Source organism: Cyanistes caeruleus, unplaced genomic scaffold, assembly GCF_971803275.1.
Source record: "Cyanistes caeruleus unplaced genomic scaffold, bCyaCae1.hap1.1 HAP1_SCAFFOLD_69, whole genome shotgun sequence".
Lineage (NCBI taxonomy): Eukaryota > Metazoa > Chordata > Aves > Passeriformes > Paridae > Cyanistes > Cyanistes caeruleus.
Window position 1 is genome coordinate 218,760 of NW_028255886.1, and position 71,402 is coordinate 290,161.

Below are 71,402 nucleotides of genomic sequence, written 5' to 3' on the forward strand. Positions count from 1 at the left end.
GGAGAAGCCTTTCAACTGCAGGAGTGAGCTTGAAGTTGGATCTAATGAAGCTGCTCTTTTCCACTCCGGCTGCTGGGGCACAGGCCCGGGCTTGTGCACAGAGGCTGGGGATGCTCCATCCTTGGCAACATCCAAGGCCAGCTGGGAGCGGGGCTCTGAGCAACCTATTCTGGGCGAAGATTGCTCCGCTTGGAACAAGATGGTCTTTAGGGTCCCTTCCAAGCCCAAGCACCCAGGGATTCCATCATTCATTCTACGGTCTCCGTTGTCCACTTCAGCCTGGGCCTCAACTCCTGGCGGTGATGTCACAGTGCACGCTCCAGCTAGAACTTCCAGCATCCAGCAACGGCCACAACACAACCCTTGGCTCCTTGTGCCAGCACGCTCTTCATTCACCCTGCTCCAAGCCTACCCCTGTCACCTTGTTGCCACCTGCTCCCTGATTCCCCCAGCAGTCCCCAAAGCTCCCCATCGCTTGGATTTTGCTCTCCATCCCTGCAGGATGTCTGCATTTGTTCCAAAAGAGCTATGGTACTATTCCACGGAGGCGGACACCCCGCAGCTGCCTGGCTGGGCTGGAGCTCTGTGGGACAGGCTGGGAAATTTTGCTACCTCTGCAGGCTGGCACAGACGGAGAGGAGGAGACGGACGTCGATACACAGACTGATAGAGAAGAAGCCATGGAAGTGGACGGAGAGGATACTGGAGAGGAAGAGATGGATGTGGATATGTACGAGACAGAGGAAGAGATGGAGGTGGAAACGAAAGATTCTATTGAAGAGATGGATATTGATCTAAAAGACAAGGAGGAAGACATGGTCTTGGGATGAAGACCGATGCCAGCAGCAGAACAGGCAGGTGCTCCCCACAGGCAGAGTGGGTCCCCTGCTGCCAGCCTGGGGCCGGGCTGGGCACTCCCTGCTCAGGGACACGCTAGCCCATGCACTGGATTCTGCTGGCCATCCCTGGCCTGGCCTGGGCTTGCTGTGGGCCACACAAGCCCTGTTCCAGTGCCTGGGCCACAGCCCCCAGCCAGGCTCCCTTCTGGCAGCAGAGTCCCACTGGGCCAGTGTCCCAGCCCGGCAGCACATGGAACACCCTTCCGTGCCTGACTGCACTGACCGTGCTACTTGTTTTTCTTCCAGGACTTAGGGACATCACAGACACAGATGCCACCCTGCTGTACATACGTTTTACAGTTGTTGTGTTCAGGATAGAGGTTTTAGAGTTTGTTTAAGTTGTCTGTAAATACGTTTCATAGAGTTTTGTTAGAGCTGTTCTCAGGTAAATAGGTTCTATAGTTTGTTGTTGTTGTTGTTGTTGTTGTTACCAATATTCTTACAGTGTAAATATGTGGTGTAGTTCATTCTTGTTCCTTTTCTTCTACAGATAAACAGTCTTTGATTTTCACACCCCAGTTCTCTTTGCATTTTCTTCGGGCACATTTGCAAAGCTGTGGCTTGTTTCGGGAACAATGTTTGCAGGATTCTAAAAAGAGTATCAAAACCGCTCTGCCACACTCTCAGCTGCTGCTGCTGCCCCAAAAAGCACTGGCTGGCTTTGCTCACACAATCACAGTTGTGGTGGCATTTCTACCACACCACAGGACAGCGATGTTTTCCCTCTTCTCCTGGAAATACCTACAGCACTTGTGGGTAGCAAGGCAAACATGAGCCTCTTTTAGTGGCCCTTGAAATTGGACATGTGAAATGAGGCACACAAAGCCACAGGCCAGCTGAACCTGGCATCTCTGAATGGGTCTTTACATTCTTCCCAGGAAGATGAATGGCAATCACTATTTTGGCAGGGAGGAAAGTGCATCAGCTAGCAATTTGCTGTAGAAAATGTGCTTTCTGCTCCTCTCACAGCCAAAACTCCTACCCATTTCTTGGAAGTCCTTCTTAGATAAGGACCGTGTTCAACTGAGTGACAGTGAAGCCAAATGGCAATGCCGCAATCAATTGTCCTGTACACAATCTCCTTCATCCACGTGGAAGGTTACTCACGGGCACACAAGAGGACGGAAGAAACCCAAATGCATCGTTGGACATAATAAAGTCAGACGTGTTGAGGGATGAAGAAATCTTGCAGAGATATGGAAAGCTGCCCTGAAAACCCAGTTCGGGGAGAGCCTGAGCTCTTTTGTGCTTCTAGGCCTGAAGATGCTCAGCACCTTTCCCAGAGGCTCAGCAGGCAGTAGGATTGTGCCTGAATCTGGCTCTGGAAATGCCAGTGCCTCAACTGAGAGCTGTGGCAATGATTTCCATTGCATGGAGAGGGGCCACAGTCCTGCAAGAGTCTTTCAGCAGAGCAAACAGCAGCCTGGAGGGTGGGCAGTGCTGCATCTGGACCACTGCATGCTCATCCTTCACCACAATGCAGAGCTGCCATGGATCACTTTTTCCATTTCTGCTGTTGGATACGTTTTGGAGAAGTTGTTCTAGGTGGCTTTGGATGGTGATCCAAGTAGGAAGCAGCCATTCGCCTGCTGTGATATCCTTACAACTAGTCCTAACTTCTCATTGCCTTTGGTTTGATTGGGGGTGTTTTATCTGTTTGTTTGATTGGTTTCTTTGGGTTGGTTTCTTTGTGTTTTTCTCTCTTTTGCTTGGAGTTTCTTTTCCTTTTTTAGAAATGACTGGTGAAGTTGGCACAACCAAACTCCAGAAAGCGTAAAGCAGGCTTGACTTTCCAGAAATTGCTTTTGGCTGGCTTTAGCTGCATTCCCCAGGATCACGATCAGCAGTAGATATTTGCAGGTTTTGCTCTGCATCCTCAGCCTGCCCAGATGTTGTTCAGTGTTTCAGCAGTGGAGAAGACGATGGATATTTTGCTAAACCTCCTTTCAAACAACAAAACTTGGGTTAGCACGACAGAAAAGAAGAAAAGAAAATCTTCGCCAGTTAGAGCAGAGCCAGAGTCCCACCATTTCCCCCTCCACTTTTCTTTCTTTTCTACATTTAGAGGTAAAGCTTCCATCTCCAAAAGCTTCCATCTCTCACTTCCTGATGTAGCCATTTGCTACCCTTTAGCCTTGACTGCCACGCATCGGACTGCTGTCCGTGTGGGGCTGGGGATGCTCAGCCTGGAAAGAGAAGGGGGCTGGCGAGGCCTCCCTGCAGCTCTAGGAAAGATGGGCACAGAGAGGAGAAGCCTTTCAACTGCAGGAGTGAGCTTGAAGTTGGATCTAATGAAGCTGCTCTTTTCCACTCCGGCTGCTGGGGCACAGGCCCGGGCTTGTGCACAGAGGCTGGGGATGCTCCATCCTTGGCAACATCCAAGGCCAGCTGGGAGCGGGGCTCTGAGCAACCTATTCTGGGCGAAGATTGCTCCGCTTGGAACAAGATGGTCTTTAGGGTCCCTTCCAAGCCCAAGCACCCAGGGATTCCATCATTCATTCTACGGTCTCCGTTGTCCACTTCAGCCTGGGCCTCAACTCCTGGCGGTGATGTCACAGTGCACGCTCCAGCTAGAACTTCCAGCATCCAGCAACGGCCACAACACAACCCTTGGCTCCTTGTGCCAGCACGCTCTTCATTCACCCTGCTCCAAGCCTACCCCTGTCACCTTGTTGCCACCTGCTCCCTGATTCCCCCAGCAGTCCCCAAAGCTCCCCATCGCTTGGATTTTGCTCTCCATCCCTGCAGGATGTCTGCATTTGTTCCAAAAGAGCTATGGTACTATTCCACGGAGGCGGACACCCCGCAGCTGCCTGGCTGGGCTGGAGCTCTGTGGGACAGGCTGGGAAATTTTGCTACCTCTGCAGGCTGGCACAGACGGAGAGGAGGAGACGGACGTCGATACACAGACTGATAGAGAAGAAGCCATGGAAGTGGACGGAGAGGATACTGGAGAGGAAGAGATGGATGTGGATATGTACGAGACAGAGGAAGAGATGGAGGTGGAAACGAAAGATTCTATTGAAGAGATGGATATTGATCTAAAAGACAAGGAGGAAGACATGGTCTTGGGATGAAGACCGATGCCAGCAGCAGAACAGGCAGGTGCTCCCCACAGGCAGAGTGGGTCCCCTGCTGCCAGCCTGGGGCCGGGCTGGGCACTCCCTGCTCAGGGACACGCTAGCCCATGCACTGGATTCTGCTGGCCATCCCTGGCCTGGCCTGGGCTTGCTGTGGGCCACACAAGCCCTGTTCCAGTGCCTGGGCCACAGCCCCCAGCCAGGCTCCCTTCTGGCAGCAGAGTCCCACTGGGCCAGTGTCCCAGCCCGGCAGCACATGGAACACCCTTCCGTGCCTGACTGCACTGACCGTGCTACTTGTTTTTCTTCCAGGACTTAGGGACATCACAGACACAGATGCCACCCTGCTGTACATACGTTTTACAGTTGTTGTGTTCAGGATAGAGGTTTTAGAGTTTGTTTAAGTTGTCTGTAAATACGTTTCATAGAGTTTTGTTAGAGCTGTTCTCAGGTAAATAGGTTCTATAGTTTGTTGTTGTTGTTGTTGTTGTTGTTACCAATATTCTTACAGTGTAAATATGTGGTGTAGTTCATTCTTGTTCCTTTTCTTCTACAGATAAACAGTCTTTGATTTTCACACCCCAGTTCTCTTTGCATTTTCTTCGGGCACATTTGCAAAGCTGTGGCTTGTTTCGGGAACAATGTTTGCAGGATTCTAAAAAGAGTATCAAAACCGCTCTGCCACACTCTCAGCTGCTGCTGCTGCCCCAAAAAGCACTGGCTGGCTTTGCTCACACAATCACAGTTGTGGTGGCATTTCTACCACACCACAGGACAGCGATGTTTTCCCTCTTCTCCTGGAAATACCTACAGCACTTGTGGGTAGCAAGGCAAACATGAGCCTCTTTTAGTGGCCCTTGAAATTGGACATGTGAAATGAGGCACACAAAGCCACAGGCCAGCTGAACCTGGCATCTCTGAATGGGTCTTTACATTCTTCCCAGGAAGATGAATGGCAATCACTATTTTGGCAGGGAGGAAAGTGCATCAGCTAGCAATTTGCTGTAGAAAATGTGCTTTCTGCTCCTCTCACAGCCAAAACTCCTACCCATTTCTTGGAAGTCCTTCTTAGATAAGGACCGTGTTCAACTGAGTGACAGTGAAGCCAAATGGCAATGCCGCAATCAATTGTCCTGTACACAATCTCCTTCATCCACGTGGAAGGTTACTCACGGGCACACAAGAGGACGGAAGAAACCCAAATGCATCGTTGGACATAATAAAGTCAGACGTGTTGAGGGATGAAGAAATCTTGCAGAGATATGGAAAGCTGCCCTGAAAACCCAGTTCGGGGAGAGCCTGAGCTCTTTTGTGCTTCTAGGCCTGAAGATGCTCAGCACCTTTCCCAGAGGCTCAGCAGGCAGTAGGATTGTGCCTGAATCTGGCTCTGGAAATGCCAGTGCCTCAACTGAGAGCTGTGGCAATGATTTCCATTGCATGGAGAGGGGCCACAGTCCTGCAAGAGTCTTTCAGCAGAGCAAACAGCAGCCTGGAGGGTGGGCAGTGCTGCATCTGGACCACTGCATGCTCATCCTTCACCACAATGCAGAGCTGCCATGGATCACTTTTTCCATTTCTGCTGTTGGATACGTTTTGGAGAAGTTGTTCTAGGTGGCTTTGGATGGTGATCCAAGTAGGAAGCAGCCATTCGCCTGCTGTGATATCCTTACAACTAGTCCTAACTTCTCATTGCCTTTGGTTTGATTGGGGGTGTTTTATCTGTTTGTTTGATTGGTTTCTTTGGGTTGGTTTCTTTGTGTTTTTCTCTCTTTTGCTTGGAGTTTCTTTTCCTTTTTTAGAAATGACTGGTGAAGTTGGCACAACCAAACTCCAGAAAGCGTAAAGCAGGCTTGACTTTCCAGAAATTGCTTTTGGCTGGCTTTAGCTGCATTCCCCAGGATCACGATCAGCAGTAGATATTTGCAGGTTTTGCTCTGCATCCTCAGCCTGCCCAGATGTTGTTCAGTGTTTCAGCAGTGGAGAAGACGATGGATATTTTGCTAAACCTCCTTTCAAACAACAAAACTTGGGTTAGCACGACAGAAAAGAAGAAAAGAAAATCTTCGCCAGTTAGAGCAGAGCCAGAGTCCCACTATTTCCCCCTCCACTTTTCTTTCTTTTCTACATTTAGAGGTAAATCTTCCATCTCCAAAAGCTTCCATCTCTCACTTCCTGATGTAGCCATTTGCTACCCTTTAGCCTTGACTGCCACGCATCGGACTGCTGTCCGTGTGGGGCTGGGGATGCTCAGCCTGGAAAGAGAAGGGGGCTGGCGAGGCCTCCCTGCAGCTCTAGGAAAGATGGGCACAGAGAGGAGAAGCCTTTCAACTGCAGGAGTGAGCTTGAAGTTGGATCTAATGAAGCTGCTCTTTTCCACTCCGGCTGCTGGGGCACAGGCCCGGGCTTGTGCACAGAGGCTGGGGATGCTCCATCCTTGGCAACATCCAAGGCCAGCTGGGAGCGGGGCTCTGAGCAACCTATTCTGGGCGAAGATTGCTCCGCTTGGAACAAGATGGTCTTTAGGGTCCCTTCCAAGCCCAAGCACCCAGGGATTCCATCATTCATTCTACGGTCTCCGTTGTCCACTTCAGCCTGGGCCTCAACTCCTGGCGGTGATGTCACAGTGCACGCTCCAGCTAGAACTTCCAGCATCCAGCAACGGCCACAACACAACCCTTGGCTCCTTGTGCCAGCACGCTCTTCATTCACCCTGCTCCAAGCCTACCCCTGTCACCTTGTTGCCACCTGCTCCCTGATTCCCCCAGCAGTCCCCAAAGCTCCCCATCGCTTGGATTTTGCTCTCCATCCCTGCAGGATGTCTGCATTTGTTCCAAAAGAGCTATGGTACTATTCCACGGAGGCGGACACCCCGCAGCTGCCTGGCTGGGCTGGAGCTCTGTGGGACAGGCTGGGAAATTTTGCTACCTCTGCAGGCTGGCACAGACCGAGAGGAGGAGACGGACGTCGATACACAGACTGATAGAGAAGAAGCCATGGAAGTGGACGGAGAGGATACTGGAGAGGAAGAGATGGATGTGGATATGTACGAGACAGAGGAAGAGATGGAGGTGGAAACGAAAGATTCTATTGAAGAGATGGATATTGATCTAAAAGACAAGGAGGAAGACATGGTCTTGGGATGAAGACCGATGCCAGCAGCAGAACAGGCAGGTGCTCCCCACAGGCAGAGTGGGTCCCCTGCTGCCAGCCTGGGGCCGGGCTGGGCACTCCCTGCTCAGGGACACGCTAGCCCATGCACTGGATTCTGCTGGCCATCCCTGGCCTGGCCTGGGCTTGCTGTGGGCCACACAAGCCCTGTTCCAGTGCCTGGGCCACAGCCCCCAGCCAGGCTCCCTTCTGGCAGCAGAGTCCCACTGGGCCAGTGTCCCAGCCCGGCAGCACATGGAACACCCTTCCGTGCCTGACTGCACTGACCGTGCTACTTGTTTTTCTTCCAGGACTTAGGGACATCACAGACACAGATGCCACCCTGCTGTACATACGTTTTACAGTTGTTGTGTTCAGGATAGAGGTTTTAGAGTTTGTTTAAGTTGTCTGTAAATACGTTTCATAGAGTTTTGTTAGAGCTGTTCTCAGGTAAATAGGTTCTATAGTTTGTTGTTGTTGTTGTTGTTGTTGTTACCAATATTCTTACAGTGTAAATATGTGGTGTAGTTCATTCTTGTTCCTTTTCTTCTACAGATAAACAGTCTTTGATTTTCACACCCCAGTTCTCTTTGCATTTTCTTCGGGCACATTTGCAAAGCTGTGGCTTGTTTCGGGAACAATGTTTGCAGGATTCTAAAAAGAGTATCAAAACCGCTCTGCCACACTCTCAGCTGCTGCTGCTGCCCCAAAAAGCACTGGCTGGCTTTGCTCACACAATCACAGTTGTGGTGGCATTTCTACCACACCACAGGACAGCGATGTTTTCCCTCTTCTCCTGGAAATACCTACAGCACTTGTGGGTAGCAAGGCAAACATGAGCCTCTTTTAGTGGCCCTTGAAATTGGACATGTGAAATGAGGTACACAAAGCCACAGGCCAGCTGAACCTGGCATCTCTGAATGGGTCTTTACATTCTTCCCAGGAAGATGAATGGCAATCACTATTTTGGCAGGGAGGAAACTGCATCAGCTAGCAATTTGCTGTAGAAAATGTGCTTTCTGCTCCTCTCACAGCCAAAACTCCTACCCATTTCTTGGAAGTCCTTCTTAGATAAGGACCGTGTTCAACTGAGTGACAGTGAAGCCAAATGGCAATGCCGCAATCAATTGTCCTGTACACAATCTCCTTCATCCACGTGGAAGGTTACTCACGGGCACACAAGAGGACGGAAGAAACCCAAATGCATCGTTGGACATAATAAAGTCAGACATGTTGAGGGATGAAGAAATCTTGCAGAGATATGGAAAGCTGCCCTGAAAACCCAGTTCGGGGAGAGCCTGAGCTCTTTTGTGCTTCTAGGCCTGAAGATGCTCAGCACCTTTCCCAGAGGCTCAGCAGGCAGTAGGATTGTGCCTGAATCTGGCTCTGGAAATGCCAGTGCCTCAACTGAGAGCTGTGGCAATGATTTCCATTGCATGGAGAGGGGCCACAGTCCTGCAAGAGTCTTTCAGCAGAGCAAACAGCAGCCTGGAGGGTGGGCAGTGCTGCATCTGGACCACTGCATGCTCATCCTTCACCACAATGCAGAGCTGCCATGGATCACTTTTTCCATTTCTGCTGTTGGATACGTTTTGGACAAGTTGTTCTAGGTGGCTTTGGATGGTGATCCAAGTAGGAAGCAGCCATTCGCCTGCTGTGATATCCTTACAACTAGTCCTAACTTCTCATTGCCTTTGGTTTGATTGGGGGTGTTTTATCTGTTTGTTTGATTGGTTTCTTTGGGTTGGTTTCTTTGTGTTTTTCTCTCTTTTGCTTGGAGTTTCTTTTCCTTTTTTAGAAATGACTGGTGAAGTTGGCACAACCAAACTCCAGAAAGCGTAAAGCAGGCTTGACTTTCCAGAAATTGCTTTTGGCTGGCTTTAGCTGCATTCCCCAGGATCACGATCAGCAGTAGATATTTGCAGGTTTTGCTCTGCATCCTCAGCCTGCCCAGATGTTGTTCAGTGTTTCAGCAGTGGAGAAGACGATGGATATTTTGCTAAACCTCCTTTCAAACAACAAAACTTGGGTTAGCACGACAGAAAAGAAGAAAAGAAAATCTTCGCCAGTTAGAGCAGAGCCAGAGTCCCACCATTTCCCCCTCCACTTTTCTTTCTTTTCTACATTTAGAGGTAAAGCTTCCATCTCCAAAAGCTTCCATCTCTCACTTCCTGATGTAGCCATTTGCTACCCTTTAGCCTTGACTGCCACGCATCGGACTGCTGTCCGTGTGGGGCTGGGGATGCTCAGCCTGGAAAGAGAAGGGGGCTGGCGAGGCCTCCCTGCAGCTCTAGGAAAGATGGGCACAGAGAGGAGAAGCCTTTCAACTGCAGGAGTGAGCTTGAAGTTGGATCTAATGAAGCTGCTCTTTTCCACTCCGGCTGCTGGGGCACAGGCCCGGGCTTGTGCACAGAGGCTGGGGATGCTCCATCCTTGGCAACATCCAAGGCCAGCTGGGAGCGGGGCTCTGAGCAACCTATTCTGGGCGAAGATTGCTCCGCTTGGAACAAGATGGTCTTTAGGGTCCCTTCCAAGCCCAAGCACCCAGGGATTCCATCATTCATTCTACGGTCTCCGTTGTCCACTTCAGCCTGGGCCTCAACTCCTGGCGGTGATGTCACAGTGCACGCTCCAGCTAGAACTTCCAGCATCCAGCAACGGCCACAACACAACCCTTGGCTCCTTGTGCCAGCACGCTCTTCATTCACCCTGCTCCAAGCCTACCCCTGTCACCTTGTTGCCACCTGCTCCCTGATTCCCCCAGCAGTCCCCAAAGCTCCCCATCGCTTGGATTTTGCTCTCCATCCCTGCAGGATGTCTGCATTTGTTCCAAAAGAGCTATGGTACTATTCCACGGAGGCGGACACCCCGCAGCTGCCTGGCTGGGCTGGAGCTCTGTGGGACAGGCTGGGAAATTTTGCTACCTCTGCAGGCTGGCACAGACGGAGAGGAGGAGACGGACGTCGATACACAGACTGATAGAGAAGAAGCCATGGAAGTGGACGGAGAGGATACTGGAGAGGAAGAGATGGATGTGGATATGTACGAGACAGAGGAAGAGATGGAGGTGGAAACGAAAGATTCTATTGAAGAGATGGATATTGATCTAAAAGACAAGGAGGAAGACATGGTCTTGGGATGAAGACCGATGCCAGCAGCAGAACAGGCAGGTGCTCCCCACAGGCAGAGTGGGTCCCCTGCTGCCAGCCTGGGGCCGGGCTGGGCACTCCCTGCTCAGGGACACGCTAGCCCATGCACTGGATTCTGCTGGCCATCCCTGGCCTGGCCTGGGCTTGCTGTGGGCCACACAAGCCCTGTTCCAGTGCCTGGGCCACAGCCCCCAGCCAGGCTCCCTTCTGGCAGCAGAGTCCCACTGGGCCAGTGTCCCAGCCCGGCAGCACATGGAACACCCTTCCGTGCCTGACTGCACTGACCGTGCTACTTGTTTTTCTTCCAGGACTTAGGGACATCACAGACACAGATGCCACCCTGCTGTACATACGTTTTACAGTTGTTGTGTTCAGGATAGAGGTTTTAGAGTTTGTTTAAGTTGTCTGTAAATACGTTTCATAGAGTTTTGTTAGAGCTGTTCTCAGGTAAATAGGTTCTATAGTTTGTTGTTGTTGTTGTTGTTGTTGTTACCAATATTCTTACAGTGTAAATATGTGGTGTAGTTCATTCTTGTTCCTTTTCTTCTACAGATAAACAGTCTTTGATTTTCACACCCCAGTTCTCTTTGCATTATCTTCGGGCACATTTGCAAAGCTGTGGCTTGTTTCGGGAACAATGTTTGCAGGATTCTAAAAAGAGTATCAAAACCGCTCTGCCACACTCTCAGCTGCTGCTGCTGCCCCAAAAAGCACTGGCTGGCTTTGCTCACACAATCACAGTTGTGGTGGCATTTCTACCACACCACAGGACAGCGATGTTTTCCCTCTTCTCCTGGAAATACCTACAGCACTTGTGGGTAGCAAGGCAAACATGAGCCTCTTTTAGTGGCCCTTGAAATTGGACATGTGAAATGAGGTACACAAAGCCACAGGCCAGCTGAACCTGGCATCTCTGAATGGGTCTTTACATTCTTCCCAGGAAGATGAATGGCAATCACTATTTTGGCAGGGAGGAAAGTGCATCAGCTAGCAATTTGCTGTAGAAAATGTGCTTTCTGCTCCTCTCACAGCCAAAACTCCTACCCATTTCTTGGAAGTCCTTCTTAGATAAGGACCGTGTTCAGCTGAGTGACAGTGAAGCCAAATGGCAATGCCGCAATCAATTGTCCTGTACACAATCTCCTTCATCCACGTGGAAGGTTACTCACGGGCACACAAGAGGACGGAAGAAACCCAAATGCATCGTTGGACATAATAAAGTCAGACGTGTTGAGGGATGAAGAAATCTTGCAGAGATATGGAAAGCTGCCCTGAAAACCCAGTTCGGGGAGAGCCTGAGCTCTTTTGTGCTTCTAGGCCTGAAGATGCTCAGCACCTTTCCCAGAGGCTCAGCAGGCAGTAGGATTGTGCCTGAATCTGGCTCTGGAAATGCCAGTGCCTCAACTGAGAGCTGTGGCAATGATTTCCATTGCATGGAGAGGGGCCACAGTCCTGCAAGAGTCTTTCAGCAGAGCAAACAGCAGCCTGGAGGGTGGGCAGTGCTGCATCTGGACCACTGCATGCTCATCCTTCACCACAATGCAGAGCTGCCATGGATCACTTTTTCCATTTCTGCTGTTGGATACGTTTTGGAGAAGTTGTTCTAGGTGGCTTTGGATGGTGATCCAAGTAGGAAGCAGCCATTCGCCTGCTGTGATATCCTTACAACTAGTCCTAACTTCTCATTGCCTTTGGTTTGATTGGGGGTGTTTTATCTGTTTGTTTGATTGGTTTCTTTGGGTTGGTTTCTTTGTGTTTTTCTCTCTTTTGCTTGGAGTTTCTTTTCCTTTTTTAGAAATGACTGGTGAAGTTGGCACAACCAAACTCCAGAAAACGTAAGCCAGGCTTGACTTTCCAGAAATTGCTTTTGGCTGGCTTTAGCTGCATTCCCCAGGATCACGATCAGCAGTAGATATTTGCAGGTTTTGCTCTGCATCCTCAGCCTGCCCAGATGTTGTTCAGTGTTTCAGCAGTGGAGAAGACGATGGATATTTTGCTAAACCTCCTTTCAAACAACAAAACTTGGGTTAGCACGACAGAAAAGAAGAAAAGAAAATCTTCGCCAGTTAGAACAGAGCCAGAGTCCCACCATTTCCCCCTCCACTTTTCTTTCTTTTCTACATTTAGAGGTAAAGCTTCCATCTCCAAAAGCTTCCATCTCTCACTTCCTGATGTAGCCATTTGCTACCCTTTAGCCTTGACTGCCACGCATCGGACTGCTGTCCGTGTGGGGCTGGGGATGCTCAGCCTGGAAAGAGAAGGGGGCTGGCGAGGCCTCCCTGCAGCTCTAGGAAAGATGGGCACAGAGAGGAGAAGCCTTTCAACTGCAGGAGTGAGCTTGAAGTTGGATCTAATGAAGCTGCTCTTTTCCACTCCGGCTGCTGGGGCACAGGCCCGGGCTTGTGCACAGAGGCTGGGGATGCTCCATCCTTGGCAACATCCAAGGCCAGCTGGGAGCGGGGCTCTGAGCAACCTATTCTGGGCGAAGATTGCTCCGCTTGGAACAAGATGGTCTTTAGGGTCCCTTCCAAGCCCAAGCACCCAGGGATTCCATCATTCATTCTACGGTCTCCGTTGTCCACTTCAGCCTGGGCCTCAACTCCTGGCGGTGATGTCACAGTGCACGCTCCAGCTAGAACTTCCAGCATCCAGCAACGGCCACAACACAACCCTTGGCTCCTTGTGCCAGCACGCTCTTCATTCACCCTGCTCCAAGCCTACCCCTGTCACCTTGTTGCCACCTGCTCCCTGATTCCCCCAGCAGTCCCCAAAGCTCCCCATCGCTTGGATTTTGCTCTCCATCCCTGCAGGATGTCTGCATTTGTTCCAAAAGAGCTATGGTACTATTCCACGGAGGCGGACACCCCGCAGCTGCCTGGCTGGGCTGGAGCTCTGTGGGACAGGCTGGGAAATTTTGCTACCTCTGCAGGCTGGCACAGACGGAGAGGAGGAGACGGACGTCGATACACAGACTGATAGAGAAGAAGCCATGGAAGTGGACGGAGAGGATACTGGAGAGGAAGAGATGGATGTGGATATGTACGAGACAGAGGAAGAGATGGAGGTGGAAACGAAAGATTCTATTGAAGAGATGGATATTGATCTAAAAGACAAGGAGGAAGACATGGTCTTGGGATGAAGACCGATGCCAGCAGCAGAACAGGCAGGTGCTCCCCACAGGCAGAGTGGGTCCCCTGCTGCCAGCCTGGGGCCGGGCTGGGCACTCCCTGCTCAGGGACACGCTAGCCCATGCACTGGATTCTGCTGGCCATCCCTGGCCTGGCCTGGGCTTGCTGTGGGCCACACAAGCCCTGTTCCAGTGCCTGGGCCACAGCCCCCAGCCAGGCTCCCTTCTGGCAGCAGAGTCCCACTGGGCCAGTGTCCCAGCCCGGCAGCACATGGAACACCCTTCCGTGCCTGACTGCACTGACCGTGCTACTTGTTTTTCTTCCAGGACTTAGGGACATCACAGACACAGATGCCACCCTGCTGTACATACGTTTTACAGTTGTTGTGTTCAGGATAGAGGTTTTAGAGTTTGTTTAAGTTGTCTGTAAATACGTTTCATAGAGTTTTGTTAGAGCTGTTCTCAGGTAAATAGGTTCTATAGTTTGTTGTTGTTGTTGTTGTTGTTACCAATATTCTTACAGTGTAAATATGTGGTGTAGTTCATTCTTGTTCCTTTTCTTCTACAGATAAACAGTCTTTGATTTTCACACCCCAGTTCTCTTTGCATTTTCTTCGGGCACATTTGCAAAGCTGTGGCTTGTTTCGGGAACAATGTTTGCAGGATTCTAAAAAGAGTATCAAAACCGCTCTGCCACACTCTCAGCTGCTGCTGCTGCCCCAAAAAGCACTGGCTGGCTTTGCTCACACAATCACAGTTGTGGTGGCATTTCTACCACACCACAGGACAGCGATGTTTTCCCTCTTCTCCTGGAAATACCTACAGCACTTGTGGGTAGCAAGGCAAACATGAGCCTCTTTTAGTGGCCCTTGAAATTGGACATGTGAAATGAGGTACACAAAGCCACAGGCCAGCTGAACCTGGCATCTCTGAATGGGTCTTTACATTCTTCCCAGGAAGATGAATGGCAATCACTATTTTGGCAGGGAGGAAAGTGCATCAGCTAGCAATTTGCTGTAGAAAATGTGCTTTCTGCTCCTCTCACAACCAAAACTCCTACCCATTTCTTGGAAGTCCTTCTTAGATAAGGACCGTGTTCAGCTGAGTGACAGCGAAGCCAAATGGCAATGCCGCAATCAATTGTCCTGTACACAATCTCCTTCATCCACGTGGAAGGTTACTCACGGGCACACAAGAGGACGGAAGAAACCCAAATGCATCGTTGGACATAATAAAGTCAGACGTGTTGAGGGATGAAGAAATCTTGCAGAGATATGGAAAGCTGCCCTGAAAACCCAGTTCGGGGAGAGCCTGAGCTCTTTTGTGCTTCTAGGCCTGAAGATGCTCAGCACCTTTCCCAGAGGCTCAGCAGGCAGTAGGATTGTGCCTGAATCTGGCTCTGGAAATGCCACTGCCTCAACTGAGAGCTGTGGCAATGATTTCCATTGCATGGAGAGGGGCCACAGTCCTGCAAGAGTCTTTCAGCAGAGCAAACAGCAGCCTGGAGGGTGGGCAGTGCTGCATCTGGACCACTGCATGCTCATCCTTCACCACAATGCAGAGCTGCCATGGATCACTTTTTCCATTTCTGCTGTTGGATACGTTTTGGAGAAGTTGTTCTAGGTGGCTTTGGATGGTGATCCAAGTAGGAAGCAGCCATTCGCCTGCTGTGATATCCTTACAACTAGTCCTAACTTCTCATTGCCTTTGGTTTGATTGGGGGTGTTTTATCTGTTTGTTTGATTGGTTTCTTTGGGTTGGTTTCTTTGTGTTTTTCTCTCTTTTGCTTGGAGTTTCTTTTCCTTTTTTAGAAATGACTGGTGAAGTTGGCACAACCAAACTCCAGAAAGCGTAAAGCAGGCTTGACTTTCCAGAAATTGCTTTTGGCTGGCTTTAGCTGCATTCCCCAGGATCACGATCAGCAGTAGATATTTGCAGGTTTTGCTCTGCATCCTCAGCCTGCCCAGATGTTGTTCAGTGTTTCAGCAGTGGAGAAGACGATGGATATTTTGCTAAACCTCCTTTCAAACAACAAAACTTGGGTTAGCACGACAGAAAAGAAGAAAAGAAAATCTTCGCCAGTTAGAGCAGAGCCAGAGTCCCACCATTTCCCCCTCCACTTTTCTTTCTTTTCTACATTTAGAGGTAAAGCTTCCATCTCCAAAAGCTTCCATCTCTCACTTCCTGATGTAGCCATTTGCTACCCTTTAGCCTTGACTGCCACGCATCGGACTGCTGTCCGTGTGGGGCTGGGGATGCTCAGCCTGGAAAGAGAAGGGGGCTGGCGAGGCCTCCCTGCAGCTCTAGGAAAGATGGGCACAGAGAGGAGAAGCCTTTCAAAGGCAGGAGTGAGCTTGAAGTTGGATCTAATGAAGCTGCTCTTTTCCACTCTGGCTGCTGGGCCACTGGCCTAGGCTGTGCACAGAGGCTGGGGATGCTCCATCCTTGGCAACATCCAAGGCCAGCTGGGAGCGGGGCTCTGAGCAACCTATTCTGGGCGAAGATTGCTCCGCTTGGAACAAGATGGTCTTTAGGGTCCCTTCCAAGCCCAAGCACCCAGGGATTCCATCATTCATTCTACGGTCTCCGTTGTCCACTTCAGCCTGGGCCTCAACTCCTGGCGGTGATGTCACAGTGCACGCTCCAGCTAGAACTTCCAGCATCCAGCAACGGCCACAACACAACCCTTGGCTCCTTGTGCCAGCACACTCTTCATTCACCCTGCTCCAAGCCTACCCCTGTCACCTTGTTGCCACCTGCTCCCTGATTCCCCCAGCAGTCCCCAAAGCTCCCCATCGCTTGGATTTTGCTCTCCATCCCTGCAGGATGTCTGCATTTGTTCCAAAAGAGGTATGGTACTATTCCACGGAGGCGGACACCCCGCAGCTGCCTGGCTGGGCTGGAGCTCTGTGGGACAGGCTGGGAAATTTTGCTACCTCTGCAGGCTGGCACAGACGGAGAGGAGGAGACGGACGTCGATACACAGACTGATAGAGAAGAAGCCATGGAAGTGGACGGAGAGGATACTGGAGAGGAAGAGATGGATGTGGATATGTACGAGACAGAGGAAGAGATGGAGGTGGAAACGAAAGATTCTATTGAAGAGATGGATATTGATCTAAAAGACAAGGAGGAAGACATGGTCTTGGGATGAAGACCGATGCCAGCAGCAGAACAGGCAGGTGCTCCCCACAGGCAGAGTGGGTCCCCTGCTGCCAGCCTGGGGCCGGGCTGGGCACTCCCTGCTCAGGGACACGCTAGCCCATGCACTGGATTCTGCTGGCCATCCCTGGCCTGGCCTGGGCTTGCTGTGGGCCACACAAGCCCTGTTCCAGTGCCTGGGCCACAGCCCCCAGCCAGGCTCCCTTCTGGCAGCAGAGTCCCACTGGGCCAGTGTCCCAGCCCGGCAGCACATGGAACACCCTTCCGTGCCTGACTGCACTGACCGTGCTACTTGTTTTTCTTCCAGGACTTAGGGACATCACAGACACAGATGCCACCCTGCTGTACATACGTTTTACAGTTGTTGTGTTCAGGATAGAGGTTTTAGAGTTTGTTTAAGTTGTCTGTAAATACGTTTCATAGAGTTTTGTTAGAGCTGTTCTCAGGTAAATAGGTTCTATAGTTTGTTGTTGTTGTTGTTGTTGTTGTTACCAATATTCTTACAGTGTAAATATGTGGTGTAGTTCATTCTTGTTCCTTTTCTTCTACAGATAAACAGTCTTTGATTTTCACACCCCAGTTCTCTTTGCATTATCTTCGGGCACATTTGCAAAGCTGTGGCTTGTTTCGGGAACAATGTTTGCAGGATTCTAAAAAGAGTATCAAAACCGCTCTGCCACACTCTCAGCTGCTGCTGCTGCCCCAAAAAGCACTGGCTGGCTTTGCTCACACAATCACAGTTGTGGTGGCATTTCTACCACACCACAGGACAGCGATGTTTTCCCTCTTCTCCTGGAAATACCTACAGCACTTGTGGGTAGCAAGGCAAACATGAGCCTCTTTTAGTGGCCCTTGAAATTGGACATGTGAAATGAGGTACACAAAGCCACAGGCCAGCTGAACCTGGCATCTCTGAATGGGTCTTTACATTCTTCCCAGGAAGATGAATGGCAATCACTATTTTGGCAGGGAGGAAAGTGCATCAGCTAGCAATTTGCTGTAGAAAATGTGCTTTCTGCTCCTCTCACAGCCAAAACTCCTACCCATTTCTTGGAAGTCCTTCTTAGATAAGGACCGTGTTCAGCTGAGTGACAGTGAAGCCAAATGGCAATGCCGCAATCAATTGTCCTGTACACAATCTCCTTCATCCACGTGGAAGGTTACTCACGGGCACACAAGAGGACGGAAGAAACCCAAATGCATCGTTGGACATAATAAAGTCAGACGTGTTGAGGGATGAAGAAATCTTGCAGAGATATGGAAAGCTGCCCTGAAAACCCAGTTCGGGGAGAGCCTGAGCTCTTTTGTGCTTCTAGGCCTGAAGATGCTCAGCACCTTTCCCAGAGGCTCAGCAGGCAGTAGGATTGTGCCTGAATCTGGCTCTGGAAATGCCAGTGCCTCAACTGAGAGCTGTGGCAATGATTTCCATTGCATGGAGAGGGGCCACAGTCCTGCAAGAGTCTTTCAGCAGAGCAAACAGCAGCCTGGAGGGTGGGCAGTGCTGCATCTGGACCACTGCATGCTCATCCTTCACCACAATGCAGAGCTGCCATGGATCACTTTTTCCATTTCTGCTGTTGGATACGTTTTGGAGAAGTTGTTCTAGGTGGCTTTGGATGGTGATCCAAGTAGGAAGCAGCCATTCGCCTGCTGTGATATCCTTACAACTAGTCCTAACTTCTCATTGCCTTTGGTTTGATTGGGGGTGTTTTATCTGTTTGTTTGATTGGTTTCTTTGGGTTGGTTTCTTTGTGTTTTTCTCTCTTTTGCTTGGAGTTTCTTTTCCTTTTTTAGAAATGACTGGTGAAGTTGGCACAACCAAACTCCAGAAAGCGTAAAGCAGGCTTGACTTTCCAGAAATTGCTTTTGGCTGGCTTTAGCTGCATTCCCCAGGATCACGATCAGCAGTAGATATTTGCAGGTTTTGCTCTGCATCCTCAGCCTGCCCAGATGTTGTTCAGTGTTTCAGCAGTGGAGAAGACGATGGATATTTTGCTAAACCTCCTTTCAAACAACAAAACTTGGGTTAGCACGACAGAAAAGAAGAAAAGAAAATCTTCGCCAGTTAGAGCAGAGCCAGAGTCCCACCATTTCCCCCTCCACTTTTCTTTCTTTTCTACATTTAGAGGTAAAGCTTCCATCTCCAAAAGCTTCCATCTCTCACTTCCTGATGTAGCCATTTGCTACCCTTTAGCCTTGACTGCCACGCATCGGACTGCTGTCCGTGTGGGGCTGGGGATGCTCAGCCTGGAAAGAGAAGGGGGCTGGCGAGGCCTCCCTGCAGCTCTAGGAAAGATGGGCACAGAGAGGAGAAGCCTTTCAACTGCAGGAGTGAGCTTGAAGTTGGATCTAATGAAGCTGCTCTTTTCCACTCCGGCTGCTGGGGCACAGGCCCGGGCTTGTGCACAGAGGCTGGGGATGCTCCATCCTTGGCAACATCCAAGGCCAGCTGGGAGCGGGGCTCTGAGCAACCTATTCTGGGCGAAGATTGCTCCGCTTGGAACAAGATGGTCTTTAGGGTCCCTTCCAAGCCCAAGCACCCAGGGATTCCATCATTCATTCTACGGTCTCCGTTGTCCACTTCAGCCTGGGCCTGAACTCCTGGCGGTGATGTCACAGTGCACGCTCCAGCTAGAACTTCCAGCATCCAGCAACGGCCACAACACAACCCTTGGCTCCTTGTGCCAGCACACTCTTCATTCACCCTGCTCCAAGCCTACCCCTGTCACCTTGTTGCCACCTGCTCCCTGATTCCCCCAGCAGTCCCCAAAGCTCCCCATCGCTTGGATTTTGCTCTCCATCCCTGCAGGATGTCTGCATTTGTTCCAAAAGAGCTATGGTACTATTCCACGGAGGCGGACACCCCGCAGCTGCCTGGCTGGGCTGGAGCTCTGTGGGACAGGCTGGGAAATTTTGCTACCTCTGCAGGCTGGCACAGACGGAGAGGAGGAGACGGACGTCGATACACAGACTGATAGAGAAGAAGCCATGGAAGTGGACGGAGAGGATACTGGAGAGGAAGAGATGGATGTGGATATGTACGAGACAGAGGAAGAGATGGAGGTGGAAACGAAAGATTCTATTGAAGAGATGGATATTGATCTAAAAGACAAGGAGGAAGACATGGTCTTGGGATGAAGACCGATGCCAGCAGCAGAACAGGCAGGTGCTCCCCACAGGCAGAGTGGGTCCCCTGCTGCCAGCCTGGGGCCGGGCTGGGCACTCCCTGCTCAGGGACACGCTAGCCCATGCACTGGATTCTGCTGGCCATCCCTGGCCTGGCCTGGGCTTGCTGTGGGCCACACAAGCCCTGTTCCAGTGCCTGGGCCACAGCCCCCAGCCAGGCTCCCTTCTGGCAGCAGAGTCCCACTGGGCCAGTGTCCCAGCCCGGCAGCACATGGAACACCCTTCCGTGCCTGACTGCACTGACCGTGCTACTTGTTTTTCTTCCAGGACTTAGGGACATCACAGACACAGATGCCACCCTGCTGTACATACGTTTTACAGTTGTTGTGTTCAGGATAGAGGTTTTAGAGTTTGTTTAAGTTGTCTGTAAATACGTTTCATAGAGTTTTGTTAGAGCTGTTCTCAGGTAAATAGGTTCTATAGTTTGTTGTTGTTGTTGTTGTTGTTGTTACCAATATTCTTACAGTGTAAATATGTGGTGTAGTTCATTCTTGTTCCTTTTCTTCTACAGATAAACAGTCTTTGATTTTCACACCCCAGTTCTCTTTGCATTATCTTCGGGCACATTTGCAAAGCTGTGGCTTGTTTCGGGAACAATGTTTGCAGGATTCTAAAAAGAGTATCAAAACCGCTCTGCCACACTCTCAGCTGCTGCTGCTGCCCCAAAAAGCACTGGCTGGCTTTGCTCACACAATCACAGTTGTGGTGGCATTTCTACCACACCACAGGACAGCGATGTTTTCCCTCTTCTCCTGGAAATACCTACAGCACTTGTGGGTAGCAAGGCAAACATGAGCCTCTTTTAGTGGCCCTTGAAATTGGACATGTGAAATGAGGTACACAAAGCCACAGGCCAGCTGAACCTGGCATCTCTGAATGGGTCTTTACATTCTTCCCAGGAAGATGAATGGCAATCACTATTTTGGCAGGGAGGAAAGTGCATCAGCTAGCAATTTGCTGTAGAAAATGTGCTTTCTGCTCCTCTCACAGCCAAAACTCCTACCCATTTCTTGGAAGTCCTTCTTAGATAAGGACCGTGTTCAGCTGAGTGACAGTGAAGCCAAATGGCAATGCCGCAATCAATTGTCCTGTACACAATCTCCTTCATCCACGTGGAAGGTTACTCACGGGCACACAAGAGGACGGAAGAAACCCAAATGCATCGTTGGACATAATAAAGTCAGACGTGTTGAGGGATGAAGAAATCTTGCAGAGATATGGAAAGCTGCCCTGAAAACCCAGTTCGGGGAGAGCCTGAGCTCTTTTGTGCTTCTAGGCCTGAAGATGCTCAGCACCTTTCCCAGAGGCTCAGCAGGCAGTAGGATTGTGCCTGAATCTGGCTCTGGAAATGCCAGTGCCTCAACTGAGAGCTGTGGCAATGATTTCCATTGCATGGAGAGGGGCCACAGTCCTGCAAGAGTCTTTCAGCAGAGCAAACAGCAGCCTGGAGGGTGGGCAGTGCTGCATCTGGACCACTGCATGCTCATCCTTCACCACAATGCAGAGCTGCCATGGATCACTTTTTCCATTTCTGCTGTTGGATACGTTTTGGAGAAGTTGTTCTAGGTGGCTTTGGATGGTGATCCAAGTAGGAAGCAGCCATTCGCCTGCTGTGATATCCTTACAACTAGTCCTAACTTCTCATTGCCTTTGGTTTGATTGGGGGTGTTTTATCTGTTTGTTTGATTGGTTTCTTTGGGTTGGTTTCTTTGTGTTTTTCTCTCTTTTGCTTGGAGTTTCTTTTCCTTTTTTAGAAATGACTGGTGAAGTTGGCACAACCAAACTCCAGAAAGCGTAAAGCAGGCTTGACTTTCCAGAAATTGCTTTTGGCTGGCTTTAGCTGCATTCCCCAGGATCACGATCAGCAGTAGATATTTGCAGGTTTTGCTCTGCATCCTCAGCCTGCCCAGATGTTGTTCAGTGTTTCAGCAGTGGAGAAGACGATGGATATTTTGCTAAACCTCCTTTCAAACAACAAAACTTGGGTTAGCACGACAGAAAAGAAGAAAAGAAAATCTTCGCCAGTTAGAGCAGAGCCAGAGTCCCACCATTTCCCCCTCCACTTTTCTTTCTTTTCTACATTTAGAGGTAAAGCTTCCATCTCCAAAAGCTTCCATCTCTCACTTCCTGATGTAGCCATTTGCTACCCTTTAGCCTTGACTGCCACGCATCGGACTGCTGTCCGTGTGGGGCTGGGGATGCTCAGCCTGGAAAGAGAAGGGGGCTGGCAAGGCCTCCCTGCAGCTCTAGGAAAGATGGGCACAGAGAGGAGAAGCCTTTCAACTGCAGGAGTGAGCTTGAAGTTGGATCTAATGAAGCTGCTCTTTTCCACTCCGGCTGCTGGGGCACAGGCCCGGGCTTGTGCACAGAGGCTGGGGATGCTCCATCCTTGGCAACATCCAAGGCCAGCTGGGAGCGGGGCTCTGAGCAACCTATTCTGGGCGAAGATTGCTCCGCTTGGAACAAGATGGTCTTTAGGGTCCCTTCCAAGCCCAAGCACCCAGGGATTCCATCATTCATTCTACGGTCTCCGTTGTCCACTTCAGCCTGGGCCTCAACTCCTGGCGGTGATGTCACAGTGCACGCTCCAGCTAGAACTTCCAGCATCCAGCAACGGCCACAACACAACCCTTGGCTCCTTGTGCCAGCACACTCTTCATTCACCCTGCTCCAAGCCTACCCCTGTCACCTTGTTGCCACCTGCTCCCTGATTCCCCCAGCAGTCCCCAAAGCTCCCCATCGCTTGGATTTTGCTCTCCATCCCTGCAGGATGTCTGCATTTGTTCCAAAAGAGGTATGGTACTATTCCACGGAGGCGGACACCCCGCAGCTGCCTGGCTGGGCTGGAGCTCTGTGGGACAGGCTGGGAAATTTTGCTACCTCTGCAGGCTGGCACAGACGGAGAGGAGGAGACGGACGTCGATACACAGACTGATAGAGAAGAAGCCATGGAAGTGGACGGAGAGGATACTGGAGAGGAAGAGATGGATGTGGATATGTACGAGACAGAGGAAGAGATGGAGGTGGAAACGAAAGATTCTATTGAAGAGATGGATATTGATCTAAAAGACAAGGAGGAAGACATGGTCTTGGGATGAAGACCGATGCCAGCAGCAGAACAGGCAGGTGCTCCCCACAGGCAGAGTGGGTCCCCTGCTGCCAGCCTGGGGCCGGGCTGGGCACTCCCTGCTCAGGGACACGCTAGCCCATGCACTGGATTCTGCTGGCCATCCCTGGCCTGGCCTGGGCTTGCTGTGGGCCACACAAGCCCTGTTCCAGTGCCTGGGCCACAGCCCCCAGCCAGGCTCCCTTCTGGCAGCAGAGTCCCACTGGGCCAGTGTCCCAGCCCGGCAGCACATGGAACACCCTTCCGTGCCTGACTGCACTGACCGTGCTACTTGTTTTTCTTCCAGGACTTAGGGACATCACAGACACAGATGCCACCCTGCTGTACATACGTTTTACAGTTGTTGTGTTCAGGATAGAGGTTTTAGAGTTTGTTTAAGTTGTCTGTAAATACGTTTCATAGAGTTTTGTTAGAGCTGTTCTCAGGTAAATAGGTTCTATAGTTTGTTGTTGTTGTTGTTGTTGTTGTTACCAATATTCTTACAGTGTAAATATGTGGTGTAGTTCATTCTTGTTCCTTTTCTTCTACAGATAAACAGTCTTTGATTTTCACACCCCAGTTCTCTTTGCATTATCTTCGGGCACATTTGCAAAGCTGTGGCTTGTTTCGGGAACAATGTTTGCAGGATTCTAAAAAGAGTATCAAAACCGCTCTGCCACACTCTCAGCTGCTGCTGCTGCCCCAAAAAGCACTGGCTGGCTTTGCTCACACAATCACAGTTGTGGTGGCATTTCTACCACACCACAGGACAGCGATGTTTTCCCTCTTCTCCTGGAAATACCTACAGCACTTGTGGGTAGCAAGGCAAACATGAGCCTCTTTTAGTGGCCCTTGAAATTGGACATGTGAAATGAGGTACACAAAGCCACAGGCCAGCTGAACCTGGCATCTCTGAATGGGTCTTTACATTCTTCCCAGGAAGATGAATGGCAATCACTATTTTGGCAGGGAGGAAAGTGCATCAGCTAGCAATTTGCTGTAGAAAATGTGCTTTCTGCTCCTCTCACAGCCAAAACTCCTACCCATTTCTTGGAAGTCCTTCTTAGATAAGGACCGTGTTCAGCTGAGTGACAGTGAAGCCAAATGGCAATGCCGCAATCAATTGTCCTGTACACAATCTCCTTCATCCACGTGGAAGGTTACTCACGGGCACACAAGAGGACGGAAGAAACCCAAATGCATCGTTGGACATCATAAAGTCAGACGTGTTGAGGGCTGAAGAAATCTTGCAGAGATATGGAAAGCTGCCCTGAAAACCCAGTTCGGGGAGAGCCTGAGCTCTTTTGTGCTTCTAGGCCTGAAGATGCTCAGCACCTTTCCCAGAGGCTCAGCAGGCAGTAGGATTGTGCCTGAATCTGGCTCTGGAAATGCCAGTGCCTCAACTGAGAGCTGTGGCAATGATTTCCATTGCATGGAGAGGGGCCACAGTCCTGCAAGAGTCTTTCAGCAGAGCAAACAGCAGCCTGGAGGGTGGGCAGTGCTGCATCTGGACCACTGCATGCTCATCCTTCACCACAATGCAGAGCTGCCATGGATCACTTTTTCCATTTCTGCTGTTGGATACGTTTTGGAGAAGTTGTTCTAGGTGGCTTTGGATGGTGATCCAAGTAGGAAGCAGCCATTCGCCTGCTGTGATATCCTTACAACTAGTCCTAACTTCTCATTGCCTTTGGTTTGATTGGGGGTGTTTTATCTGTTTGTTTGATTGGTTTCTTTGGGTTGGTTTCTTTGTGTTTTTCTCTCTTTTGCTTGGAGTTTCTTTTCCTTTTTTAGAAATGACTGGTGAAGTTGGCACAACCAAACTCCAGAAAGCGTAAAGCAGGCTTGACTTTCCAGAAATTGCTTTTGGCTGGCTTTAGCTGCATTCCCCAGGATCACGATCAGCAGTAGATATTTGCAGGTTTTGCTCTGCATCCTCAGCCTGCCCAGATGTTGTTCAGTGTTTCAGCAGTGGAGAAGACGATGGATATTTTGCTAAACCTCCTTTCAAACAACAAAACTTGGGTTAGCACGACAGAAAAGAAGAAAAGAAAATCTTCGCCAGTTAGAGCAGAGCCAGAGTCCCACCATTTCCCCCTCCACTTTTCTTTCTTTTCTACATTTAGAGGTAAAGCTTCCATCTCCAAAAGCTTCCATCTCTCACTTCCTGATGTAGCCATTTGCTACCCTTTAGCCTTGACTGCCACGCATCGGACTGCTGTCCGTGTGGGGCTGGGGATGCTCAGCCTGGAAAGAGAAGGGGGCTGGCAAGGCCTCCCTGCAGCTCTAGGAAAGATGGGCACAGAGAGGAGAAGCCTTTCAACTGCAGGAGTGAGCTTGAAGTTGGATCTAATGAAGCTGCTCTTTTCCACTCCGGCTGCTGGGGCACAGGCCCGGGCTTGTGCACAGAGGCTGGGGATGCTCCATCCTTGGCAACATCCAAGGCCAGCTGGGAGCGGGGCTCTGAGCAACCTATTCTGGGCGAAGATTGCTCCGCTTGGAACAAGATGGTCTTTAGGGTCCCTTCCAAGCCCAAGCACCCAGGGATTCCATCATTCATTCTACGGTCTCCGTTGTCCACTTCAGCCTGGGCCTCAACTCCTGGCGGTGATGTCACAGTGCACGCTCCAGCTAGAACTTCCAGCATCCAGCAACGGCCACAACACAACCCTTGGCTCCTTGTGCCAGCACACTCTTCATTCACCCTGCTCCAAGCCTACCCCTGTCACCTTGTTGCCACCTGCTCCCTGATTCCCCCAGCAGTCCCCAAAGCTCCCCATCGCTTGGATTTTGCTCTCCATCCCTGCAGGATGTCTGCATTTGTTCCAAAAGAGCTATGGTACTATTCCACGGAGGCGGACACCCCGCAGCTGCCTGGCTGGGCTGGAGCTCTGTGGGACAGGCTGGGAAATTTTGCTACCTCTGCAGGCTGGCACAGACCGAGAGGAGGAGACGGACGTCGATACACAGACTGATAGAGAAGAAGCCATGGAAGTGGACGGAGAGGATACTGGAGAGGAAGAGATGGATGTGGATATGTACGAGACAGAGGAAGAGATGGAGGTGGAAACGAAAGATTCTATTGAAGAGATGGATATTGATCTAAAAGACAAGGAGGAAGACATGGTCTTGGGATGAAGACCGATGCCAGCAGCAGAACAGGCAGGTGCTCCCCACAGGCAGAGTGGGTCCCCTGCTGCCAGCCTGGGGCCGGGCTGGGCACTCCCTGCTCAGGGACACGCTAGCCCATGCACTGGATTCTGCTGGCCATCCCTGGCCTGGCCTGGGCTTGCTGTGGGCCACACAAGCCCTGTTCCAGTGCCTGGGCCACAGCCCCCAGCCAGGCTCCCTTCTGGCAGCAGAGTCCCACTGGGCCAGTGTCCCAGCCCGGCAGCACATGGAACACCCTTCCGTGCCTGACTGCACTGACCGTGCTACTTGTTTTTCTTCCAGGACTTAGGGACATCACAGACACAGATGCCACCCTGCTGTACATACGTTTTACAGTTGTTGTGTTCAGGATAGAGGTTTTAGAGTTTGTTTAAGTTGTCTGTAAATACGTTTCATAGAGTTTTGTTAGAGCTGTTCTCAGGTAAATAGGTTCTATAGTTTGTTGTTGTTGTTGTTGTTGTTGTTACCAATATTCTTACAGTGTAAATATGTGGTGTAGTTCATTCTTGTTCCTTTTCTTCTACAGATAAACAGTCTTTGATTTTCACACCCCAGTTCTCTTTGCATTTTCTTCGGGCACATTTGCAACGCTGTGGCTTGTTTCGGGAACAATGTTTGCAGGATTCTAAAAAGAGTATCAAAACCGCTCTGCCACACTCTCAGCTGCTGCTGCTGCCCCAAAAAGCACTGGCTGGCTTTGCTCACACAATCACAGTTGTGGTGGCATTTCTACCACACCACAGGACAGCGATGTTTTCCCTCTTCTCCTGGAAATACCTACAGCACTTGTGGGTAGCAAGGCAAACATGAGCCTCTTTTAGTGGCCCTTGAAATTGGACATGTGAAATGAGGTACACAAAGCCACAGGCCAGCTGAACCTGGCATCTCTGAATGGGTCTTTACATTCTTCCCAGGAAGATGAATGGCAATCACTATTTTGGCAGGGAGGAAAGTGCATCAGCTAGCAATTTGCTGTAGAAAATGTGCTTTCTGCTCCTCTCACAGCCAAAACTCCTACCCATTTCTTGGAAGTCCTTCTTAGATAAGGACCGTGTTCAGCTGAGTGACAGTGAAGCCAAATGGCAATGCCGCAATCAATTGTCCTGTACACAATCTCCTTCATCCACGTGGAAGGTTACTCACGGGCACACAAGAGGACGGAAGAAACCCAAATGCATCGTTGGACATCATAAAGTCAGACGTGTTGAGGGCTGAAGAAATCTTGCAGAGATATGGAAAGCTGCCCTGAAAACCCAGTTCGGGGAGAGCCTGAGCTCTTTTGTGCTTCTAGGCCTGAAGATGCTCAGCACCTTTCCCAGAGGCTCAGCAGGCAGTAGGATTGTGCCTGAATCTGGCTCTGGAAATGCCAGTGCCTCAACTGAGAGCTGTGGCAATGATTTCCATTGCATGGAGAGGGGCCACAGTCCTGCAAGAGTCTTTCAGCAGAGCAAACAGCAGCCTGGAGGGTGGGCAGTGCTGCATCTGGACCACTGCATGCTCATCCTTCACCACAATGCAGAGCTGCCATGGATCACTTTTTCCATTTCTGCTGTTGGATACGTTTTGGACAAGTTGTTCTAGGTGGCTTTGGATGGTGATCCAAGTAGGAAGCAGCCATTCGCCTGCTGTGATATCCTTACAACTAGTCCTAACTTCTCATTGCCTTTGGTTTGATTGGGGGTGTTTTATCTGTTTGTTTGATTGGTTTCTTTGGGTTGGTTTCTTTGTGTTTTTCTCTCTTTTGCTTGGAGTTTCTTTTCCTTTTTTAGAAATGACTGGTGAAGTTGGCACAACCAAACTCCAGAAAGCGTAAAGCAGGCTTGACTTTCCAGAAATTGCTTTTGGCTGGCTTTAGCTGCATTCCCCAGGATCACGATCAGCAGTAGATATTTGCAGGTTTTGCTCTGCATCCTCAGCCTGCCCAGATGTTGTTCAGTGTTTCAGCAGTGGAGAAGACGATGGATATTTTGCTAAACCTCCTTTCAAACAACAAAACTTGGGTTAGCACGACAGAAAAGAAGAAAAGAAAATCTTCGCCAGTTAGAGCAGAGCCAGAGTCCCACCATTTCCCCCTCCACTTTTCTTTCTTTTCTACATTTAGAGGTAAAGCTTCCATCTCCAAAAGCTTCCATCTCTCACTTCCTGATGTAGCCATTTGCTACCCTTTAGCCTTGACTGCCACGCATCGGACTGCTGTCCGTGTGGGGCTGGGGATGCTCAGCCTGGAAAGAGAAGGGGGCTGGCGAGGCCTCCCTGCAGCTCTAGGAAAGATGGGCACAGAGAGGAGAAGCCTTTCAACTGCAGGAGTGAGCTTGAAGTTGGATCTAATGAAGCTGCTCTTTTCCACTCCGGCTGCTGGGGCACAGGCCCGGGCTTGTGCACAGAGGCTGGGGATGCTCCATCCTTGGCAACATCCAAGGCCAGCTGGGAGCGGGGCTCTGAGCAACCTATTCTGGGCGAAGATTGCTCCGCTTGGAACAAGATGGTCTTTAGGGTCCCTTCCAAGCCCAAGCACCCAGGGATTCCATCATTCATTCTACGGTCTCCGTTGTCCACTTCAGCCTGGGCCTCAACTCCTGGCGGTGATGTCACAGTGCACGCTCCAGCTAGAACTTCCAGCATCCAGCAACGGCCACAACACAACCCTTGGCTCCTTGTGCCAGCACACTCTTCATTCACCCTGCTCCAAGCCTACCCCTGTCACCTTGTTGCCACCTGCTCCCTGATTCCCCCAGCAGTCCCCAAAGCTCCCCATCGCTTGGATTTTGCTCTCCATCCCTGCAGGATGTCTGCATTTGTTCCAAAAGAGCTATGGTACTATTCCACGGAGGCGGACACCCCGCAGCTGCCTGGCTGGGCTGGAGCTCTGTGGGACAGGCTGGGAAATTTTGCTACCTCTGCAGGCTGGCACAGACCGAGAGGAGGAGACGGACGTCGATACACAGACTGATAGAGAAGAAGCCATGGAAGTGGACGGAGAGGATACTGGAGAGGAAGAGATGGATGTGGATACGTACGAGACAGAGGAAGAGATGGAGGTGGAAATGAAAGATTATATTGAAGAGATGGATATTGATCTAAAAGACAAGGAGGAAGACATGGTCTTGGGATGAAGACCGATGCCAGCAGCAGAACAGGCAGGTGCTCCCCACAGGCAGAGTGGGTCCCCTGCTGCCAGCCTGGGGCCGGGCTGGGCACTCCCTGCTCAGGGACACGCTAGCCCATGCACTGGATTCTGCTGGCCATCCCTGGCCTGGCCTGGGCTTGCTGTGGGCCACACAAGCCCTGTTCCAATGCCTGGGCCACAGCCCCCAGCCAGGCTCCCTTCTGGCAGCAGAGTCCCACTGGGCCAGTGTCCCAGCCCGGCAGCACATGGAACACCCTTCCGTGCCTGACTGCACTGACCGTGCTACTTGTTTTTCTTCCAGGACTTAGGGACATCACAGACACAGATGCCACCCTGCTGTACATACGTTTTACAGTTGTTGTGTTCAGGATAGAGGTTTTAGAGTTTGTTTAAGTTGTCTGTAAATACGTTTCATAGAGTTTTGTTAGAGCTGTTCTCAGGTAAATAGGTTCTATAGTTTGTTGTTGTTGTGGTGGTTGTTGTTGTTGTTGTTACCAATATTCTTACAGTGTAAATATGTGGTGTAGTTCATTCTTGTTCCTTTTCTTCTACAGATAAACAGTCTTTGATTTTCACACCCCAGTTCTCTTTGCATTTTCTTCGGGCACATTTGCAACGCTGTGGGTTGTTTCGGGAACAATGTTTGCAGGATTCTAAAAAGAGCATCAAAACCGCTCTGCCACACTCTCAGCTGCTGCTGCTGCCCCAAAAAGCACTGGCTGGCTTTGCTCACACAATCACAGTTGTGGTGGCATTTCTACCACACCACAGGACAGCGATGTTTTCCCTCTTCTCCTGGAAATACCTACAGCACTTGTGGGTAGCAAGGCAAACATGAGCCTCTTTTAGTGGCCCTTGAAATTGGACATGTGAAATGAGGTACACAAAGCCACAGGCCAGCTGAACCTGGCATCTCTGAATGGGTCTTTACATTCTTCCCAGGAAGATGAATGGCAATCACTATTTTGGCAGGGAGGAAAGTGCATCAGCTAGCAATTTGCTGTAGAAAATGTGCTTTCTGCTCCTCTCACAGCCAAAACTCCTACCCATTTCTTGGAAGTCCTTCTTAGATAAGGACCGTGTTCAACTGAGTGACAGTGAAGCCAAATGGCAATGCCGCAATCAATTGTCCTGTACACAATCTCCTTCATCCACGTGGAAGGTTACTCACGGGCACACAAGAAGTCGGAAGAAACCCAAATGCATCGTTGGACATAATGAAGTCAGACGTGTTGAGGGATGAAGAAATCTTGCAGAGATATGGAAAGCTGCCCTGAAAACCCAGTTCGGGGAGAGCCTGAGCTCTTCTGTGCTTCTAGGCCTGAAGATGCTCAGCACCTTTCCCAGAGGCTCAGCAGGCAGTAGGATTGTGCCTGAATCTGGCTCTGGAAATGCCACTGCCTCAACTGAGAGCTGTGGCAATGATTTCCATTGCATGGAGAGGGGCCACAGTCCTGCAAGAGTCTTTCAGCAGAGCAAACAGCAGCCTGGAGGGTGGGCAGTGCTGCATCTGGACCACTGCATGCTCATCCTTCACCACAATGCAGAGCTGCCATGGATCACTTTTTCCATTTCTCCTGTTGGATACGTTTTGGACAAGTTGTTCTAGGTGGCTTTGGATGGTGATCCAAGTAGGAAGCAGCCATTCGCCTGCTGTGATATCCTTACAACTAGTCCTAACTTCTCATTGCCTTTGGTTTGATTGGGGGTGTTTTATCTGTTTGTTTGATTGGTTTCTTTGGGTTGGTTTCTTTGTGTTTTTCTCTCTTTTGCTTGGAGTTTCTTTTCCTTTTTTAGAAATGACTGGTGAAGTTGGCACAACCAAACTCCAGAAAACGTAAGCCAGGCTTGACTTTCCAGAAATTGCTTTTGGCTGGCTTTAGCTGCATTCCCCAGGATCACGATCAGCAGTAGATATTTGCAGGTTTTGCTCTGCATCCTCAGCCTGCCCAGATGTTGTTCAGTGTTTCAGCAGTGGAGAAGACGATGGATATTTTGCTAAACCTCCTTTCAAACAACAAAACTTGGGTTAGCACGACAGAAAAGAAGAAAAGAAAATCTTCGCCAGTTAGAACAGAGCCAGAGTCCCACCATTTCCCCCTCCACTTTTCTTTCTTTTCTACATTTAGAGGTAAAGCTTCCATCTCCAAAAGCTTCCATCTCTCACTTCCTGATGTAGCCATTTGCTACCCTTTAGCCTTGACTGCCACGCATCGGACTGCTGTCCGTGTGGGGCTGGGGATGCTCAGCCTGGAAAGAGAAGGGGGCTGGCGAGGCCTCCCTGCAGCTCTAGGAAAGATGGGCACAGAGAGGAGAAGCCTTTCAACTGCAGGAGTGAGCTTGAAGTTGGATCTAATGAAGCTGCTCTTTTCCACTCCGGCTGCTGGGGCACAGGCCCGGGCTTGTGCACAGAGGCTGGGGATGCTCCATCCTTGGCAACATCCAAGGCCAGCTGGGAGCGGGGCTCTGAGCAACCTATTCTGGGCGAAGATTGCTCCGCTTGGAACAAGATGGTCTTTAGGGTCCCTTCCAAGCCCAAGCACCCAGGGATTCCATCATTCATTCTACGGTCTCCGTTGTCCACTTCAGCCTGGGCCTGAACTCCTGGCGGTGATGTCACAGTGCACGCTCCAGCTAGAACTTCCAGCATCCAGCAACGGCCACAACACAACCCTTGGCTCCTTGTGCCAGCACACTCTTCATTCACCCTGCTCCAAGCCTACCCCTGTCACCTTGTTGCCACCTGCTCCCTGATTCCCCCAGCAGTCCCCAAAGCTCCCCATCGCTTGGATTTTGCTCTCCATCCCTGCAGGATGTCTGCATTTGTTCCAAAAGAGCTATGGTACTATTCCACGGAGGCGGACACCCCGCAGCTGCCTGGCTGGGCTGGAGCTCTGTGGGACAGGCTGGGAAATTTTGCTACCTCTGCAGGCTGGCACAGACCGAGAGGAGGAGACGGACGTCGATACACAGACTGATAGAGAAGAAGCCATGGAAGTGGACGGAGAGGATACTGGAGAGGAAGAGATGGATGTGGATATGTACGAGACAGAGGAAGAGATGGAGGTGGAAACGAAAGATTCTATTGAAGAGATGGATATTGATCTAAAAGACAAGGAGGAAGACATGGTCTTGGGATGAAGACCGATGCCAGCAGCAGAACAGGCAGGTGCTCCCCACAGGCAGAGTGGGTCCCCTGCTGCCAGCCTGGGGCCGGGCTGGGCACTCCCTGCTCAGGGACACGCTAGCCCATGCACTGGATTCTGCTGGCCATCCCTGGCCTGGCCTGGGCTTGCTGTGGGCCACACAAGCCCTGTTCCAGTGCCTGGGCCACAGCCCCCAGCCAGGCTCCCTTCTGGCAGCAGAGTCCCACTGGGCCAGTGTCCCAGCCCGGCAGCACATGGAACACCCTTCCGTGCCTGACTGCACTGACCGTGCTACTTGTTTTTCTTCCAGGACTTAGGGACATCACAGACACAGATGCCACCCTGCTGTACATACGTTTTACAGTTGTTGTGTTCAGGATAGAGGTTTTAGAGTTTGTTTAAGTTGTCTGTAAATACGTTTCATAGAGTTTTGTTAGAGCTGTTCTCAGGTAAATAGGTTCTATAGTTTGTTGTTGTTGTTGTTGTTGTTACCAATATTCTTACAGTGTAAATATGTGGTGTAGTTCATTCTTGTTCCTTTTCTTCTACAGATAAACAGTCTTTGATTTTCACACCCCAGTTCTCTTTGCATTTTCTTCGGGCACATTTGCAAAGCTGTGGCTTGTTTCGGGAACAATGTTTGCAGGATTCTAAAAAGAGCATCAAAACCGCTCTGCCACACTCTCAGCTGCTGCTGCTGCCCCAAAAAGCACTGGCTGGCTTTGCTCACACAATCACAGTTGTGGTGGCATTTCTACCACACCACAGGACAGCGATGTTTTCCCTCTTCTCCTGGAAATACCTACAGCACTTGTGGGTAGCAAGGCAAACATGAGCCTCTTTTAGTGGCCCTTGAAATTGGACATGTGAAATGAGGTACACAAAGCCACAGGCCAGCTGAACCTGGCATCTCTGAATGGGTCTTTACATTCTTCCCAGGAAGATGAATGGCAATCACTATTTTGGCAGGGAGGAAAGTGCATCAGCTAGCAATTTGCTGTAGAAAATGTGCTTTCTGCTCCTCTCACAGCCAAAACTCCTACCCATTTCTTGGAAGTCCTTCTTAGATAAGGACCGTGTTCAGCTGAGTGACAGTGAAGCCAAATGGCAATGCCGCAATCAATTGTCCTGTACACAATCTCCTTCATCCACGTGGAAGGTTACTCACGGGCACACAAGAGGACGGAAGAAACCCAAATGCATCGTTGGACATAATAAAGTCAGACGTGTTGAGGGATGAAGAAATCTTGCAGAGATATGGAAAGCTGCCCTGAAAACCCAGTTCGGGGAGAGCCTGAGCTCTTTTGTGCTTCTAGGCCTGAAGATGCTCAGCACCTTTCCCAGAGGCTCAGCAGGCAGTAGGATTGTGCCTGAATCTGGCTCTGGAAATGCCAGTGCCTCAACTGAGAGCTGTGGCAATGATTTCCATTGCATGGAGAGGGGCCACAGTCCTGCAAGAGTCTTTCAGCAGAGCAAACAGCAGCCTGGAGGGTGGGCAGTGCTGCATCTGGACCACTGCATGCTCATCCTTCACCACAATGCAGAGCTGCCATGGATCACTTTTTCCATTTCTGCTGTTGGATACGTTTTGGAGAAGTTGTTCTAGGTGGCTTTGGATGGTGATCCAAGTAGGAAGCAGCCATTCGCCTGCTGTGATATCCTTACAACTAGTCCTAACTTCTCATTGCCTTTGGTTTGATTGGGGGTGTTTTATCTGTTTGTTTGATTGGTTTCTTTGGGTTGGTTTCTTTGTGTTTTTCTCTCTTTTGCTTGGAGTTTCTTTTCCTTTTTTAGAAATGACTGGTGAAGTTGGCACAACCAAACTCCAGAAAGCGTAAAGCAGGCTTGACTTTCCAGAAATTGCTTTTGGCTGGCTTTAGCTGCATTCCCCAGGATCACGATCAGCAGTAGATATTTGCAGGTTTTGCTCTGCATCCTCAGCCTGCCCAGATGTTGTTCAGTGTTTCAGCAGTGAAGAAGACGATGGATATTTTGCTAAACCTCCTTTCAAACAACAAAACTTGGGTTAGCACGACAGAAAAGAAGAAAAGAAAATCTTCGCCAGTTAGAGCAGAGCCAGAGTCCCACCATTTCCCCCTCCACTTTTCTTTCTTTTCTACATTTAGAGGTAAAGCTTCCATCTCCAAAAGCTTCCATCTCTCACTTCCTGATGTAGCCATTTGCTACCCTTTAGCCTTGACTGCCACGCATCGGACTGCTGTCCGTGTGGGGCTGGGGATGCTCAGCCTGGAAAGAGAAGGGGGCTGGCGAGGCCTCCCTGCAGCTCTAGGAAAGATGGGCACAGAGAGGAGAAGCCTTTCAACTGCAGGAGTGAGCTTGAAGTTGGATCTAATGAAGCTGCTCTTTTCCACTCCGGCTGCTGGGGCACAGGCCCGGGCTTGTGCACAGAGGCTGGGGATGCTCCATCCTTGGCAACATCCAAGGCCAGCTGGGAGCGGGGCTCTGAGCAACCTATTCTGGGCGAAGATTGCTCCGCTTGGAACAAGATGGTCTTTAGGGTCCCTTCCAAGCCCAAGCACCCAGGGATTCCATCATTCATTCTACGGTCTCCGTTGTCCACTTCAGCCTGGGCCTCAACTCCTGGCGGTGATGTCACAGTGCACGCTCCAGCTAGAACTTCCAGCATCCAGCAACGGCCACAACACAACCCTTGGCTCCTTGTGCCAGCACGCTCTTCATTCACCCTGCTCCAAGCCTACCCCTGTCACCTTGTTGCCACCTGCTCCCTGATTCCCCCAGCAGTCCCCAAAGCTCCCCATCGCTTGGATTTTGCTCTCCATCCCTGCAGGATGTCTGCATTTGTTCCAAAAGAGCTATGGTACTATTCCACGGAGGCGGACACCCCGCAGCTGCCTGGCTGGGCTGGAGCTCTGTGGGACAGGCTGGGAAATTTTGCTACCTCTGCAGGCTGGCACAGACCGAGAGGAGGAGACGGACGTCGATACACAGACTGATAGAGAAGAAGCCATGGAAGTGGACGGAGAGGATACTGGAGAGGAAGAGATGGATGTGGATATGTACGAGACAGAGGAAGAGATGGAGGTGGAAACGAAAGATTCTATTGAAGAGATGGATATTGATCTAAAAGACAAGGAGGAAGACATGGTCTTGGGATGAAGACCGATGCCAGCAGCAGAACAGGCAGGTGCTCCCCACAGGCAGAGTGGGTCCCCTGCTGCCAGCCTGGGGCCGGGCTGGGCACTCCCTGCTCAGGGACACGCTAGCCCATGCACTGGATTCTGCTGGCCATCCCTGGCCTGGCCTGGGCTTGCTGTGGGCCACACAAGCCCTGTTCCAGTGCCTGGGCCACAGCCCCCAGCCAGGCTCCCTTCTGGCAGCAGAGTCCCACTGGGCCAGTGTCCCAGCCCGGCAGCACATGGAACACCCTTCCGTGCCTGACTGCACTGACCGTGCTACTTGTTTTTCTTCCAGGACTTAGGGACATCACAGACACAGATGCCACCCTGCTGTACATACGTTTTACAGTTGTTGTGTTCAGGATAGAGGTTTTAGAGTTTGTTTAAGTTGTCTGTAAATACGTTTCATAGAGTTTTGTTAGAGCTGTTCTCAGGTAAATAGGTTCTATAGTTTGTTGTTGTTGTTGTTGTTGTTGTTACCAATATTCTTACAGTGTAAATATGTGGTGTAGTTCATTCTTGTTCCTTTTCTTCTACAGATAAACAGTCTTTGATTTTCACACCCCAGTTCTCTTTGCATTTTCTTCGGGCACATTTGCAAAGCTGTGGCTTGTTTCGGGAACAATGTTTGCAGGATTCTAAAAAGAGTATCAAAACCGCTCTGCCACACTCTCAGCTGCTGCTGCTGCCCCAAAAAGCACTGGCTGGCTTTGCTCACACAATCACAGTTGTGGTGGCATTTCTACCACACCACAGGACAGCGATGTTTTCCCTCTTCTCCTGGAAATACCTACAGCACTTGTGGGTAGCAAGGCAAACATGAGCCTCTTTTAGTGGCCCTTGAAATTGGACATGTGAAATGAGGTACACAAAGCCACAGGCCAGCTGAACCTGGCATCTCTGAATGGGTCTTTACATTCTTCCCAGGAAGATGAATGGCAATCACTATTTTGGCAGGGAGGAAAGTGCATCAGCTAGCAATTTGCTGTAGAAAATGTGCTTTCTGCTCCTCTCACAGCCAAAACTCCTACCCATTTCTTGGAAGTCCTTCTTAGATAAGGACCGTGTTCAACTGAGTGACAGTGAAGCCAAATGGCAATGCCGCAATCAATTGTCCTGTACACAATCTCCTTCATCCACGTGGAAGGTTACTCACGGGCACACAAGAGGACGGAAGAAACCCAAATGCATCGTTGGACATAATAAAGTCAGACGTGTTGAGGGATGAAGAAATCTTGCAGAGATATGGAAAGCTGCCCTGAAAACCCAGTTCGGGGAGAGCCTGAGCTCTTTTGTGCTTCTAGGCCTGAAGATGCTCAGCACCTTTCCCAGAGGCTCAGCAGGCAGTAGGATTGTGCCTGAATCTGGCTCTGGAAATGCCAGTGCCTCAACTGAGAGCTGTGGCAATGATTTCCATTGCATGGAGAGGGGCCACAGTCCTGCAAGAGTCTTTCAGCAGAGCAAACAGCAGCCTGGAGGGTGGGCAGTGCTGCATCTGGACCACTGCATGCTCATCCTTCACCACAATGCAGAGCTGCCATGGATCACTTTTTCCATTTCTGCTGTTGGATACGTTTTGGAGAAGTTGTTCTAGGTGGCTTTGGATGGTGATCCAAGTAGGAAGCAGCCATTCGCCTGCTGTGATATCCTTACAACTAGTCCTAACTTCTCATTGCCTTTGGTTTGATTGGGGGTGTTTTATCTGTTTGTTTGATTGGTTTCTTTGGGTTGGTTTCTTTGTGTTTTTCTCTCTTTTGCTTGGAGTTTCTTTTCCTTTTTTAGAAATGACTGGTGAAGTTGGCACAACCAAACTCCAGAAAGCGTAAAGCAGGCTTGACTTTCCAGAAATTGCTTTTGGCTGGCTTTAGCTGCATTCCCCAGGATCACGATCAGCAGTAGATATTTGCAGGTTTTGCTCTGCATCCTCAGCCTGCCCAGATGTTGTTCAGTGTTTCAGCAGTGGAGAAGACGATGGATATTTTGCTAAACCTCCTTTCAAACAACAAAACTTGGGTTAGCACGACAGAAAAGAAGAAAAGAAAATCTTCGCCAGTTAGAGCAGAGCCAGAGTCCCACCATTTCCCCCTCCACTTTTCTTTCTTTTCTACATTTAGAGGTAAAGCTTCCATCTCCAAAAGCTTCCATCTCTCACTTCCTGATGTAGCCATTTGCTACCCTTTAGCCTTGACTGCCACGCATCGGACTGCTGTCCGTGTGGGGCTGGGGATGCTCAGCCTGGAAAGAGAAGGGGGCTGGCGAGGCCTCCCTGCAGCTCTAGGAAAGATGGGCACAGAGAGGAGAAGCCTTTCAAAGGCAGGAGTGAGCTTGAAGTTGGATCTAATGAAGCTGCTCTTTTCCACTCCGGCTGCTGGGGCACAGGCCCGGGCTTGTGCACAGAGGCTGGGGATGCTCCATCCTTGGCAACATCCAAGGCCAGCTGGGAGCGGGGCTCTGAGCAACCTATTCTGGGCGAAGATTGCTCCGCTTGGAACAAGATGGTCTTTAGGGTCCCTTCCAAGCCCAAGCACCCAGGGATTCCATCATTCATTCTACGGTCTCCGTTGTCCACTTCAGCCTGGGCCTGAACTCCTGGCGGTGATGTCACAGTGCACGCTCCAGCTAGAACTTCCAGCATCCAGCAACGGCCACAACACAACCCTTGGCTCCTTGTGCCAGCACGCTCTTCATTCACCCTGCTCCAAGCCTACCCCTGTCACCTTGTTGCCACCTGCTCCCTGATTCCCCCAGCAGTCCCCAAAGCTCCCCATCGCTTGGATTTTGCTCTCCATCCCTGCAGGATGTCTGCATTTGTTCCAAAAGAGCTATGGTACTATTCCACGGAGGCGGACACCCCGCAGCTGCCTGGCTGGGCTGGAGCTCTGTGGGACAGGCTGGGAAATTTTGCTACCTCTGCAGGCTGGCACAGACGGAGAGGAGGAGACGGACGTCGATACACAGACTGATAGAGAAGAAGCCATGGAAGTGGACGGAGAGGATACTGGAGAGGAAGAGATGGATGTGGATATGTACGAGACAGAGGAAGAGATGGAGGTGGAAACGAAAGATTCTATTGAAGAGATGGATATTGATCTAAAAGACAAGGAGGAAGACATGGTCTTGGGATGAAGACCGATGCCAGCAGCAGAACAGGCAGGTGCTCCCCACAGGCAGAGTGGGTCCCCTGCTGCCAGCCTGGGGCCGGGCTGGGCACTCCCTGCTCAGGGACACGCTAGCCCATGCACTGGATTCTGCTGGCCATCCCTGGCCTGGCCTGGGCTTGCTGTGGGCCACACAAGCCCTGTTCCAGTGCCTGGGCCACAGCCCCCAGCCAGGCTCCCTTCTGGCAGCAGAGTCCCACTGGGCCAGTGTCCCAGCCCGGCAGCACATGGAACACCCTTCCGTGCCTGACTGCACTGACCGTGCTACTTGTTTTTCTTCCAGGACTTAGGGACATCACAGACACAGATGCCACCCTGCTGTACATACGTTTTACAGTTGTTGTGTTCAGGATAGAGGTTTTAGAGTTTGTTTAAGTTGTCTGTAAATACGTTTCATAGAGTTTTGTTAGAGCTGTTCTCAGGTAAATAGGTTCTATAGTTTGTTGTTGTTGTTGTTGTTGTTGTTACCAATATTCTTACAGTGTAAATATGTGGTGTAGTTCATTCTTGTTCCTTTTCTTCTACAGATAAACAGTCTTTGATTTTCACACCCCAGTTCTCTTTGCATTTTCTTCGGGCACATTTGCAAAGCTGTGGCTTGTTTCGGGAACAATGTTTGCAGGATTCTAAAAAGAGTATCAAAACCGCTCTGCCACACTCTCAGCTGCTGCTGCTGCCCCAAAAAGCACTGGCTGGCTTTGCTCACACAATCACAGTTGTGGTGGCATTTCTACCACACCACAGGACAGCGATGTTTTCCCTCTTCTCCTGGAAATACCTACAGCACTTGTGGGTAGCAAGGCAAACATGAGCCTCTTTTAGTGGCCCTTGAAATTGGACATGTGAAATGAGGTACACAAAGCCACAGGCCAGCTGAACCTGGCATCTCTGAATGGGTCTTTACATTCTTCCCAGGAAGATGAATGGCAATCACTATTTTGGCAGGGAGGAAAGTGCATCAGCTAGCAATTTGCTGTAGAAAATGTGCTTTCTGCTCCTCTCACAGCCAAAACTCCTACCCATTTCTTGGAAGTCCTTCTTAGATAAGGACCGTGTTCAACTGAGTGACAGTGAAGCCAAATGGCAATGCCGCAATCAATTGTCCTGTACACAATCTCCTTCATCCACGTGGAAGGTTACTCACGGGCACACAAGAGGACGGAAGAAACCCAAATGCATCGTTGGACATAATAAAGTCAGACGTGTTGAGGGATGAAGAAATCTTGCAGAGATATGGAAAGCTGCCCTGAAAACCCAGTTCGGGGAGAGCCTGAGCTCTTTTGTGCTTCTAGGCCTGAAGATGCTCAGCACCTTTCCCAGAGGCTCAGCAGGCAGTAGGATTGTGCCTGAATCTGGCTCTGGAAATGCCAGTGCCTCAACTGAGAGCTGTGGCAATGATTTCCATTGCATGGAGAGGGGCCACAGTCCTGCAAGAGTCTTTCAGCAGAGCAAACAGCAGCCTGGAGGGTGGGCAGTGCTGCATCTGGACCACTGCATGCTCATCCTTCACCACAATGCAGAGCTGCCATGGATCACTTTTTCCATTTCTGCTGTTGGATACGTTTTGGAGAAGTTGTTCTAGGTGGCTTTGGATGGTGATCCAAGTAGGAAGCAGCCATTCGCCTGCTGTGATATCCTTACAACTAGTCCTAACTTCTCATTGCCTTTGGTTTGATTGGGGGTGTTTTATCTGTTTGTTTGATTGGTTTCTTTGGGTTGGTTTCTTTGTGTTTTTCTCTCTTTTGCTTGGAGTTTCTTTTCCTTTTTTAGAAATGACTGGTGAAGTTGGCACAACCAAACTCCAGAAAGCGTAAAGCAGGCTTGACTTTCCAGAAATTGCTTTTGGCTGGCTTTAGCTGCATTCCCCAGGATCACGATCAGCAGTAGATATTTGCAGGTTTTGCTCTGCATCCTCAGCCTGCCCAGATGTTGTTCAGTGTTTCAGCAGTGGAGAAGACGATGGATATTTTGCTAAACCTCCTTTCAAACAACAAAACTTGGGTTAGCACGACAGAAAAGAAGAAAAGAAAATCTTCGCCAGTTAGAGCAGAGCCAGAGTCCCACCATTTCCCCCTCCACTTTTCTTTCTTTTCTACATTTAGAGGTAAAGCTTCCATCTCCAAAAGCTTCCATCTCTCACTTCCTGATGTAGCCATTTGCTACCCTTTAGCCTTGACTGCCACGCATCGGACTGCTGTCCGTGTGGGGCTGGGGATGCTCAGCCTGGAAAGAGAAGGGGGCTGGCGAGGCCTCCCTGCAGCTCTAGGAAAGATGGGCACAGAGAGGAGAAGCCTTTCAAAGGCAGGAGTGAGCTTGAAGTTGGATCTAATGAAGCTGCTCTTTTCCACTCCGGCTGCTGGGGCACAGGCCCGGGCTTGTGCACAGAGGCTGGGGATGCTCCATCCTTGGCAACATCCAAGGCCAGCTGGGAGCGGGGCTCTGAGCAACCTATTCTGGGCGAAGATTGCTCCGCTTGGAACAAGATGGTCTTTAGGGTCCCTTCCAAGCCCAAGCACCCAGGGATTCCATCATTCATTCTACGGTCTCCGTTGTCCACTTCAGCCTGGGCCTCAACTCCTGGCGGTGATGTCACAGTGCACGCTCCAGCTAGAACTTCCAGCATCCAGCAACGGCCACAACACAACCCTTGGCTCCTTGTGCCAGCACGCTCTTCATTCACCCTGCTCCAAGCCTACCCCTGTCACCTTGTTGCCACCTGCTCCCTGATTCCCCCAGCAGTCCCCAAAGCTCCCCATCGCTTGGATTTTGCTCTCCATCCCTGCAGGATGTCTGCATTTGTTCCAAAAGAGCTATGGTACTATTCCACGGAGGCGGACACCCCGCAGCTGCCTGGCTGGGCTGGAGCTCTGTGGGACAGGCTGGGAAATTTTGCTACCTCTGCAGGCTGGCACAGACCGAGAGGAGGAGACGGACGTCGATACACAGACTGATAGAGAAGAAGCCATGGAAGTGGACGGAGAGGATACTGGAGAGGAAGAGATGGATGTGGATATGTACGAGACAGAGGAAGAGATGGAGGTGGAAACGAAAGATTCTATTGAAGAGATGGATATTGATCTAAAAGACAAGGAGGAAGACATGGTCTTGGGATGAAGACCGATGCCAGCAGCAGAACAGGCAGGTGCTCCCCACAGGCAGAGTGGGTCCCCTGCTGCCAGCCTGGGGCCGGGCTGGGCACTCCCTGCTCAGGGACACGCTAGCCCATGCACTGGATTCTGCTGGCCATCCCTGGCCTGGCCTGGGCTTGCTGTGGGCCACACAAGCCCTGTTCCAGTGCCTGGGCCACAGCCCCCAGCCAGGCTCCCTTCTGGCAGCAGAGTCCCACTGGGCCAGTGTCCCAGCCCGGCAGCACATGGAACACCCTTCCGTGCCTGACTGCACTGACCGTGCTACTTGTTTTTCTTCCAGGACTTAGGGACATCACAGACACAGATGCCACCCTGCTGTACATACGTTTTACAGTTGTTGTGTTCAGGATAGAGGTTTTAGAGTTTGTTTAAGTTGTCTGTAAATACGTTTCATAGAGTTTTGTTAGAGCTGTTCTCAGGTAAATAGGTTCTATAGTTTGTTGTTGTTGTTGTTGTTGTTGTTACCAATATTCTTACAGTGTAAATATGTGGTGTAGTTCATTCTTGTTCCTTTTCTTCTACAGATTAACAGTCTTTGATTTTCACACCCCAGTTCTCTTTGCATTTTCTTCGGGCACATTTGCAAAGCTGTGGCTTGTTTCGGGAACAATGTTTGCAGGATTCTAAAAAGAGTATCAAAACCGCTCTGCCACACTCTCAGCTGCTGCTGCTGCCCCAAAAAGCACTGGCTGGCTTTGCTCACACAATCACAGTTGTGGTGGCATTTCTACCACACCACAGGACAGCGATGTTTTCCCTCTTCTCCTGGAAATACCTACAGCACTTGTGGGTAGCAAGGCAAACATGAGCCTCTTTTAGTGGCCCTTGAAATTGGACATGTGAAATGAGGTACACAAAGCCACAGGCCAGCTGAACCTGGCATCTCTGAATGGGTCTTTACATTCTTCCCAGGAAGATGAATGGCAATCACTATTTTGGCAGGGAGGAAAGTGCATCAGCTAGCAATTTGCTGTAGAAAATGTGCTTTCTGCTCCTCTCACAGCCAAAACTCCTACCCATTTCTTGGAAGTCCTTCTTAGATAAGGACCGTGTTCAGCTGAGTGACAGTGAAGCCAAATGGCAATGCCGCAATCAATTGTCCTGTACACAATCTCCTTCATCCACGTGGAAGGTTACTCACGGGCACACAAGAGGACGGAAGAAACCCAAATGCATCGTTGGACATCATAAAGTCAGACGTGTTGAGGGCTGAAGAAATCTTGCAGAGATATGGAAAGCTGCCCTGAAAACCCAGTTCGGGGAGAGCCTGAGCTCTTTTGTGCTTCTAGGCCTGAAGATGCTCAGCACCTTTCCCAGAGGCTCAGCAGGCAGTAGGATTGTGCCTGAATCTGGCTCTGGAAATGCCAGTGCCTCAACTGAGAGCTGTGGCAATGATTTCCATTGCATGGAGAGGGGCCACAGTCCTGCAAGAGTCTTTCAGCAGAGCAAACAGCAGCCTGGAGGGTGGGCAGTGCTGCATCTGGACCACTGCATGCTCATCCTTCACCACAATGCAGAGCTGCCATGGATCACTTTTTCCATTTCTGCTGTTGGATACGTTTTGGAGAAGTTGTTCTAGGTGGCTTTGGATGGTGATCCAAGTAGGAAGCAGCCATTCGCCTGCTGTGATATCCTTACAACTAGTCCTAACTTCTCATTGCCTTTGGTTTGATTGGGGGTGTTTTATCTGTTTGTTTGATTGGTTTCTTTGGGTTGGTTTCTTTGTGTTTTTCTCTCTTTTGCTTGGAGTTTCTTTTCCTTTTTTAGAAATGACTGGTGAAGTTGGCACAACCAAACTCCAGAAAGCGTAAAGCAGGCTTGACTTTCCAGAAATTGCTTTTGGCTGGCTTTAGCTGCATTCCCCAGGATCACGATCAGCAGTAGATATTTGCAGGTTTTGCTCTGCATCCTCAGCCTGCCCAGATGTTGTTCAGTGTTTCAGCAGTGGAGAAGACGATGGATATTTTGCTAAACCTCCTTTCAAACAACAAAACTTGGGTTAGCACGACAGAAAAGAAGAAAAGAAAATCTTCGCCAGTTAGAGCAGAGCCAGAGTCCCACCATTTCCCCCTCCACTTTTCTTTCTTTTCTACATTTAGAGGTAAAGCTTCCATCTCCAAAAGCTTCCATCTCTCACTTCCTGATGTAGCCATTTGCTACCCTTTAGCCTTGACTGCCACGCATCGGACTGCTGTCCGTGTGGGGCTGGGGATGCTCAGCCTGGAAAGAGAAGGGGGCTGGCGAGGCCTCCCTGCAGCTCTAGGAAAGATGGGCACAGAGAGGAGAAGCCTTTCAACTGCAGGAGTGAGCTTGAAGTTGGATCTAATGAAGCTGCTCTTTTCCACTCCGGCTGCTGGGGCACAGGCCCGGGCTTGTGCACAGAGGCTGGGGATGCTCCATCCTTGGCAACATCCAAGGCCAGCTGGGAGCGGGGCTCTGAGCAACCTATTCTGGGCGAAGATTGCTCCGCTTGGAACAAGATGGTCTTTAGGGTCCCTTCCAAGCCCAAGCACCCAGGGATTCCATCATTCATTCTACGGTCTCCGTTGTCCACTTCAGCCTGGGCCTCAACTCCTGGCGGTGATGTCACAGTGCACGCTCCAGCTAGAACTTCCAGCATCCAGCAACGGCCACAACACAACCCTTGGCTCCTTGTGCCAGCACGCTCTTCATTCACCCTGCTCCAAGCCTACCCCTGTCACCTTGTTGCCACCTGCTCCCTGATTCCCCCAGCAGTCCCCAAAGCTCCCCATCGCTTGGATTTTGCTCTCCATCCCTGCAGGATGTCTGCATTTGTTCCAAAAGAGCTATGGTACTATTCCACGGAGGCGGACACCCCGCAGCTGCCTGGCTGGGCTGGAGCTCTGTGGGACAGGCTGGGAAATTTTGCTACCTCTGCAGGCTGGCACAGACCGAGAGGAGGAGACGGACGTCGATACACAGACTGATAGAGAAGAAGCCATGGAAGTGGACGGAGAGGATACTGGAGAGGAAGAGATGGATGTGGATATGTACGAGACAGAGGAAGAGATGGAGGTGGAAACGAAAGATTCTATTGAAGAGATGGATATTGATCTAAAAGACAAGGAGGAAGACATGGTCTTGGGATGAAGACCGATGCCAGCAGCAGAACAGGCAGGTGCTCCCCACAGGCAGAGTGGGTCCCCTGCTGCCAGCCTGGGGCCGGGCTGGGCACTCCCTGCTCAGGGACACGCTAGCCCATGCACTGGATTCTGCTGGCCATCCCTGGCCTGGCCTGGGCTTGCTGTGGGCCACACAAGCCCTGTTCCAGTGCCTGGGCCACAGCCCCCAGCCAGGCTCCCTTCTGGCAGCAGAGTCCCACTGGGCCAGTGTCCCAGCCCGGCAGCACATGGAACACCCTTCCGTGCCTGACTGCACTGACCGTGCTACTTGTTTTTCTTCCAGGACTTAGGGACATCACAGACACAGATGCCACCCTGCTGTACATACGTTTTACAGTTGTTGTGTTCAGGATAGAGGTTTTAGAGTTTGTTTAAGTTGTCTGTAAATACGTTTCATAGAGTTTTGTTAGAGCTGTTCTCAGGTAAATAGGTTCTATAGTTTGTTGTTGTTGTTGTTGTTGTTACCAATATTCTTACAGTGTAAATATGTGGTGTAGTTCATTCTTGTTCCTTTTCTTCTACAGATAAACAGTCTTTGATTTTCACACCCCAGTTCTCTTTGCATTTTCTTCGGGCACATTTGCAAAGCTGTGGCTTGTTTCGGGAACAATGTTTGCAGGACTCTAAAAAGAGTATCACAACCGCTCTGCCACACTCTCAGCTGCTGCTGCTGCCCCAAAAAGCACTGGCTGGCTTTGCTCACACAATCACAGTTGTGGTGGCATTTCTACCACACCACAGGACAGCGATGTTTTCCCTCTTCTCCTGGAAATACCTACAGCACTTGTGGGTAGCAAGGCAAACATGAGCCTCTTTTAGTGGCCCTTGAAACTGGACATGTGAAATGAGGCACACAAAGCCACAGGCCAGCTGAACCTGGCATCTCTGAATGGGTCTTTACATTCTTCCCAGGAAGATGAATGGCAATCACTATTTTGGCAGGGAGGAAAGTGCATCAGCTAGCAATTTGCTGTAGAAAATGTGCTTTCTGCTCCTCTCACAGCCAAAACTCCTACCCATTTCTTGGAAGTCCTTCTTAGATAAGGACCGTGTTCAACTGAGTGACAGTGAAGCCAAATGGCAATGCCGCAATCAATTGTCCTGTACACAATCTCCTTCATCCACGTGGAAGGTTACTCACGGGCACACAAGAGGACGGAAGAAACCCAAATGCATCGTTGGACATCATAAAGTCAGACGTGTTGAGGGATGAAGAAATCTTGCAGAGATATGGAAAGCTGCCCTGAAAACCCAGTTCGGGGAGAGCCTGAGCTCTTTTGTGCTTCTAGGCCTGAAGATGCTCAGCACCTTTCCCAGAGGCTCAGCAGGCAGTAGGATTGTGCCTGAATCTGGCTCTGGAAATGCCAGTGCCTCAACTGAGAGCTGTGGCAATGATTTCCATTGCATGGAGAGGGGCCACAGTCCTGCAAGAGTCTTTCAGCAGAGCAAACAGCAGCCTGGAGGGTGGGCAGTGCTGCATCTGGACCACTGCATGCTCATCCTTCACCACAATGCAGAGCTGCCATGGATCACTTTTTCCATTTCTGCTGTTGGATACGTTTTGGAGAAGTTGTTCTAGGTGGCTTTGGATGGTGATCCAAGTAGGAAGCAGCCATTCGCCTGCTGTGATATCCTTACAACTAGTCCTAACTTCTCATTGCCTTTGGTTTGATTGGGGGTGTTTTATCTGTTTGTTTGATTGGTTTCTTTGGGTTGGTTTCTTTGTGTTTTTCTCTCTTTTGCTTGGAGTTTCTTTTCCTTTTTTAGAAATGACTGGTGAAGTTGGCACAACCAAACTCCAGAAAGCGTAAAGCAGGCTTGACTTTCCAGAAATTGCTTTTGGCTGGCTTTAGCTGCATTCCCCAGGATCACGATCAGCAGTAGATATTTGCAGGTTTTGCTCTGCATCCTCAGCCTGCCCAGATGTTGTTCAGTGTTTCAGCAGTGGAGAAGACGATGGATATTTTGCTAAACCTCCTTTCAAACAACAAAACTTGGGTTAGCACGACAGAAAAGAAGAAAAGAAAATCTTCGCCAGTTAGAGCAGAGCCAGAGTCCCACCATTTCCCCCTCCACTTTTCTTTCTTTTCTACATTTAGAGGTAAAGCTTCCATCTCCAAAAGCTTCCATCTCTCACTTCCTGATGTAGCCATTTGCTACCCTTTAGCCTTGACTGCCACGCATCGGACTGCTGTCCGTGTGGGGCTGGGGATGCTCAGCCTGGAAAGAGAAGGGGGCTGGCGAGGCCTCCCTGCAGCTCTAGGAAAGATGGGCACAGAGAGGAGAAGCCTTTCAACTGCAGGAGTGAGCTTGAAGTTGGATCTAATGAAGCTGCTCTTTTCCACTCCGGCTGCTGGGGCACAGGCCCGGGCTTGTGCACAGAGGCTGGGGATGCTCCATCCTTGGCAACATCCAAGGCCAGCTGGGAGCGGGGCTCTGAGCAACCTATTCTGGGCGAAGATTGCTCCGCTTGGAACAAGATGGTCTTTAGGGTCCCTTCCAAGCCCAAGCACCCAGGGATTCCATCATTCATTCTACGGTCTCCGTTGTCCACTTCAGCCTGGGCCTCAACTCCTGGCGGTGATGTCACAGTGCACGCTCCAGCTAGAACTTCCAGCATCCAGCAACGGCCACAACACAACCCTTGGCTCCTTGTGCCAGCACGCTCTTCATTCACCCTGCTCCAAGCCTACCCCTGTCACCTTGTTGCCACCTGCTCCCTGATTCCCCCAGCAGTCCCCAAAGCTCCCCATCGCTTGGATTTTGCTCTCCATCCCTGCAGGATGTCTGCATTTGTTCCAAAAGAGCTATGGTACTATTCCACGGAGGCGGACACCCCGCAGCTGCCTGGCTGGGCTGGAGCTCTGTGGGACAGGCTGGGAAATTTTGCTACCTCTGCAGGCTGGCACAGACCGAGAGGAGGAGACGGACGTCGATACACAGACTGATAGAGAAGAAGCCATGGAAGTGGACGGAGAGGATACTGGAGAGGAAGAGATGGATGTGGATATGTACGAGACAGAGGAAGAGATGGAGGTGGAAACGAAAGATTCTATTGAAGAGATGGATATTGATCTAAAAGACAAGGAGGAAGACATGGTCTTGGGATGAAGACCGATGCCAGCAGCAGAACAGGCAGGTGCTCCCCACAGGCAGAGTGGGTCCCCTGCTGCCAGCCTGGGGCCGGGCTGGGCACTCCCTGCTCAGGGACACGCTAGCCCATGCACTGGATTCTGCTGGCCATCCCTGGCCTGGCCTGGGCTTGCTGTGGGCCACACAAGCCCTGTTCCAGTGCCTGGGCCACAGCCCCCAGCCAGGCTCCCTTCTGGCAGCAGAGTCCCACTGGGCCAGTGTCCCAGCCCGGCAGCACATGGAACACCCTTCCGTGCCTGACTGCACTGACCGTGCTACTTGTTTTTCTTCCAGGACTTAGGGACATCACAGACACAGATGCCACCCTGCTGTACATACGTTTTACAGTTGTTGTGTTCAGGATAGAGGTTTTAGAGTTTGTTTAAGTTGTCTGTAAATACGTTTCATAGAGTTTTGTTAGAGCTGTTCTCAGGTAAATAGGTTCTATAGTTTGTTGTTGTTGTTGTTGTTGTTGTTACCAATATTCTTACAGTGTAAATATGTGGTGTAGTTCATTCTTGTTCCTTTTCTTCTACAGATTAACAGTCTTTGATTTTCACACCCCAGTTCTCTTTGCATTTTCTTCGGGCACATTTGCAAAGCTGTGGCTTGTTTCGGGAACAATGTTTGCAGGATTCTAAAAAGAGTATCAAAACCGCTCTGCCACACTCTCAGCTGCTGCTGCTGCCCCAAAAAGCACTGGCTGGCTTTGCTCACACAATCACAGTTGTGGTGGCATTTCTACCACACCACAGGACAGCGATGTTTTCCCTCTTCTCCTGGAAATACCTACAGCACTTGTGGGTAGCAAGGCAAACATGAGCCTCTTTTAGTGGCCCTTGAAATTGGACATGTGAAATGAGGTACACAAAGCCACAGGCCAGCTGAACCTGGCATCTCTGAATGGGTCTTTACATTCTTCCCAGGAAGATGAATGGCAATCACTATTTTGGCAGGGAGGAAAGTGCATCAGCTAGCAATTTGCTGTAGAAAATGTGCTTTCTGCTCCTCTCACAGCCAAAACTCCTACCCATTTCTTGGAAGTCCTTCTTAGATAAGGACCGTGTTCAGCTGAGTGACAGTGAAGCCAAATGGCAATGCCGCAATCAATTGTCCTGTACACAATCTCCTTCATCCACGTGGAAGGTTACTCACGGGCACACAAGAGGACGGAAGAAACCCAAATGCATCGTTGGACATCATAAAGTCAGACGTGTTGAGGGCTGAAGAAATCTTGCAGAGATATGGAAAGCTGCCCTGAAAACCCAGTTCGGGGAGAGCCTGAGCTCTTTTGTGCTTCTAGGCCTGAAGATGCTCAGCACCTTTCCCAGAGGCTCAGCAGGCAGTAGGATTGTGCCTGAATCTGGCTCTGGAAATGCCAGTGCCTCAACTGAGAGCTGTGGCAATGATTTCCATTGCATGGAGAGGGGCCACAGTCCTGCAAGAGTCTTTCAGCAGAGCAAACAGCAGCCTGGAGGGTGGGCAGTGCTGCATCTGGACCACTGCATGCTCATCCTTCACCACAATGCAGAGCTGCCATGGATCACTTTTTCCATTTCTGCTGTTGGATACGTTTTGGAGAAGTTGTTCTAGGTGGCTTTGGATGGTGATCCAAGTAGGAAGCAGCCATTCGCCTGCTGTGATATCCTTACAACTAGTCCTAACTTCTCATTGCCTTTGGTTTGATTGGGGGTGTTTTATCTGTTTGTTTGATTGGTTTCTTTGGGTTGGTTTCTTTGTGTTTTTCTCTCTTTTGCTTGGAGTTTCTTTTCCTTTTTTAGAAATGACTGGTGAAGTTGGCACAACCAAACTCCAGAAAGCGTAAAGCAGGCTTGACTTTCCAGAAATTGCTTTTGGCTGGCTTTAGCTGCATTCCCCAGGATCACGATCAGCAGTAGATATTTGCAGGTTTTGCTCTGCATCCTCAGCCTGCCCAGATGTTGTTCAGTGTTTCAGCAGTGGAGAAGACGATGGATATTTTGCTAAACCTCCTTTCAAACAACAAAACTTGGGTTAGCACGACAGAAAAGAAGAAAAGAAAATCTTCGCCAGTTAGAGCAGAGCCAGAGTCCCACCATTTCCCCCTCCACTTTTCTTTCTTTTCTACATTTAGAGGTAAAGCTTCCATCTCCAAAAGCTTCCATCTCTCACTTCCTGATGTAGCCATTTGCTACCCTTTAGCCTTGACTGCCACGCATCGGACTGCTGTCCGTGTGGGGCTGGGGATGCTCAGCCTGGAAAGAGAAGGGGGCTGGCGAGGCCTCCCTGCAGCTCTAGGAAAGATGGGCACAGAGAGGAGAAGCCTTTCAACTGCAGGAGTGAGCTTGAAGTTGGATCTAATGAAGCTGCTCTTTTCCACTCCGGCTGCTGGGGCACAGGCCCGGGCTTGTGCACAGAGGCTGGGGATGCTCCATCCTTGGCAACATCCAAGGCCAGCTGGGAGCGGGGCTCTGAGCAACCTATTCTGGGCGAAGATTGCTCCGCTTGGAACAAGATGGTCTTTAGGGTCCCTTCCAAGCCCAAGCACCCAGGGATTCCATCATTCATTCTACGGTCTCCGTTGTCCACTTCAGCCTGGGCCTCAACTCCTGGCGGTGATGTCACAGTGCACGCTCCAGCTAGAACTTCCAGCATCCAGCAACGGCCACAACACAACCCTTGGCTCCTTGTGCCAGCACGCTCTTCATTCACCCTGCTCCAAGCCTACCCCTGTCACCTTGTTGCCACCTGCTCCCTGATTCCCCCAGCAGTCCCCAAAGCTCCCCATCGCTTGGATTTTGCTCTCCATCCCTGCAGGATGTCTGCATTTGTTCCAAAAGAGCTATGGTACTATTCCACGGAGGCGGACACCCCGCAGCTGCCTGGCTGGGCTGGAGCTCTGTGGGACAGGCTGGGAAATTTTGCTACCTCTGCAGGCTGGCACAGACCGAGAGGAGGAGACGGACGTCGATACACAGACTGATAGAGAAGAAGCCATGGAAGTGGACGGAGAGGATACTGGAGAGGAAGAGATGGATGTGGATATGTACGAGACAGAGGAAGAGATGGAGGTGGAAACGAAAGATTCTATTGAAGAGATGGATATTGATCTAAAAGACAAGGAGGAAGACATGGTCTTGGGATGAAGACCGATGCCAGCAGCAGAACAGGCAGGTGCTCCCCACAGGCAGAGTGGGTCCCCTGCTGCCAGCCTGGGGCCGGGCTGGGCACTCCCTGCTCAGGGACACGCTAGCCCATGCACTGGATTCTGCTGGCCATCCCTGGCCTGGCCTGGGCTTGCTGTGGGCCACACAAGCCCTGTTCCAGTGCCTGGGCCACAGCCCCCAGCCAGGCTCCCTTCTGGCAGCAGAGTCCCACTGGGCCAGTGTCCCAGCCCGGCAGCACATGGAACACCCTTCCGTGCCTGACTGCACTGACCGTGCTACTTGTTTTTCTTCCAGGACTTAGGGACATCACAGACACAGATGCCACCCTGCTGTACATACGTTTTACAGTTGTTGTGTTCAGGATAGAGGTTTTAGAGTTTGTTTAAGTTGTCTGTAAATACGTTTCATAGAGTTTTGTTAGAGCTGTTCTCAGGTAAATAGGTTCTATAGTTTGTTGTTGTTGTTGTTGTTGTTACCAATATTCTTACAGTGTAAATATGTGGTGTAGTTCATTCTTGTTCCTTTTCTTCTACAGATAAACAGTCTTTGATTTTCACACCCCAGTTCTCTTTGCATTTTCTTCGGGCACATTTGCAAAGCTGTGGCTTGTTTCGGGAACAATGTTTGCAGGACTCTAAAAAGAGTATCACAACCGCTCTGCCACACTCTCAGCTGCTGCTGCTGCCCCAAAAAGCACTGGCTGGCTTTGCTCACACAATCACAGTTGTGGTGGCATTTCTACCACACCACAGGACAGCGATGTTTTCCCTCTTCTCCTGGAAATACCTACAGCACTTGTGGGTAGCAAGGCAAACATGAGCCTCTTTTAGTGGCCCTTGAAACTGGACATGTGAAATGAGGCACACAAAGCCACAGGCCAGCTGAACCTGGCATCTCTGAATGGGTCTTTACATTCTTCCCAGGAAGATGAATGGCAATCACTATTTTGGCAGGGAGGAAAGTGCATCAGCTAGCAATTTGCTGTAGAAAATGTGCTTTCTGCTCCTCTCACAGCCAAAACTCCTACCCATTTCTTGGAAGTCCTTCTTAGATAAGGACCGTGTTCAACTGAGTGACAGTGAAGCCAAATGGCAATGCCGCAATCAATTGTCCTGTACACAATCTCCTTCATCCACGTGGAAGGTTACTCACGGGCACACAAGAGGACGGAAGAAACCCAAATGCATCGTTGGACATAATAAAGTCAGACGTGTTGAGGGATGAAGAAATCTTGCAGAGATATGGAAAGCTGCCCTGAAAACCCAGTTCGGGGAGAGCCTGAGCTCTTTTGTGCTTCTAGGCCTGAAGATGCTCAGCACCTTTCCCAGAGGCTCAGCAGGCAGTAGGATTGTGCCTGAATCTGGCTCTGGAAATGCCAGTGCCTCAACTGAGAGCTGTGGCAATGATTTCCATTGCATGGAGAGGGGCCACAGTCCTGCAAGAGTCTTTCAGCAGAGCAAACAGCAGCCTGGAGGGTGGGCAGTGCTGCATCTGGACCACTGCATGCTCATCCTTCACCACAATGCAGAGCTGCCATGGATCACTTTTTCCATTTCTGCTGTTGGATACGTTTTGGAGAAGTTGTTCTAGGTGGCTTTGGATGGTGATCCAAGTAGGAAGCAGCCATTCGCCTGCTGTGATATCCTTACAACTAGTCCTAACTTCTCATTGCCTTTGGTTTGATTGGGGGTGTTTTATCTGTTTGTTTGATTGGTTTCTTTGGGTTGGTTTCTTTGTGTTTTTCTCTCTTTTGCTTGGAGTTTCTTTTCCTTTTTTAGAAATGACTGGTGAAGTTGGCACAACCAAACTCCAGAAAGCGTAAAGCAGGCTTGACTTTCCAGAAATTGCTTTTGGCTGGCTTTAGCTGCATTCCCCAGGATCACGATCAGCAGTAGATATTTGCAGGTTTTGCTCTGCATCCTCAGCCTGCCCAGATGTTGTTCAGTGTTTCAGCAGTGGAGAAGACGATGGATATTTTGCTAAACCTCCTTTCAAACAACAAAACTTGGGTTAGCACGACAGAAAAGAAGAAAAGAAAATCTTCGCCAGTTAGAGCAGAGCCAGAGTCCCACCATTTCCCCCTCCACTTTTCTTTCTTTTCTACATTTAGAGGTAAAGCTTCCATCTCCAAAAGCTTCCATCTCTCACTTCCTGATGTAGCCATTTGCTACCCTTTAGCCTTGACTGCCACGCATCGGACTGCTGTCCGTGTGGGGCTGGGGATGCTCAGCCTGGAAAGAGAAGGGGGCTGGCGAGGCCTCCCTGCAGCTCTAGGAAAGATGGGCACAGAGAGGAGAAGCCTTTCAACTGCAGGAGTGAGCTTGAAGTTGGATCTAATGAAGCTGCTCTTTTCCACTCCGGCTGCTGGGGCACAGGCCCGGGCTTGTGCACAGAGGCTGGGGATGCTCCATCCTTGGCAACATCCAAGGCCAGCTGGGAGCGGGGCTCTGAGCAACCTATTCTGGGCGAAGATTGCTCCGCTTGGAACAAGATGGTCTTTAGGGTCCCTTCCAAGCCCAAGCACCCAGGGATTCCATCATTCATTCTACGGTCTCCGTTGTCCACTTCAGCCTGGGCCTCAACTCCTGGCGGTGATGTCACAGTGCACGCTCCAGCTAGAACTTCCAGCATCCAGCAACGGCCACAACACAACCCTTGGCTCCTTGTGCCAGCACGCTCTTCATTCACCCTGCTCCAAGCCTACCCCTGTCACCTTGTTGCCACCTGCTCCCTGATTCCCCCAGCAGTCCCCAAAGCTCCCCATCGCTTGGATTTTGCTCTCCATCCCTGCAGGATGTCTGCATTTGTTCCAAAAGAGCTATGGTACTATTCCACGGAGGCGGACACCCCGCAGCTGCCTGGCTGGGCTGGAGCTCTGTGGGACAGGCTGGGAAATTTTGCTACCTCTGCAGGCTGGCACAGACCGAGAGGAGGAGACGGACGTCGATACACAGACTGATAGAGAAGAAGCCATGGAAGTGGACGGAGAGGATACTGGAGAGGAAGAGATGGATGTGGATATGTACGAGACAGAGGAAGAGATGGAGGTGGAAACGAAAGATTCTATTGAAGAGATGGATATTGATCTAAAAGACAAGGAGGAAGACATGGTCTTGGGATGAAGACCGATGCCAGCAGCAGAACAGGCAGGTGCTCCCCACAGGCAGAGTGGGTCCCCTGCTGCCAGCCTGGGGCCGGGCTGGGCACTCCCTGCTCAGGGACACGCTAGCCCATGCACTGGATTCTGCTGGCCATCCCTGGCCTGGCCTGGGCTTGCTGTGGGCCACACAAGCCCTGTTCCAGTGCCTGGGCCACAGCCCCCAGCCAGGCTCCCTTCTGGCAGCAGAGTCCCACTGGGCCAGTGTCCCAGCCCGGCAGCACATGGAACACCCTTCCGTGCCTGACTGCACTGACCGTGCTACTTGTTTTTCTTCCAGGACTTAGGGACATCACAGACACAGATGCCACCCTGCTGTACATACGTTTTACAGTTGTTGTGTTCAGGATAGAGGTTTTAGAGTTTGTTTAAGTTGTCTGTAAATACGTTTCATAGAGTTTTGTTAGAGCTGTTCTCAGGTAAATAGGTTCTATAGTTTGTTGTTGTTGTTGTTGTTGTTACCAATATTCTTACAGTGTAAATATGTGGTGTAGTTCATTCTTGTTCCTTTTCTTCTACAGATAAACAGTCTTTGATTTTCACACCCCAGTTCTCTTTGCATTTTCTTCGGGCACATTTGCAAAGCTGTGGCTTGTTTCGGGAACAATGTTTGCAGGACTCTAAAAAGAGTATCAAAACCGCTCTGCCACACTCTCAGCTGCTGCTGCTGCCCCAAAAAGCACTGGCTGGCTTTGCTCACACAATCACAGTTGTGGTGGCATTTCTACCACACCACAGGACAGCGATGTTTTCCCTCTTCTCCTGGAAATACCTACAGCACTTGTGGGTAGCAAGGCAAACATGAGCCTCTTTTAGTGGCCCTTGAAACTGGACATGTGAAATGAGGCACACAAAGCCACAGGCCAGCTGAACCTGGCATCTCTGAATGGGTCTTTACATTCTTCCCAGGAAGATGAATGGCAATCACTATTTTGGCAGGGAGGAAAGTGCATCAGCTAGCAATTTGCTGTAGAAAATGTGCTTTCTGCTCCTCTCACAGCCAAAACTCCTACCCATTTCTTGGAAGTCCTTCTTAGATAAGGACCGTGTTCAACTGAGTGACAGTGAAGCCAAATGGCAATGCCGCAATCAATTGTCCTGTACACAATCTCCTTCATCCACGTGGAAGGTTACTCACGGGCACACAAGAGGACGGAAGAAACCCAAATGCATCGTTGGACATCATAAAGTCAGACGTGTTGAGGGATGAAGAAATCTTGCAGAGATATGGAAAGCTGCCCTGAAAACCCAGTTCGGGGAGAGCCTGAGCTCTTTTGTGCTTCTAGGCCTGAAGATGCTCAGCACCTTTCCCAGAGGCTCAGCAGGCAGTAGGATTGTGCCTGAATCTGGCTCTGGAAATGCCAGTGCCTCAACTGAGAGCTGTGGCAATGATTTCCATTGCATGGAGAGGGGCCACAGTCCTGCAAGAGTCTTTCAGCAGAGCAAACAGCAGCCTGGAGGGTGGGCAGTGCTGCATCTGGACCACTGCATGCTCATCCTTCACCACAATGCAGAGCTGCCATGGATCACTTTTTCCATTTCTGCTGTTGGATACGTTTTGGAGAAGTTGTTCTAGGTGGCTTTGGATGGTGATCCAAGTAGGAAGCAGCCATTCGCCTGCTGTGATATCCTTACAACTAGTCCTAACTTCTCATTGCCTTTGGTTTGATTGGGGGTGTTTTATCTGTTTGTTTGATTGGTTTCTTTGGGTTGGTTTCTTTGTGTTTTTCTCTCTTTTGCTTGGAGTTTCTTTTCCTTTTTTAGAAATGACTGGTGAAGTTGGCACAACCAAACTCCAGAAAGCGTAAAGCAGGCTTGACTTTCCAGAAATTGCTTTTGGCTGGCTTTAGCTGCATTCCCCAGGATCACGATCAGCAGTAGATATTTGCAGGTTTTGCTCTGCATCCTCAGCCTGCCCAGATGTTGTTCAGTGTTTCAGCAGTGGAGAAGACGATGGATATTTTGCTAAACCTCCTTTCAAACAACAAAACTTGGGTTAGCACGACAGAAAAGAAGAAAAGAAAATCTTCGCCAGTTAGAGCAGAGCCAGAGTCCCACCATTTCCCCCTCCACTTTTCTTTCTTTTCTACATTTAGAGGTAAAGCTTCCATCTCCAAAAGCTTCCATCTCTCACTTCCTGATGTAGCCATTTGCTACCCTTTAGCCTTGACTGCCACGCATCGGACTGCTGTCCGTGTGGGGCTGGGGATGCTCAGCCTGGAAAGAGAAGGGGGCTGGCGAGGCCTCCCTGCAGCTCTAGGAAAGATGGGCACAGAGAGGAGAAGCCTTTCAACTGCAGGAGTGAGCTTGAAGTTGGATCTAATGAAGCTGCTCTTTTCCACTCCGGCTGCTGGGGCACAGGCCCGGGCTTGTGCACAGAGGCTGGGGATGCTCCATCCTTGGCAACATCCAAGGCCAGCTGGGAGCGGGGCTCTGAGCAACCTATTCTGGGCGAAGATTGCTCCGCTTGGAACAAGATGGTCTTTAGGGTCCCTTCCAAGCCCAAGCACCCAGGGATTCCATCATTCATTCTACGGTCTCCGTTGTCCACTTCAGCCTGGGCCTCAACTCCTGGCGGTGATGTCACAGTGCACGCTCCAGCTAGAACTTCCAGCATCCAGCAACGGCCACAACACAACCCTTGGCTCCTTGTGCCAGCACGCTCTTCATTCACCCTGCTCCAAGCCTACCCCTGTCACCTTGTTGCCACCTGCTCCCTGATTCCCCCAGCAGTCCCCAAAGCTCCCCATCGCTTGGATTTTGCTCTCCATCCCTGCAGGATGTCTGCATTTGTTCCAAAAGAGCTATGGTACTATTCCACGGAGGCGGACACCCCGCAGCTGCCTGGCTGGGCTGGAGCTCTGTGGGACAGGCTGGGAAATTTTGCTACCTCTGCAGGCTGGCACAGACGGAGAGGAGGAGACGGACGTCGATACACAGACTGATAGAGAAGAAGCCATGGAAGTGGACGGAGAGGATACTGGAGAGGAAGAGATGGATGTGGATATGTACGAGACAGAGGAAGAGATGGAGGTGGAAACGAAAGATTCTATTGAAGAGATGGATATTGATCTAAAAGACAAGGAGGAAGACATGGTCTTGGGATGAAGACCGATGCCAGCAGCAGAACAGGCAGGTGCTCCCCACAGGCAGAGTGGGTCCCCTGCTGCCAGCCTGGGGCCGGGCTGGGCACTCCCTGCTCAGGGACACGCTAGCCCATGCACTGGATTCTGCTGGCCATCCCTGGCCTGGCCTGGGCTTGCTGTGGGCCACACAAGCCCTGTTCCAGTGCCTGGGCCACAGCCCCCAGCCAGGCTCCCTTCTGGCAGCAGAGTCCCACTGGGCCAGTGTCCCAGCCCGGCAGCACATGGAACACCCTTCCGTGCCTGACTGCACTGACCGTGCTACTTGTTTTTCTTCCAGGACTTAGGGACATCACAGACACAGATGCCACCCTGCTGTACATACGTTTTACAGTTGTTGTGTTCAGGATAGAGGTTTTAGAGTTTGTTTAAGTTGTCTGTAAATACGTTTCATAGAGTTTTGTTAGAGCTGTTCTCAGGTAAATAGGTTCTATAGTTTGTTGTTGTTGTTGTTGTTGTTACCAATATTCTTACAGTGTAAATATGTGGTGTAGTTCATTCTTGTTCCTTTTCTTCTACAGATAAACAGTCTTTGATTTTCACACCCCAGTTCTCTTTGCATTTTCTTCGGGCACATTTGCAAAGCTGTGGCTTGTTTCGGGAACAATGTTTGCAGGACTCTAAAAAGAGTATCACAACCGCTCTGCCACACTCTCAGCTGCTGCTGCTGCCCCAAAAAGCACTGGCTGGCTTTGCTCACACAATCACAGTTGTGGTGGCATTTCTACCACACCACAGGACAGCGATGTTTTCCCTCTTCTCCTGGAAATACCTACAGCACTTGTGGGTAGCAAGGCAAACATGAGCCTCTTTTAGTGGCCCTTGAAACTGGACATGTGAAATGAGGCACACAAAGCCACAGGCCAGCTGAACCTGGCATCTCTGAATGGGTCTTTACATTCTTCCCAGGAAGATGAATGGCAATCACTATTTTGGCAGGGAGGAAAGTGCATCAGCTAGCAATTTGCTGTAGAAAATGTGCTTTCTGCTCCTCTCACAGCCAAAACTCCTACCCATTTCTTGGAAGTCCTTCTTAGATAAGGACCGTGTTCAACTGAGTGACAGTGAAGCCAAATGGCAATGCCGCAATCAATTGTCCTGTACACAATCTCCTTCATCCACGTGGAAGGTTACTCACGGGCACACAAGAGGACGGAAGAAACCCAAATGCATCGTTGGACATAATAAAGTCAGACGTGTTGAGGGATGAAGAAATCTTGCAGAGATATGGAAAGCTGCCCTGAAAACCCAGTTCGGGGAGAGCCTGAGCTCTTTTGTGCTTCTAGGCCTGAAGATGCTCAGCACCTTTCCCAGAGGCTCAGCAGGCAGTAGGATTGTGCCTGAATCTGGCTCTGGAAATGCCAGTGCCTCAACTGAGAGCTGTGGCAATGATTTCCATTGCATGGAGAGGGGCCACAGTCCTGCAAGAGTCTTTCAGCAGAGCAAACAGCAGCCTGGAGGGTGGGCAGTGCTGCATCTGGACCACTGCATGCTCATCCTTCACCACAATGCAGAGCTGCCATGGATCACTTTTTCCATTTCTGCTGTTGGATACGTTTTGGAGAAGTTGTTCTAGGTGGCTTTGGATGGTGATCCAAGTAGGAAGCAGCCATTCGCCTGCTGTGATATCCTTACAACTAGTCCTAACTTCTCATTGCCTTTGGTTTGATTGGGGGTGTTTTATCTGTTTGTTTGATTGGTTTCTTTGGGTTGGTTTCTTTGTGTTTTTCTCTCTTTTGCTTGGAGTTTCTTTTCCTTTTTTAGAAATGACTGGTGAAGTTGGCACAACCAAACTCCAGAAAGCGTAAAGCAGGCTTGACTTTCCAGAAATTGCTTTTGGCTGGCTTTAGCTGCATTCCCCAGGATCACGATCAGCAGTAGATATTTGCAGGTTTTGCTCTGCATCCTCAGCCTGCCCAGATGTTGTTCAGTGTTTCAGCAGTGGAGAAGACGATGGATATTTTGCTAAACCTCCTTTCAAACAACAAAACTTGGGTTAGCACGACAGAAAAGAAGAAAAGAAAATCTTCGCCAGTTAGAGCAGAGCCAGAGTCCCACCATTTCCCCCTCCACTTTTCTTTCTTTTCTACATTTAGAGGTAAAGCTTCCATCTCCAAAAGCTTCCATCTCTCACTTCCTGATGTAGCCATTTGCTAGCCTTTAGCCTTGACTGCCACGCATCGGACTGCTGTCCGTGTGGGGCTGGGGATGCTCAGCCTGGAAAGAGAAGGGGGCTGGCGAGGCCTCCCTGCAGCTCTAGGAAAGATGGGCACAGAGAGGAGAAGCCTTTCAAAGGCAGGAGTGAGCTTGAAGTTGGATCTAATGAAGCTGCTCTTTTCCACTCCGGCTGCTGGGGCACAGGCTCGGGCTTGTGCACAGAGGCTGGGGATGCTCCATCCTTGGCAACATCCAAGGCCAGCTGGGAGCGGGGCTCTGAGCAACCTATTCTGGGCGAAGATTGCTCCGCTTGGAACAAGATGGTCTTTAGGGTTCCTTCCAAGCCCAAGCACCCAGGGATTCCATCATTCATTCTACGGTCTCCGTTGTCCACTTCAGCCTGGGCCTCAACTCCTGGCGGTGATGTCACAGTGCACGCTCCAGCTAGAACTTCCAGCATCCAGCAACGGCCACAACACAACCCTTGGCTCCTTGTGCCAGCACGCTCTTCATTCACCCTGCTCCAAGCCTACCCCTGTCACCTTGTTGCCACCTGCTCCCTGATTCCCCCAGCAGTCCCCAAAGCTCCCCATCGCTTGGATTTTGCTCTCCATCCCTGCAGGATGTCTGCATTTGTTCCAAAAGAGCTATGGTACTATTCCACGGAGGCGGACACCCCGCAGCTGCCTGGCTGGGCTGGAGCTCTGTGGGACAGGCTGGGAAATTTTGCTACCTCTGCAGGCTGGCACAGACCGAGAGGAGGAGACGGACGTCGATACACAGACTGATAGAGAAGAAGCCATGGAAGTGGACGGAGAGGATACTGGAGAGGAAGAGATGGATGTGGATATGTACGAGACAGAGGAAGAGATGGAGGTGGAAACGAAAGATTCTATTGAAGAGATGGATATTGATCTAAAAGACAAGGAGGAAGACATGGTCTTGGGATGAAGACCGATGCCAGCAGCAGAACAGGCAGGTGCTCCCCACAGGCAGAGTGGGTCCCCTGCTGCCAGCCTGGGGCCGGGCTGGGCACTCCCTGCTCAGGGACACGCTAGCCCATGCACTGGATTCTGCTGGCCATCCCTGGCCTGGCCTGGGCTTGCTGTGGGCCACACAAGCCCTGTTCCAGTGCCTGGGCCACAGCCCCCAGCCAGGCTCCCTTCTGGCAGCAGAGTCCCACTGGGCCAGTGTCCCAGCCCGGCAGCACATGGAACACCCTTCCGTGCCTGACTGCACTGACCGTGCTACTTGTTTTTCTTCCAGGACTTAGGGACATCACAGACACAGATGCCACCCTGCTGTACATACGTTTTACAGTTGTTGTGTTCAGGATAGAGGTTTTAGAGTTTGTTTAAGTTGTCTGTAAATACGTTTCATAGAGTTTTGTTAGAGCTGTTCTCAGGTAAATAGGTTCTATAGTTTGTTGTTGTTGTTGTTGTTGTTGTTACCAATATTCTTACAGTGTAAATATGTGGTGTAGTTCATTCTTGTTCCTTTTCTTCTACAGATAAACAGTCTTTGATTTTCACACCCCAGTTCTCTTTGCATTTTCTTCGGGCACATTTGCAACGCTGTGGGTTGTTTCGGGAACAATGTTTGCAGGATTCTAAAAAGAGTATCAAAACCGCTCTGCCACACTCTCAGCTGCTGCTGCTGCCCCAAAAAGCACTGGCTGGCTTTGCTCACACAATCACAGTTGTGGTGGCATTTCTACCACACCACAGGACAGCGATGTTTTCCCTCTTCTCCTGGAAATACCTACAGCACTTGTGGGTAGCAAGGCAAACATGAGCCTCTTTTAGTGGCCCTTGAAATTGGACATGTGAAATGAGGTACACAAAGCCACAGGCCAGCTGAACCTGGCATCTCTGAATGGGTCTTTACATTCTTCCCAGGAAGATGAATGGCAATCACTATTTTGGCAGGGAGGAAAGTGCATCAGCTAGCAATTTGCTGTAGAAAATGTGCTTTCTGCTCCTCTCACAGCCAAAACTCCTACCCATTTCTTGGAAGTCCTTCTTAGATAAGGACCGTGTTCAGCTGAGTGACAGTGAAGCCAAATGGCAATGCCGCAATCAATTGTCCTGTACACAATCTCCTTCATCCACGTGGAAGGTTACTCACGGGCACACAAGAGGACGGAAGAAACCCAAATGCATCGTTGGACATCATAAAGTCAGACGTGTTGAGGGATGAAGAAATCTTGCAGAGATATGGAAAGCTGCCCTGAAAACCCAGTTCGGGGAGAGCCTGAGCTCTTTTGTGCTTCTAGGCCTGAAGATGCTCAGCACCTTTCCCAGAGGCTCAGCAGGCAGTAGGATTGTGCCTGAATCTGGCTCTGGAAATGCCAGTGCCTCAACTGAGAGCTGTGGCAATGATTTCCATTGCATGGAGAGGGGCCACAGTCCTGCAAGAGTCTTTCAGCAGAGCAAACAGCAGCCTGGAGGGTGGGCAGTGCTGCATCTGGACCACTGCATGCTCATCCTTCACCACAATGCAGAGCTGCCATGGATCACTTTTTCCATTTCTGCTGTTGGATACGTTTTGGAGAAGTTGTTCTAGGTGGCTTTGGATGGTGATCCAAGTAGGAAGCAGCCATTCGCCTGCTGTGATATCCTTACAACTAGTCCTAACTTCTCATTGCCTTTGGTTTGATTGGGGGTGTTTTATCTGTTTGTTTGATTGGTTTCTTTGGGTTGGTTTCTTTGTGTTTTTCTCTCTTTTGCTTGGAGTTTCTTTTCCTTTTTTAGAAATGACTGGTGAAGTTGGCACAACCAAACTCCAGAAAGCGTAAAGCAGGCTTGACTTTCCAGAAATTGCTTTTGGCTGGCTTTAGCTGCATTCCCCAGGATCACGATCAGCAGTAGATATTTGCAGGTTTTGCTCTGCATCCTCAGCCTGCCCAGATGTTGTTCAGTGTTTCAGCAGTGGAGAAGACGATGGATATTTTGCTAAACCTCCTTTCAAACAACAAAACTTGGGTTAGCACGACAGAAAAGAAGAAAAGAAAATCTTCGCCAGTTAGAGCAGAGCCAGAGTCCTACCATTTCCCCCTCCACTTTTCTTTCTTTTCTACATTTAGAGGTAAAGCTTCCATCTCCAAAAGCTTCCATCTCTCACTTCCTGATGTAGCCATTTGCTACCCTTTAGCCTTGACTGCCACGCATCGGACTGCTGTCCGTGTGGGGCTGGGGATGCTCAGCCTGGAAAGAGAAGGGGGCTGGCGAGGCCTCCCTGCAGCTCTAGGAAAGATGGGCACAGAGAGGAGAAGCCTTTCAAAGGCAGGAGTGAGCTTGAAGTTGGATCTAATGAAGCTGCTCTTTTCCACTCCGGCTGCTGGGGCACAGGCTCGGGCTTGTGCACAGAGGCTGGGGATGCTCCATCCTTGGCAACATCCAAGGCCAGCTGGGAGCGGGGCTCTGAGCAACCTATTCTGGGCGAAGATTGCTCCGCTTGGAACAAGATGGTCTTTAGGGTTCCTTCCAAGCCCAAGCACCCAGGGATTCCATCATTCATTCTACGGTCTCCGTTGTCCACTTCAGCCTGGGCCTCAACTCCTGGCGGTGATGTCACAGTGCACGCTCCAGCTAGAACTTCCAGCATCCAGCAACGGCCACAACACAACCCTTGGCTCCTTGTGCCAGCACGCTCTTCATTCACCCTGCTCCAAGCCTACCCCTGTCACCTTGTTGCCACCTGCTCCCTGATTCCCCCAGCAGTCCCCAAAGCTCCCCATCGCTTGGATTTTGCTCTCCATCCCTGCAGGATGTCTGCATTTGTTCCAAAAGAGCTATGGTACTATTCCACGGAGGCGGACACCCCGCAGCTGCCTGGCTGGGCTGGAGCTCTGTGGGACAGGCTGGGAAATTTTGCTACCTCTGCAGGCTGGCACAGACCGAGAGGAGGAGACGGACGTCGATACACAGACTGATAGAGAAGAAGCCATGGAAGTGGACGGAGAGGATACTGGAGAGGAAGAGATGGATGTGGATATGTACGAGACAGAGGAAGAGATGGAGGTGGAAACGAAAGATTCTATTGAAGAGATGGATATTGATCTAAAAGACAAGGAGGAAGACATGGTCTTGGGATGAAGACCGATGCCAGCAGCAGAACAGGCAGGTGCTCCCCACAGGCAGAGTGGGTCCCCTGCTGCCAGCCTGGGGCCGGGCTGGGCACTCCCTGCTCAGGGACACGCTAGCCCATGCACTGGATTCTGCTGGCCATCCCTGGCCTGGCCTGGGCTTGCTGTGGGCCACACAAGCCCTGTTCCAGTGCCTGGGCCACAGCCCCCAGCCAGGCTCCCTTCTGGCAGCAGAGTCCCACTGGGCCAGTGTCCCAGCCCGGCAGCACATGGAACACCCTTCCGTGCCTGACTGCACTGACCGTGCTACTTGTTTTTCTTCCAGGACTTAGGGACATCACAGACACAGATGCCACCCTGCTGTACATACGTTTTACAGTTGTTGTGTTCAGGATAGAGGTTTTAGAGTTTGTTTAAGTTGTCTGTAAATACGTTTCATAGAGTTTTGTTAGAGCTGTTCTCAGGTAAATAGGTTCTATAGTTTGTTGTTGTTGTTGTTGTTGTTGTTACCAATATTCTTACAGTGTAAATATGTGGTGTAGTTCATTCTTGTTCCTTTTCTTCTACAGATTAACAGTCTTTGATTTTCACACCCCAGTTCTCTTTGCATTTTCTTCGGGCACATTTGCAACGCTGTGGGTTGTTTCGGGAACAATGTTTGCAGGATTCTAAAAAGAGTATCAAAACCGCTCTGCCACACTCTCAGCTGCTGCTGCTGCCCCAAAAAGCACTGGCTGGCTTTGCTCACACAATCACAGTTGTGGTGGCATTTCTACCACACCACAGGACAGCGATGTTTTCCCTCTTCTCCTGGAAATACCTACAGCACTTGTGGGTAGCAAGGCAAACATGAGCCTCTTTTAGTGGCCCTTGAAATTGGACATGTGAAATGAGGTACACAAAGCCACAGGCCAGCTGAACCTGGCATCTCTGAAAGGGTCTTTACATTCTTCCCAGGAAGATGAATGGCAATCACTATTTTGGCAGGGAGGAAAGTGCATCAGCTAGCAATTTGCTGTAGAAAATGTGCTTTCTGCTCCTCTCACAGCCAAAACTCCTACCCATTTCTTGGAAGTCCTTCTTAGATAAGGACCGTGTTCAGCTGAGTGACAGTGAAGCCAAATGGCAATGCCGCAATCAATTGTCCTGTACACAATCTCCTTCATCCACGTGGAAGGTTACTCACGGGCACACAAGAGGACGGAAGAAACCCAAATGCATCGTTGGACATCATAAAGTCAGACGTGTTGAGGGATGAAGAAATCTTGCAGAGATATGGAAAGCTGCCCTGAAAACCCAGTTCGGGGAGAGCCTGAGCTCTTTTGTGCTTCTAGGCCTGAAGATGCTCAGCACCTTTCCCAGAGGCTCAGCAGGCAGTAGGATTGTGCCTGAATCTGGCTCTGGAAATGCCAGTGCCTCAACTGAGAGCTGTGGCAATGATTTCCATTGCATGGAGAGGGGCCACAGTCCTGCAAGAGTCTTTCAGCAGAGCAAACAGCAGCCTGGAGGGTGGGCAGTGCTGCATCTGGACCACTGCATGCTCATCCTTCACCACAATGCAGAGCTGCCATGGATCACTTTTTCCATTTCTGCTGTTGGATACGTTTTGGAGAAGTTGTTCTAGGTGGCTTTGGATGGTGATCCAAGTAGGAAGCAGCCATTCGCCTGCTGTGATATCCTTACAACTAGTCCTAACTTCTCATTGCCTTTGGTTTGATTGGGGGTGTTTTATCTGTTTGTTTGATTGGTTTCTTTGGGTTGGTTTCTTTGTGTTTTTCTCTCTTTTGCTTGGAGTTTCTTTTCCTTTTTTAGAAATGACTGGTGAAGTTGGCACAACCAAACTCCAGAAAGCGTAAAGCAGGCTTGACTTTCCAGAAATTGCTTTTGGCTGGCTTTAGCTGCATTCCCCAGGATCACGATCAGCAGTAGATATTTGCAGGTTTTGCTCTGCATCCTCAGCCTGCCCAGATGTTGTTCAGTGTTTCAGCAGTGGAGAAGACGATGGATATTTTGCTAAACCTCCTTTCAAACAACAAAACTTGGGTTAGCACGACAGAAAAGAAGAAAAGAAAATCTTCGCCAGTTAGAGCAGAGCCAGAGTCCCACCATTTCCCCCTCCACTTTTCTTTCTTTTCTACATTTAGAGGTAAAGCTTCCATCTCCAAAAGCTTCCATCTCTCACTTCCTGATGTAGCCATTTGCTACCCTTTAGCCTTGACTGCCACGCATCGGACTGCTGTCCGTGTGGGGCTGGGGATGCTCAGCCTGGAAAGAGAAGGGGGCTGGCGAGGCCTCCCTGCAGCTCTAGGAAAGATGGGCACAGAGAGGAGAAGCCTTTCAAAGGCAGGAGTGAGCTTGAAGTTGGATCTAATGAAGCTGCTCTTTTCCACTCCGGCTGCTGGGGCACAGGCTCGGGCTTGTGCACAGAGGCTGGGGATGCTCCATCCTTGGCAACATCCAAGGCCAGCTGGGAGCGGGGCTCTGAGCAACCTATTCTGGGCGAAGATTGCTCCGCTTGGAACAAGATGGTCTTTAGGGTTCCTTCCAAGCCCAAGCACCCAGGGATTCCATCATTCATTCTACGGTCTCCGTTGTCCACTTCAGCCTGGGCCTGAACTCCTGGCGGTGATGTCACAGTGCACGCTCCAGCTAGAACTTCCAGCATCCAGCAACGGCCACAACACAACCCTTGGCTCCTTGTGCCAGCACGCTCTTCATTCACCCTGCTCCAAGCCTACCCCTGTCACCTTGTTGCCACCTGCTCCCTGATTCCCCCAGCAGTCCCCAAAGCTCCCCATCGCTTGGATTTTGCTCTCCATCCCTGCAGGATGTCTGCATTTGTTCCAAAAGAGCTATGGTACTATTCCACGGAGGCGGACACCCCGCAGCTGCCTGGCTGGGCTGGAGCTCTGTGGGACAGGCTGGGAAATTTTGCTACCTCTGCAGGCTGGCACAGACCGAGAGGAGGAGACGGACGTCGATACACAGACTGATAGAGAAGAAGCCATGGAAGTGGACGGAGAGGATACTGGAGAGGAAGAGATGGATGTGGATATGTACGAGACAGAGGAAGAGATGGAGGTGGAAACGAAAGATTCTATTGAAGAGATGGATATTGATCTAAAAGACAAGGAGGAAGACATGGTCTTGGGATGAAGACCGATGCCAGCAGCAGAACAGGCAGGTGCTCCCCACAGGCAGAGTGGGTCCCCTGCTGCCAGCCTGGGGCCGGGCTGGGCACTCCCTGCTCAGGGACACGCTAGCCCATGCACTGGATTCTGCTGGCCATCCCTGGCCTGGCCTGGGCTTGCTGTGGGCCACACAAGCCCTGTTCCAGTGCCTGGGCCACAGCCCCCAGCCAGGCTCCCTTCTGGCAGCAGAGTCCCACTGGGCCAGTGTCCCAGCCCGGCAGCACATGGAACACCCTTCCGTGCCTGACTGCACTGACCGTGCTACTTGTTTTTCTTCCAGGACTTAGGGACATCACAGACACAGATGCCACCCTGCTGTACATACGTTTTACAGTTGTTGTGTTCAGGATAGAGGTTTTAGAGTTTGTTTAAGTTGTCTGTAAATACGTTTCATAGAGTTTTGTTAGAGCTGTTCTCAGGTAAATAGGTTCTATAGTTTGTTGTTGTTGTTGTTGTTGTTGTTACCAATATTCTTACAGTGTAAATATGTGGTGTAGTTCATTCTTGTTCCTTTTCTTCTACAGATTAACAGTCTTTGATTTTCACACCCCAGTTCTCTTTGCATTTTCTTCGGGCACATTTGCAACGCTGTGGCTTGTTTCGGGAACAATGTTTGCAGGATTCTAAAAAGAGTATCAAAACCGCTCTGCCACACTCTCAGCTGCTGCTGCTGCCCCAAAAAGCACTGGCTGGCTTTGCTCACACAATCACAGTTGTGGTGGCATTTCTACCACACCACAGGACAGCGATGTTTTCCCTCTTCTCCTGGAAATACCTACAGCACTTGTGGGTAGCAAGGCAAACATGAGCCTCTTTTAGTGGCCCTTGAAATTGGACATGTGAAATGAGGTACACAAAGCCACAGGCCAGCTGAACCTGGCATCTCTGAATGGGTCTTTACATTCTTCCCAGGAAGATGAATGGCAATCACTATTTTGGCAGGGAGGAAAGTGCATCAGCTAGCAATTTGCTGTAGAAAATGTGCTTTCTGCTCCTCTCACAGCCAGAACTCCTACCCATTTCTTGGAAGTCCTTCTTAGATAAGGACCGTGTTCAACTGAGTGACAGTGAAGCCAAATGGCAATGCCGCAATCAATTGTCCTGTACACAATCTCCTTCATCCACGTGGAAGGTTACTCACGGGCACACAAGAGGACGGAAGAAACCCAAATGCATCGTTGGACATCATAAAGTCAGACGTGTTGAGGGCTGAAGAAATCTTGCAGAGATATGGAAAGCTGCCCTGAAAACCCAGTTCGGGGAGAGCCTGAGCTCTTTTGTGCTTCTAGGCCTGAAGATGCTCAGCACCTTTCCCAGAGGCTCAGCAGGCAGTAGGATTGTGCCTGAATCTGGCTCTGGAAATGCCAGTGCCTCAACTGAGAGCTGTGGCAATGATTTCCATTGCATGGAGAGGGGCCACAGTCCTGCAAGAGTCTTTCAGCAGAGCAAACAGCAGCCTGGAGGGTGGGCAGTGCTGCATCTGGACCACTGCATGCTCATCCTTCACCACAATGCAGAGCTGCCATGGATCACTTTTTCCATTTCTGCTGTTGGATACGTTTTGGAGAAGTTGTTCTAGGTGGCTTTGGATGGTGATCCAAGTAGGAAGCAGCCATTCGCCTGCTGTGATATCCTTACAACTAGTCCTAACTTCTCATTGCCTTTGGTTTGATTGGGGGTGTTTTATCTGTTTGTTTGATTGGTTTCTTTGGGTTGGTTTCTTTGTGTTTTTCTCTCTTTTGCTTGGAGTTTCTTTTCCTTTTTTAGAAATGACTGGTGAAGTTGGCACAACCAAACTCCAGAAAGCGTAAAGCAGGCTTGACTTTCCAGAAATTGCTTTTGGCTGGCTTTAGCTGCATTCCCCAGGATCACGATCAGCAGTAGATATTTGCAGGTTTTGCTCTGCATCCTCAGCCTGCCCAGATGTTGTTCAGTGTTTCAGCAGTGGAGAAGACGATGGATATTTTGCTAAACCTCCTTTCAAACAACAAAACTTGGGTTAGCACGACAGAAAAGAAGAAAAGAAAATCTTCGCCAGTTAGAGCAGAGCCAGAGTCCCACCATTTCCCCCTCCACTTTTCTTTCTTTTCTACATTTAGAGGTAAAGCTTCCATCTCCAAAAGCTTCCATCTCTCACTTCCTGATGTAGCCATTTGCTACCCTTTAGCCTTGACTGCCACGCATCGGACTGCTGTCCATGTGGGGCTGGGGATGCTCAGCCTGGAAAGAGAAGGGGGCTGGCGAGGCCTCCCTGCAGCTCTAGGAAAGATGGGCACAGAGAGGAGAAGCCTTTCAAAGGCAGGAGTGAGCTTGAAGTTGGATCTAATGAAGCTGCTCTTTTCCACTCCGGCTGCTGGGGCACAGGCTCGGGCTTGTGCACAGAGGCTGGGGATGCTCCATCCTTGGCAACATCCAAGGCCAGCTGGGAGCGGGGCTCTGAGCAACCTATTCTGGGCGAAGATTGCTCCGCTTGGAACAAGATGGTCTTTAGGGTTCCTTCCAAGCCCAAGCACCCAGGGATTCCATCATTCATTCTACGGTCTCCGTTGTCCACTTCAGCCTGGGCCTGAACTCCTGGCGGTGATGTCACAGTGCACGCTCCAGCTAGAACTTCCAGCATCCAGCAACGGCCACAACACAACCCTTGGCTCCTTGTGCCAGCACGCTCTTCATTCACCCTGCTCCAAGCCTACCCCTGTCACCTTGTTGCCACCTGCTCCCTGATTCCCCCAGCAGTCCCCAAAGCTCCCCATCGCTTGGATTTTGCTCTCCATCCCTGCAGGATGTCTGCATTTGTTCCAAAAGAGCTATGGTACTATTCCACGGAGGCGGACACCCCGCAGCTGCCTGGCTGGGCTGGAGCTCTGTGGGACAGGCTGGGAAATTTTGCTACCTCTGCAGGCTGGCACAGACCGAGAGGAGGAGACGGACGTCGATACACAGACTGATAGAGAAGAAGCCATGGAAGTGGACGGAGAGGATACTGGAGAGGAAGAGATGGATGTGGATATGTACGAGACAGAGGAAGAGATGGAGGTGGAAACGAAAGATTCTATTGAAGAGATGGATATTGATCTAAAAGACAAGGAGGAAGACATGGTCTTGGGATGAAGACCGATGCCAGCAGCAGAACAGGCAGGTGCTCCCCACAGGCAGAGTGGGTCTCCTGCTGCCAGCCTGGGGCCGGGCTGGGCACTCCCTGCTCAGGGACACGCTAGCCCATGCACTGGATTCTGCTGGCCATCCCTGGCCTGGCCTGGGCTTGCTGTGGGCCACACAAGCCCTGTTCCAGTGCCTGGGCCACAGCCCCCAGCCAGGCTCCCTTCTGGCAGCAGAGTCCCACTGGGCCAGTGTCCCAGCCCGGCAGCACATGGAACACCCTTCCGTGCCTGACTGCACTGACCGTGCTACTTGTTTTTCTTCCAGGACTTAGGGACATCACAGACACAGATGCCACCCTGCTGTACATACGTTTTACAGTTGTTGTGTTCAGGATAGAGGTTTTAGAGTTTGTTTAAGTTGTCTGTAAATACGTTTCATAGAGTTTTGTTAGAGCTGTTCTCAGGTAAATAGGTTCTATAGTTTGTTGTTGTTGTTGTTGTTGTTGTTACCAATATTCTTACAGTGTAAATATGTGGTGTAGTTCATTCTTGTTCCTTTTCTTCTACAGATTAACAGTCTTTGATTTTCACACCCCAGTTCTCTTTGCATTTTCTTCGGGCACATTTGCAACGCTGTGGCTTGTTTCGGGAACAATGTTTGCAGGATTCTAAAAAGAGTATCAAAACCGCTCTGCCACACTCTCAGCTGCTGCTGCTGCCCCAAAAAGCACTGGCTGGCTTTGCTCACACAATCACAGTTGTGGTGGCATTTCTACCACACCACAGGACAGCGATGTTTTCCCTCTTCTCCTGGAAATACCTACAGCACTTGTGGGTAGCAAGGCAAACATGAGCCTCTTTTAGTGGCCCTTGAAATTGGACATGTGAAATGAGGCACACAAAGCCACAGGCCAGCTGAACCTGGCATCTCTGAATGGGTCTTTACATTCTTCCCAGGAAGATGAATGGCAATCACTATTTTGGCAGGGAGGAAAGTGCATCAGCTAGCAATTTGCTGTAGAAAATGTGCTTTCTGCTCCTCTCACAGCCAAAACTCCTACCCATTTCTTGGAAGTCCTTCTTAGATAAGGACCGTGTTCAACTGAGTGACAGTGAAGCCAAATGGCAATGCCGCAATCAATTGTCCTGTACACAATCTCCTTCATCCACGTGGAAGGTTACTCACGGGCACACAAGAGGACGGAAGAAACCCAAATGCATCGTTGGACATAATAAAGTCAGACGTGTTGAGGGATGAAGAAATCTTGCAGAGATATGGAAAGCTGCCCTGAAAACCCAGTTCGGGGAGAGCCTGAGCTCTTTTGTGCTTCTAGGCCTGAAGATGCTCAGCACCTTTCCCAGAGGCTCAGCAGGCAGTAG